Source organism: Nannobrachium achirus (assembly GCF_963921795.1).
Source record: "Nannobrachium achirus genome assembly, chromosome: 23".
NCBI lineage: Eukaryota > Metazoa > Chordata > Actinopteri > Myctophiformes > Myctophidae > Nannobrachium > Nannobrachium achirus.
In genome coordinates, this window is record NC_137830.1 from 10,048,674 (window position 1) to 10,120,762 (window position 72,089).

Sequence of the window (72,089 nt, forward strand, 5' to 3'; positions counted from 1 at the left end):
CTTTTAATCCAAAGCGACTTACAATAAGCAAATAAACATCACAATAATAAACAAGATTAAGTGTCAGTACATCAACAGCAATATAACAAATGTGAATGAATATATATATAGAAAAAAAAAACTATATAATCCGAAAAAAAAGAAAAAAAAAGGTTTCTAAAAACCTAAAAACAAATGCTAACTAGCTTCATGTACGGTCATTGATTTTTCCAGTAGTGCTAAGGGTTTAGGTGGAGTCTGAAAAGGTGAGTCTTCAGTCCTCGGCGAAAGCTAGCGAGTGAGTCCGTTGTTCTAAGTGCGACAGGGAGTTTATTCCACAACTTGGGGGCCAGGAGGGCAAACTGTCTCGTGCTGACTGAGCCATTGTTGGCGCTGGGGTTAAGGTTGGCTGCAATTGAAGTTACTAACTAGTAAAACGAGTTAGTAAAAAAATAATAATAACAAGTTAGTAAAAAATGAGTTAGTAAACACTGACCATCTGGCCAGTGATGTATATTGGACCAGTTGACCATGCATATACGTGTATGGAGACCCCTGGTATGTGGAGATCCACTGTAGATATGTTGTGAGAGCCCAAACATGCTTACTAAGTTATTTGTTATGTTAAAGTCCTATGATGTCTATGACATCTGACATCATACAGTACATACAATCCCTTTTATGCCCATACATGGAGATCCCTGTCTATAGAACCAGCCACACAGATATGGGCTGTCTTGGCCATCTGTCTTGGACATATATGGATTCTGTTAGTGTGGTATGTGGCCTCCATATATGGGCATTCCCATATGAAGTCCTGTTAGATATGGGCTTAATATTGATGAGATCAGGGAACTCCATGTGAGCATTAAAGGGATTCTGTTAGTGTGGTTCCCCTGACATCACAGTGATGGCAGCAAACCCATAGACTGGTGGTGTACACGTCCAGACAGACGGAGACATGAATTGCCGTTTCACATACTAAACTGCGACCTTTCGGTTGCAACTAAGTTACTAACTTTGACAGCACTAACATATTATTTGGCAAAATAAATATTGATGTATAAATTGCAATTGAAAACCATATGGTCTGCCAATATGCCCCTGCGGTTAACACATGTTGTATTGTAAAACAGCTTTGTTCCTCCCCAAACTAGAGCACACCCAGATGTCTAGCAAACGGAGCACACATGCTGCGTCTGCATGCTGCCATCCCGCACGACGCATCTGAAGACGCGTTAGCGGCGAAGCCTTCATCGCCGCGCTAAACAGCCTCCCAGGAGGGAAAAAAAATAGAAAAGGTCTCTGCCTCTTCACTCTAATAGATAGATAGATAGATAGATAGATAGATAGATAGATAGATAGATACCTTTATTATCCCAAGGGGGAAATTCAGTTGTCCAGTTGTAGCATAGCAGTATACAGTTATTTACAGAAGAGGGAAAAAAAGCTGAGAAACCCTTGCTCAGTGTGATTTAGGGTCGACCGTAATGACATCATAGCAGGGGCGTCACAAGGGGGGGAAAGTGGGACTGAGTTACTAGGGCCCAAGGTGGAGGGGGCCTTAATTATCTTATACTTTAACTATTGAAGAATAGCAGATATACAAGTTCACAGCACGGCACTGAGTGCCGCGCTGCAAGCCTGTTAGATCTGCCATTTTTGAAAAGTCGTGAAAATGTCTGCCAAATCCTTGAATACATGTATTTTTAAGCAAACATTTGTAACTCAAATGTTATGGGGTGGTACCTGGAACGAAATATTTTGAGATGGGGTTCCGTGGCCAAATACATATCATTTTGAGGGTCCTTCACATGAAAAACGTTGAGCACCACTGGCATAGAAACATAGGTTTTTCAAAAAACCTTAGAAGGATTTGAAATATTCAAATATTCAGCTTGTATATTATCTGCTATTTTTCAATAGCTAAAGCACAACATAATGTGTAATAATGTATTCCCAGTCTAAATGGGTTAAACCTCCTCCTCCCCCTATGAAGAACATTCATGGGGGGCCCTCAAGTGAATCCTTGTACCCAGGGCCCAGAATTTGGTGCGACACCCCTGCATCATAACCCACCCAGGCAGATCCTTAGCACCCATCTCCCAGACACACACACGCACAAATACACACACACGCATACACAAACACACAAATCCCCATAGAAACGTTGCATTGTCGCCGGCACCACCGCCGCCGCCGCTGCTGCTGCTCCCCAGACGCTACACTGCTCGATGCATCTTAGGGATTCTCGGCGCGTTGCCGGGAGGGCTTGACAAGTCATGCGTAAAGAGTCGATTTAGCTGCGGCAGGCACGAGGGAGGCTGGCGCATTAGCGGCCAGGAAATAGGAGCCAGAAAATACTTAGTGGGTGATTGGCTTCGCAATAACACAACAGCCCCTCCTTCCGAACGCACGCATACGCACGCACGCACACACAAACGCGCGCACACACACACACATGCTCACTTTGGCAGCTCGTCAAGCGCTACTATAACGGATGCCATTACAAACAGGAGGGCCATTAACAGGCAAACCGAGGGGGGTTCTGCGAGGCATGGCTGCATCTCCATGTTTGATTTTAGTGGTGGTTCAAGAGTCCTGTATAATATACACAGACATGGAGGTAATAACCTTTGTGGGCTTTAGCTTCAGGGTGTGTGTTCAGTTTGGATGGATACATGTTGAGAACACAGGGTTGGATCTGCTGGGGGGAAAACGGGGGAACCCTAAGTGTCCACCTGTTTCCGCGAGAGTTTACTGTAGCATTATCTGCGGGACACTTCCGGTTAACAGCAGACATACAAGCTCACGTCCCGTTAAGCTTGTAGATCATTATCGGCTGCGATGCCGGAACCTGCCGAACACCTTCTGCGCAATGCACAACGGGATGTGGGAAAGTTGTGATACCTGGTTGTCATGGTGGGTGGTGACCCAGCTGAAGTTAGCCACACCCACAGAGTTGGGTGAATGATAAAAGGGGAGGGGATGATGTAATTGTATCTGTGTTTTTGGATCTGCACTTTTGACCCACAAGGTGGCAGCCTCGCGGAAGAAACCCAAAATACAAAGGGAATACATAATTGCTCATAACACCAGGGGGTCTAATGAAGTACTTTCAACCTCCTAGACCAGGGGTTTTCAAAGTGGGGGATGGGGCACCCTGGGATGCCGTGACGGCAGTCCAGGGGTGCCACAAGATAATTTGATAATATTTGGAATTTATTGGACACTTGAAAAAATATTTAGTGTCATTTTAAACTTGAAGTACACAGTTATTTTCAGTCAGTTCTAACCAAAATGGCTATTATCTCAACGTTTTCCTCGCAACATAATCACTAAAATATCGTCACTGTCGGGCAGAAACCTTGTATCTCCCAGTTTCAAATGTGTACGTCTTTTGGTAAAGCAAAGCCCTGCTTTATCATACAAGACTGTCGCACAAAACTAGTGAAAACAGCCGATCTATAAGCTCACAACGCGAGTGTGCTCGCCTCTTTAACATTGGCCTGAATGTGGAAGCAGATATGTTTACATCCGCCCAAAGCAGCATGGGAAACTGAACAGACCAGACCAGCACTCGGTGTAGCTCTGTGAGCTTGTAGATCGGCTATTTTTCAATAGTTAAAGCATGAAATAATGCTTAAAGTAATAATGCATTCCAGGTCTTATGGGCTATGTCAGGGGTCTTCAATTTTTTCAGGCAAAGGACCCCTTAGTTGAGAGAGAGATGAAGCAGGGACCCCGACAACCTGTTCAGAGATTCCATAGTTTTATTGTTTGACAGCACAATCATCAGTGTATTTTGGATTCATGTCAATAATTGTTGTTTTCAGATATTTAACCACTTGAACCGTCAATACTTAATTAACTTGACCTTTCACACTGTACTTAGTCTGCTCTTTTTCCCCTCTACACCAAAGCTCTTTGCCGAAAAATAGCCGATCTACAAGCTCACAACGCCTCGCGCCGCGAGGCGTTGTGAGCTTGTAGATCGGCTATTTTTGGGCTCTAGTTCAAACTAAAGCAGAATAAGGGCCCCCTTGATGACATGGCTGAGAGGCAGAGGTCCAACAACTAAATCTCATTAACTCAGAGGATAAATGAGTTACAGTATGAGGAGATGTGTGAGATTAGGTGCTTAATAAATCTGCAGTTCTTTTCCTCTTTGAAGTGAAGTCGTCTACAAAGCAGCATAGGGGTTGTTTTATTAGGGCGATACGTACCGTACATGAATCAATAAATACAGATTCTCTCACATAATTAAGAGATAATGAACCGATAATGACAGATAATTAACGGGCGATAATTGAACTATTAATTATAACAGCTTGGGAGTTTTATGGGCTGTCAAAATGTTCATTCTCGTCCTTGAATCACTGCTACTGTAATACACATATTCAATAAACTATAGCACTGAATGTCAAGCACCGAAGCACACATATAGAAGCTGTAGAAACTACAGTGCAAGCTAGATCAAGGGGTCTTCAACAGGGTGTCGGGGACCCCTAGGGGGTCCTCAGAGTTACTACAGGGGGTCCTCCAAATCGTTGTGTGACTTTTTTCTCCTTTTTTTATATTAACCACTCGAACCTCAATATTCTGAGAACTTAATTTGCTGCGTATGACAAGTTTGACGAGTTATGTAAATGCGTCTGTTCCGCCTATGACGTGTATGACAAGTGGGTCGGGAGTGGCTTATTGTCGGTATCAGCCGGTAACACGCGGGAGTCTGTCCCCGTTACAATGCGCTAGACCCCTGGGAGATGGACTGCTGAGGTGGAGCGCCACACCTACCATCAGCTCCCAGTACTTGCCGCACGACCTGCCAAGCCGTGCTACTCATACGCTGAGTTGGCGGTGCCCGGAATCGAACCCATGACCTTGCGGTACAAAGGCGAGAGCTCTACCGACTGAGCTACCCGGGCACAAAATAAATATGCTGTAATCGCTATGAAAATATTAAAATATGATCGCCGATCCGACATGTTTTGTTTTGCTCTATGCATGGGCAACCCGTATGAACCGGAAGTGAAATTCCCAGACCGGATCAGGGGGCGGGACAACCAACCGCCTGTATCCTATCTCCGAGCGCATTCACTTCCAGGTTACGCAATACTCACGTGGCATGCAAACTGTTTCGCTATGGAAAATGGAGGACTGTTGTTTTTAATTTTTTTGCTTATACCGTGGCTAGATACTAGAGCGAACACGATCGGTGAACCATCGCGCACGAGATGCGTGCACGAGATGCGCGCACGAGATGCGTGCACGCGCCCACGTTAAAGGTAGGCAAAATCCTGGCGGTGTGGAACATTAGAAGGGTTTCAAAATAGCAGTAAATGAGTTTTAAGTATTGATGGTTCAAGTGGTTAAATATCTGCAAACACAAATTGACATGAATCCAAAATACACTGATGATTGTGCTGTCAAACGATGACACTATATGGAATCTATGAAAAAGTTGTGGGGGTCCCTGCTTCGTCTCTCTCTCAACTAAGGGGTCCTTGGCTTGAAAACGCCCTGCGCTAGATCATAAAAAACAATGTTTCAATAACCAAGGGCTCCATTTCATATTCAATTGCAAACACCGTTCCCTCCAAATGAAGTGCTTTGCATGCACACCAAACAAAGTGTTTACTGATCGCTCCCCGTTGCCACTGCACCCCTGATTCCGTGCGACAGAAACGTGCTTCGGAGCAGTCTCGTTATTTGGGAGATGCGGCATGCAAAAATTGTGCCCTCGACCAATTATATCGCCAGATGCTACCATTTTTCCTACAAAGCCTACATGGGGGATATTAGACATGTACAGTATCCTTCAGAGTGGATCCAGACGAGATCCTTTGTCACTAAACCAGGGGTCTTCAACGTTTTCAGGCCAAGGACCCCTTAGTTGAGATATAGATGAAGCAGGGACCCCCCACAACCTGTTCAGAGATTCCATATAGTTTCATTGTTTGACAGCACAACTATCAGTGTATTTAGGATTCATGTCAATTTGTGTGTTCAGATATTTAACCACTTGAACCGTCAATACTTAATAAACTTGACCTTTTACTCTGTACTTAGTCTGCTCTTTTTCCCCTCTACACCAAACCTCTTTGTCAAAAATAGCCGATCTACAAGAGCTTGTAGATCTGCTATTTTTGGCAAAAGTTCCCAGAATATGGACACTAGAGTTCAAGTGTTCTATCACTCAGTTTTTGGAGGACCCCTGTAGTAACTCTGAGGACCCCGTAGGGGTCCCGGACCCCCTGTTGAAGACCCCTAAACCCACCCTGGAACCTGTAGTGATGGTTGTCAATGAGTCCCCTCACTCCCCTGTGCTGAGGGATCTAACATGTGGTCGTGTAGGGGGGAAAAACAGCCACAATGGTAAATGGTGCATTTATATAGCGCAAGACAATTTACAGAGATTGTGCATTACATTCACCCATTCACACACTGATGGCAGAGGAAACCATACAAGGCTCCTCACCGGGAGCAATTAAGGGTTCATGCAGAGTCTTGCTCAAGGACTCTTCCACACTAACTCTGGGGGAGCCCGGGATCGAACAGCATGGGAACCCTTCGGGGAACCACATGTGTTCTAAGACGGCAACTCTACCCCTGAGCCACTGCCGCCCGTGTGTGACATTATACGTACATAACAGATAAACACAAGTACCCCATCACAATGGACATAATATGGCTGTTTATGATGACGAATGCTGGTCCCCAATTGGGCTTCGGGCTTAAACACACACGGCTACGTACATAGCTACCTACAGTATACGCAGCCCAACGCAGTACTTGCGAGCTCTGCTGGCTAAGTAATAAGGCGTGACGACTGCACATGCTTCCATTAAGTGGTTTAAGAAAGTGAGGAGGTCTAGATCATACATGGGCAACTTGTACATGCGGCCCTCACCTTCGCTTAATGCGGCCCGCAGGTTAATATCGGAATACTGATATATTATATTAATTCCAAACATGCAAAACAGGACCTCCTTTAATTACTTCAGTCTATATTAGGAGCTTAATGACAAGTGTAGTAGTAAAAACTGTATTTTTTTTATGTCCAATATACTTGTATTTAAGTTCATAAAGTTAACATGAGTATATAACTACATGCGTTTAAACTTAAATCAAAATGTTACATTTCAGGATTCCAATTAAAAAATAACAAGGTTCCAATTCAAAAGGAGCTAAAATAGCCGATCTACAAGCTCAAAACGCATCGCAGCGCAATGCGTTTTGAGGTTGTAGATCTGCTATTTTTGCTTCTTTTGTATAAGATACTAGAATGACAAAGTAAGATGTAGCAATATGCAATGTGGCCCTCTGGAGTGAAGGTGGAAACATAGTGGCCCTCAACCATCATCAAAGTTGCCCACCCCTGGTCTAGATAGAGGTTGAGTGACGTTGAGTGCTCTAATCAAGTGCTCCTCAACACATATTGCATCGGGTCTAAATGCGTTAAGCAAGGTAATCCATGCAGTTACCCGGCCAAGATTCTTTCCCTTCATCGCATTGATATCATATCTCAAAACGAGTAATATTTCTCTATATTGAATTGCCATCGACGTCTTTTCTCTTTTTAACAGCGATGGAGAAATTGCCTGTTGTCTCCTTGACAGGAGCCGTTCAGGCCTGGTTATAAGCAGACATGAAATTGTCTCCCGGGACTCTGGACTGGAATAAGGGCTTGAACGCCCAGACTCGATTGTAAAATGGTTCTTGTGGCGAGACGGGAGAGGTTGGGAGATCAATAAAAAAACAATGATAGATATGTCTGGCTTGGCGCGAACAGCACAATTACCCACGGTTCGCAGTGCAGGGGGGAGGGTGGGGTGGGGGTGGGGGTTGGGGGGGGGGGGGGTTCTAAGTGAGTGGTGGAAAAAGTACTCAAATGTTTTACTTTAAAAAGTATCAATACTGCAATGTATAAATGCTCTGTTACAGGTAGAAGTCTGGAATTCAAAATTGACTTGGGTAAACTGCAAAGAATGCCCTGATCTAATTAAGAAAAAAATGCTTACCCCATTAGGCAAAAAATAATGAATCTTGCCTAAATTGTCTCATATCAAGCAAAAAATTTTCTTGCTTAGAACTAGCAACAAATTCCTTCAAATAAGAACTGAAAAGACCTAAAATAAAACTAATATGCTACAAACAAGGATTTCTTTACTTTCTTGGAAATCAGTTTTTGCAGTAAAAAGTATTGGCATCAAAATGTATTTAAAAAGTACCAAAAATAAAAAATAAACTAGTACAAGCTCACAATGCGTCGCATCGACGGAACTTTGACATTTCTTGACACCATTCCATGCTCTGCTGTTACGTAGCAGCACACAGCTACTCTTGACCCCAATTTCTAAGACATCGGCACAGGCGAGCGTGCGTGCGTGCGGCGTGCGTGCGTGCGTGCGTGTGTGCGTGTGTGTTGGAAGCATGGGCTAGTGGTATAGGTATAGTGGGTTGTCTGTCTGTGGATGCATTCGCTCACCTTAATCTGGCCCACCGACGCTCCGGTTCCCCCCGCGGTGACTCAACCCCGCGGTCCGTCTAACGATGGTGTGGAGGAGGAGGAGACGTATACTTCAACCTGACCTTGACCACCAGGAGAGAGAAAAAAAGAAAAGAAAAGAAATTGAAGCTAGCAATGGGAGGGAGGGAGGGAGGGCGGGAGAACCTCACCGCCCCTAAAAATAGAAAAGGTGGCAATTAAGAGCAGCGATCTAATCACCTCGCTGTTAAACGAGGCCTGAAGATTCCCACCCTCGTATTATCCACACCCACACCTCCCCCCTCCCTTCACTCTGTTTCCTCATCATCGGTGGCTATCGGTTTAATTACGCCCCCGCCATCCCTTAGATAACTCATTTAGGCGTAGAATTGTCTAATGCTTTGACTGTTGAAAAATAGCAGATCTACAAGCTCGCAGCGCGGCACTTTTCAAAAATTGTGATTTAAGTCTTTGAATATATCTTTTTGAAAGCGAACATTTGTAACTCAAAATATTTGCTTCTGGGTGGTCCCTGGAACAAACATTTCGAGATAGGAGGGGTCCGCGGCCAAATACATGTAATTTTGGGGGTCCTTGACATCACAAAAAGTTTGAGAACCTCTGATTTAGAAGAAGGATTTAGAAGACATTCATAGAATTGGGTAAAACATATTCAAAGACTTGCACTATTATAATGTTCATGAAAAAAAAAAAAAAAAGCAGATCTACAAGCTTGCAGTGCCACGCTGCGGGCTTGTATATCTGAAATTTTTTTTAATAGTTAAAGCAAACGATGATGGTTTAAAGTGCTTAACATCTGATCAGATGTGCCTCCGGGCCTAAATGGCATAAGAGGCCGATAGCCTTATCGCCACGGCTCATTTCCAAAGCCATGAAATGAATAAAGTGTGGCTGCCACCTCCTCCTCGTCGCCATGCAGTCCAGGGGACCCGCCGCCACGCAGCTCATATTAGCTCGTCTGGGAGGATGAGGACCGGGGTTATGCGGTATTACTTTGGCAGGTTTTTAAAGTTCGCGAGCCAAGAGAGCGGCTGGAGGAAGTTATCTCCCATTAGAAGCGAGTGCCGTTGGCCCCGAGGTCTAATTGAAAGGGAACGACATTTTGGAAGAGAGATTTTACACAAGCAAGTGAAGTGTTTTTCTTTTTAAAGTTAAAGGGCCGTGTCTGTTCATAATACAAAGTTCCTGCATTTATTGATGAACTGTGAAGGGTTCTATGAACGGTCGGACGCAGCGAGGTCTGGTTTGCAGCAGAGATAGATAAAGAACATAACATTATGGTCTGTTCATTTGCACATTTTTATGTTTCGAGTGCAGCTGAGCTGATATTTCCTCTTAGTTCAGTTCAACACTTAAAAACCCATTCACTGCCAAAATGTAATTCATTTCATAAGCCTCCACTGCCAGGCTCTTACCGTATATTTCGTTCATCTGCGGGCAAGCGGGCGAGTGGGAGAGCGTGCGGTGCGCGTGTTAAGCGATGTTCAAAAAACAGTGTCGACCGTGTACGGGAGGATCTCTTGTAACGCTGTAAGAAATAAAAAGAAAATGTGACCACGATAATCCATTGAATTGCTAGGCTTGTTTGAATGTGGCTTGCTTACTGCAAAAACTCCGGGGAGTTCATGGGAGATTTGCCCGTCAACAACATTGACCCGGATGTAGATCGAAATCTCTGGATACGGAAATATGCCTAGCAACTGTGCTTGGACCCCTTTTTTCCATCCAAACCAAATCTCTTCGGCAAGATTAGCAGATTTACAAGCTCACAACGCATTGCAAGGCAGGTGCGTTGTGCGCTTGTACATCTGCTATTTTCTGGCGAATGTTTCCCCCAGAATAGGGGCTACTGTTCATGAAGTGTGAATATACACTACTCAACTAGTAGAAATGTACTGTAAAAGACCTTGGTTTACATTCAATATCTAACAACAATCGCTATCTCAGAATAATCGTGTTTGTAAAAGAACATGAACAGTATGACCATGCATACTGTAGAGATCAGGGAGAAGGTTATGTTTTAACACGTCTGATCAGATAACCTTCTTGTGTCAAGATAAGATTGTATTAGGGACTAGCACCTCATGCCATCGGGGCGAAGATACAGAACCCTGAAGTGAACAAAGGTTGGTTTTAGCAGGAGTTGTGTCCCCTCAGCCATCGCTACACTAAACTAACTGATAGGATGGTTCTCTGTGGACTGTGGGGACCTCATGTTCTGTCTTTGTGACATGTTGTTTTGTTGCAACCGTTAGGTTGCAGTTACTATCAAAACCTCCACCGTCAGTCTGTCTGTCTGTCTGTCCGTCCGTCACGTCAAATCACACGTCACACTTTTCCCCTACTCATATCTCTGCCACCGTTGCCCAGATCCATGCCAAACCCACCCCTCATCTCTCACATGGCCCTCCTCTAGCGCCACCATGAGGCCGATTCTTGCTAGACACATTTTTGGACACTGCTCCTACAGATTTTGCCCTAAAATCACACAAAGTGGTACACAGTATCTCTACCGTCATGTCATCAACATGGATCTGTCCCATTTCCCATATACCCTCCTGATTGGCTACCATTGTCTTCCAAAGTTTGTGTATGCGTCCTGACGGTCGCTTATCTCCCAATTTAGGGAGCCTTACTGGTGTTATGTGTTGTTCTTGTTGTTTTCGAACAGACTTGTGCACACAAATATTCCTTCGGGGACAATAAAGAATATTATGATTATGTAAAGAAGGAAGCATTTTCCCGGGTGACTTTGGAAGTGTGGAAAACAAACTCTTGTGGCATGGTTGTAACACCCAGGATATAACTTCCCCGCGTCGATATCACATTTTCACAGGAGCAAAGGAGAAGGAATGCAAATCTGCAAAGCCCTGGCAGAGAATGAGAGAGAGACCCCCGATAATCCTGGATCCATAGACAGAGATGAGGACAGAGAGAGAGAACAGAGTGTAATGGCTCTAGGTGACCAGCTCCCCGTGTTCCCCAACCCCCTCAATACTCAAATTAGACCCTCCAGAAAAACCCGGGCAAATATCCTTGATTATGCGAGCCAAAAACATTGATTATGCAGGCTAAAATCCTTGATTATGCGAGCTAAAATTCTTGATATATGCTGGGTTTTTATGCAGTGAATTCGTGGGAAGTTGTGAAATATGCACAAAGTTGCTAAATGCAAAAAGCTCACAATGTGACGCATTGTGAGCTTGTATATTGACTATTTTCATATAGTTAAAACGCCTGTGGATGTCACAGGCATCCGATGTGTTACAACCGCAGAGGAGAGAGTGATGAAAGCAAGAAATATGAAGGGGGAAACCATGAAAAGGGGAGGCTCGCGGGAGGAAATGACACAGACATGCTTTGAGGAAGACGTATAGAAAGAAGAGGAAGAGGTGGACGGGAGAGTGTTTTCTGCTGGTGTTTCAGTCCGAGTGTATGAAAGGGTGCGTTCGGAAATGTGCGGGTGTGGTTAGGGTTAGGGGTTAGGGTTAGGTTTAGGCATAGTTTTACTGAGGTTAAGGTTAGGGTTAGGGTTGAGTTTAGGCATAGTTTTACTGAAGTTAGAGTTAGGATTAGGGTTGGGTTTAGGCACTCAGCCACTCACTAGTACTACACTGAGCACACACCCGGTGCGCATTTCCGAACGCACCCTTTGATACACTCGGACTGAAACACCAGCAGAAAACACTCTCCCAGAGGTGGACAGAGGTGTGGAGGAGGGAACAAAGGCGCACAGCCTGCCCTGCTGGCGGCACAGAGGATTAGCAATCTCTGCCTGGCTGAGATGAGAACTCTGGAAAGAGCCACGATAAAAAGAAAAAGTTGCCGGAGGTGAGAAGGACACTTCCATTTGTCAGCTAAACAGAATGTATATCTATATATTTATCTCCACCAGGAGAGCAGTAGCGTAACAGAAGGAAGACAAAGCAGAGGATGGACAGGAGGAAAGGAGAATTAAGGAACATTGAGAATGGAGTAAGGAAGAGTGAAACTGCAATAACAAAACATTCCATTCAGGGGGGAAAAGGTACACATTTTGCATCTGTGTCAACTATTGTTCACTGAGTTATTACAAAAAATAAATAAATATATATATATATATATATATATATAGCCTATGTTTTGCATCTGATTTGCATCTGATGCTCTGAACACAATTCAAAACACAACACTAGAACTGCACTCTGTTGAGGTGCCAACTTGCTTCTTGTGCCCGCCTGTAGAAAGTGCCCTCAGTCTCCAGACCTTGAATGCAGTTTTCACTATGGTGAAAGAAACGAAAATGCCCTCTTTCCATGCCATACCTGAAGGCAGCATTCAAGAGAATTGCCTTGTCCAAACTCTCCTGAACTTGAACGCAGCATCTTATGTTGAAAGAATTGCCCTACATCTCCAGTATTCACTTGATTATGCTTAGTTCAGTGTGGTAGCAAGCACGGACAATAGCAGACCTCCAAGCTCACAACGCGTCGCGGCACGACGCGTTGTGAGCTTGGAGGTCTACTATTTTCGATATTTCCACCAAAAGGCCCTTTTAGAAATTTCAGCCCCTGCTTCTCTGACATTCTCTGCAAGTCCCTGCTTACAAGTATAGTAAGTTAGTAGCACATGCACACACACACACACACACACACACACACACACACACACACACACACACGCACACGCACACGCACACGCACACACACACACACACACACACACACACACACACACACACACACACGCACACGCACACAGGCACACAACACGCGACACACACCGATGCACAACGCATCCAGAAAGCTGTAAAGGTGCAGACGAGAGCACACAGCGTCCAACCCCTAGATCCCACACTTCATTAACTGCCCAGTGAACCCTTCCTGGAGCAAATCGATGTGGCATTATCATGGCCGCGCCTCTACCTTTCCCCATCCATCCATCCATCCATCCATCCATCCATCCATCCATCCATCCCCCTTTTCTTTCTATCCCTCTGTCTCTAGGGATGTATCATGTACTGATATGGAAATTATTGGCCGATACCGGTGTTTAAAATAACAATTTAGCCGAGAGCCGATACTTGACAGTGTTATTATTTCCCCCTTTGCCCCTTTGGGGCCAGGGAAATAAATAAATCAACATGATAAGAAATAACTGTTCAGAATCTTGGTAAGCTGCAAATAACCAGCACACCAACATAGCCAGCGCTGTGGTTGACGGAATGACCTCGAGTCGCTCCCATCTCTCCAATCTGGTGATTAATCAATAACCAACAGGATTTAATATTGCCCGTCTTTTGCTGTCTGTTGTATAAATATGATTGACATAAAACCTGAAACGCCATTCTTACCCCGACGATGCCCCGCGATTTAGAGAGAATGAACGTCTTTGAATGAATGTCTTTTTGCTGTCAAATAGGCTAAACCCAGAATTTGAACAACACGTTTGTTTATTTAGCCTATGACAATATTGTGCACCTTTCTGTAAAGTGACTTTGGGTACTTAGAAGAGCCGTATATATAAAGATGAGCTATTGTGGAGATGATATACCATCTTTTTTTTAAATGCGGGTTGCGGGGCGGGCGGCTTTGTTGATTTGTATATTGTTCTGCGGCGCGGGCGGGCGGGTTACGTTCCGTGCGGGCTGTGGGCGCTGCAGGCTATGAAAAAAGCTGACCCGCGCATCACTATAGGCTATGCTTATCAACAACAGATAAATATCGGCTACTGCCATCGATTAATGTCAGCTTCATTTGCAGATACCGATATTGACCGATAGCGGCAAACATCGGCCGATACCCATGTGTGGCCGATATATCGGTGCATCCCTAGTCTCTATACCTTTCCCCTCATCCATCCATCCATCCCCCTTTTCTTTCTGTCCCTCCTTCTACCCTTCCACCGTCCATCCCCCTTTTCTTTCTGTCTCTTAATCCTCCTGTAATCCATCCATTCTCCCATCCCTCTTCCAGCAATCCCACCTCGGTATTCACAACTTCATCCCATTCTTTCCAGCTGCCATGCCTTCTTTATGAATGTAAACGTCCTTATTGAAAAGCCGACTTGACCCATAACATTCAGACATCCAAAACAAATCTGGATTCTCATCCTGCATTTTTAAATTTATTTTTTCTAAATAACGAATGTCTTACTGTACATCATTGTACAGTGGACAGTGAAAAACAGAACGAAACTCATCCTCCACAACTCCCAGGTCACACAGACCAGTGGTTCTCAACCTTTTCAGGCCGCGACCCCCAAAATAATCATACTTTGTCTATTTGTCCATCCTTTCATTCATCCACCATCCCTCTATCACACGCATGACCGATACAGGTCATTTTGACCTTTTTTGAGATTTAAAATGGAATTAGTCCGTTCAGGGAACACCCAAAAAATGCAAGACTTGGCTTGTATGTTAAGGAAAAGTCATGAAAGGGCAAATTTCTGAGTTTCCTGAGCAAACCCATTCCACCACAAAATCAGGCTCAGTCAGGCTCAGAGTGCTATCCATCTTCCATCGCTCTGTCTTATCCCTGCTTCCTCTCACCAGTGGAGTAAAGTAACTAAGTACATTTACTTGAGAACACTTATATTGAGGTATTTTCGTGCACTTCACTTGAGCATTTCCAATTACCAATACTTGTACTTCTAATACTTCTCGAGATCCAAATATTATATTTTTACTCCACCGCGTTTACTTCAACACTTTAGTTTTTACTTTGTAGATTTGGATTATTATTACAAAATAGGCCAACATTAATCCTCTCCTCTCCTCTCCTCTCCTCTCCTCTCCTCTCCTCTCCTCTCCTCTCCTCTCCTCTCCTCTCCCCTCCCCTCCCCTCCCCTCCTCTCCTCTCCTCTCCTCATAGATCAGGTCTTCAGTAACAGCCCATGCTGCATATAACAGCGTTGTGTTGTGACGGCTGACAGCTCGGCCGTGCGTCGGCTGACAGCGGCGAGGATAAGCAGCTCGTTTCTCATCTCCATGTCCGTGCCTCTGCTCCGTCTCGTCCCGCTCGTCTCCTTGTCATTTAGGTCCGCCGCCTCCTCCGTCTCCCCTCCTCCGTTTCTTTTATCGGTCCGCAGAGGAGGAGGAGGAGGAGGACTGGCCAAACGGTATTTAAAAACTCTATTTAGGCCTAGAATTATTGAATGCTTTAACCAATGAAAAATAGCAGATCTACAAGCTCACAGCGCGGCACCGAGTGCCGCGCTGCGAGCTTGTAGATCTGATATTTTTGAAAAATCTCGATATATATATATTTTTTAATATATCTTTTTAAACCGAACATTTGTAAATCAAATATTTGCTTCTGGGTGGTGCCTGGAACAACATATTTTGAAATGGGGGTCCGCGTCGAAATGCATGTAATTTTGGAGGTCCTTGACATGAAAAGGTTTGAGAACCACTAATTTAGGAGGATTTAGAAGACATTTATAGAATCGGGTCAAAGACTTGCACGAATGTTCATACAACGTTTCAAAAATAGCAGATCTACAAGCTCGCAGCGCTGCACTCGGTGCCGCGCTGTGAGCTTGTAAATCTGCAATTTTTTAATAGTTAAAGCATGAAATAATGCTTAAAGTGGTTAAAATCCAAAGTGACACAGATTTGCGTTCAGGTCTAAATGGGTTTAAAACTCCATTTCGTCCATATGCTTTTTTGGGTGTATCCTTTTAGTTGACCTTGTACCTTGGACCTTGTGTCATGAAACTGTACCTTTTCCTATGTGCAAACTAATTAAGTCTTCAATCAATCAAACGACAGAAAATCATCCTGTTTGTAACGCTTTTGTGGCTACAATGCTTTTTTTTTTTGCTGAAACAAATTCATACCGAGTTGTTGGGGACTATATTCTCGTGAAACCTTGATCAAGTTATTGCAACGTTTGGAAATGAGATCTGGAAATAATTTATGGGGCTTAATGGCCTATACTGCGGGGGTTGTTGCGTACAATTAAGGCGGCAATCCATTGTCAAAAAAAAATAAAATAAACTGTAGAACAATAAAAGAATGGTCTGTCACGCTTATTTCATCCACCTTTCTTATGCTTTAGGCTTTACGGTTGAGCAATTATCGAGCGAATAAGAATTTTAAGTGCAGGCAGCAGCAGGCTGTACTAATCAAACACATTTAATTAATTTACGACTGGAATTATTCAACCAAACTACTGCTCAAATACCAGCTATTATCCGGTTTTGGTCACATAATATCATGCACGATCTGCATGTGTAGATCAGTGGTTCTCAACTTTTTCCGGGCCGCAACCCCCAAAATAATCATATTTCATCTGGGGAGCAGATCTACATTTTCACAATTTCTGCCTTTAATATTTGACAATATGGCCAATGTTTTTACTTTTATTTTAGAGGTATTAAAAGGGTCTTAAAAGTCCTTAAATTGTCACTTTAGAAATGTGCAGATACCCTCTATACACTTAAACTGTTTGTTGGTTTGTTTACTGTTGAGCGAGAAAACAATTAATGTTACACATTAAGCTAATCATCTGGGGACCCCCCAAAATAATTTGGGGACCCCCCCCCCCCCAGGGGTGGTGTAGATGACAACACATGCATGCATGTCTTGCATGTCTCCTTTCTCCCTGCCCAAGTCTCCTGTCTCCACCCATTTTATGTTTTATGTCCATTTTTAGAGCAATGCACACCTCAAAGGTTGGCGACTGGGTGCGTAGGACAAAAAATGCATGTATTCAAAAAGATATTCAAATAATAATGAAATCTGATGATGAAGGCCTAACGACCAAACATCAAAATATATTTTTTTTTGCGAGTTCTTCTTTGATTTTATGCTAGATGGCAAAAAGAACTTTCAGTTCCAGTATTAGTAGAGAGGCATCAACACGAGTGTGACACAAAAAGTTTTTTCCCAGTAAAAATTACTTTCCAAAGTACAACTGCATCCTTTCACCAGCTACTACGCAAATAAAAGTCCCATTTCATCCACGTTAATCCATTCAGAGTCAGTAAACTCTCCACATCCATCCAAAAAACCTAGCAGAACTGTTCATCTTTAAGAAAGACCTTCCCCTAAGGCTCTAGATTATGAGCATTCTCTGCACATGAAAACAAAATAAAAGCGTTCTGAAACAAAGGAGGGGAAATAAACGAAAACGTCGAGAGCAATATCAGTAAAGAAGACTCAACAGCAGAGGAGTGAGACAGTTTTGAAGACGGAGAGAACTCTGTGGTGAAGGAATATAACCGCCTGATCAAAGACTGTGGATCTTCTCTGTAATATTTCACTCAGTTTCAGGGGAATGCCCCGGTAGGAATCACACCAGTAAGACTCCCTAATCGGGAGGTAAGCGACCGTCAGGTCACATGTAAAAGAGGGCTGTAAGTGGCATTGGTTCCTGAGTGTAGGGGGATGTGTGTGGCAAATGTATTGCATTGTTTGGGCCAGAGAATGTGTGGTTTAGCAGTGACATGGTTGTGTTTCTGTCGGCAGAGATATGTCATTATGTAGGTGGTGCAAATGTGTAACATAGGTGTTGTGTTGAAATATGACAAGCACAGATTATGTTGTGGGGAGGCGAGCACAGTGGCTGAGTGATGAAAAAGTGAGTCGAGGAATGCTCTCTTCCCTGGTGAGAATTGCCCCTTTATATAGGGCTTGTTTGTGTATTGTATGACATCACGCCACATCATCAGCTGTGGACTATGTGATGTCATCGTATCTCCATATATGGCCATCTCCGTATATGGAGATATAAGTCGTCCATGCCCAAGTATGGGCTGGTGAGGTCAGACTTTGTGTGATGCGTAGGTTATCTCCATATATGGAGATTCAACATTCCAGGTGTAACTATGGCTGCCCGTATGACGTGAGAGGTGGAGGTTGTGGATTGGCAGGCAAGGAGTGTGTGTGCAAAGTTTGGCATGTCTTGGGGCAACGGTGGCGGATATATGAGTTGGGGAAAAGTGTGACATGACGGACAGACTGACTGACAGACAGCCGGTGGAGGTTTTGGTAGTAAATGCGACCTGACGGTCGCAACAATAGCTTTACTCACGCTTACACGCCACTCAAAGTATAATAAAAGTAACAGGGATTTGTGCTGGGGTTTTCTCTTCAGTGAATTAAATAGTCTCTCACAGTTTTGCGACCGTAGGTCACAGTTAACTATGAAAACCGGCACATCTTGTCCGCGTATCTCTGTAGGTCACGCCTGACACTGTGGTGCCCCTGACACATCACTGTGACATCACAGGTCTATGGGTTTCTCGCTCTGACATCACTGTGATGTCAGGAGAACCACTCTTAAAGGACCACTTCACCTCTGGGACAACCAGATCTTATTGTATTGTTGTTTGGGACACTATCAACACAATCCTTGTTCACAATCCACAAAAGTTATTTTTTGTGTTCAATCTGTGTTCAACTGGTCATATGATTTATTTTGCATCATATGACAAGTTGTTGCATGCTGAAATACTAAAATATCTACACAAAAACACAAGAAAAGGATTGTGTTGATCGTGTCCCAAAAAACAAAAAAATTAGATCTGGTTGTCCCAGAGGTGAAGTGGTCCTTTAACACAATGGGTTCTCCATAATGGGTAACTGGTCCGATCACTGGCCAGATAGCAAACTGATGTCTTTCTGTCCGATGTCTGTCTGATATATACAAATGCTGACATCACTGATACTGAAGAGTTCTCAAATTTGGAGATAACAGACATCACTACGGCCTGTACTGCGCATGCGCCCTGCCATGGTAACAGCCACATGCTGAAACAGTACCCAAATTTGGAGATGGCTGACATCACAAGTCAATAAAAATATAACTATTTTTAGAGTCAGTAAATAACTTCAAATAATATGGTTTGTAAAAGTGCATCTTGCTAAACTTAAAGGGGAAATACAGTAAATGATCCCTCAATTCCAGTATCAACAGAACAGATGAGAGACAGAAATAAGAGAACAGAGGATTTTAAATGTCAAGAATAATGAGAATGATAATCTTTGTCCTTCCTCTGAAGTCACTTTATCATCAGAGACCTAGTCATCATCATCATCATCATCATCATCATCATCATAAGCTTTGTACTTTTTTTAGCCAAAAAACGTAATCCTGAATTTGTTTCTTGGTCTGCAAGTTAATAACCTCACGTAGCCAGGCTTACTCATCTGCAAAGAGAAAAGTACAGAGTTCCTGCAAACTATTCCCCGCTGGGAAAAGACCCCTGCTCCGTCGGTTGCACTCGCAATTAACAAAATCCAAATAAAAGCATGGATTCGGACAACATTACACCTATTAAGAGCGAGTTAAGAGCTACAATCTATCTTTGTTTGTTTCGCTCGGGGATGTAAACAGATCCGCACCGCATGATGTAACTTCCCTTAACGCAGCACTTCCGTCGCAACTTCTGAGACAGCGCACAGCGCAGGTCGCGCCCAGGGTGGGTTAGGGATAAGCTCTCCAGTCTAAACTGTGAGAAAGACCATTGTATTGGTAACTACTATCTAAGCTGGCATACAAGCTGCAATACAAGGTTAAATGAGTTCTGTGGTGCTCAAAACTCTTTCACGTCCAGGAAACAACCCCCAAAATGATATGTATTTTGAACCGACAATACTTAAAAAACATGACCTTTCACTCTGTTCTTAGTGTGCTCTTTTTTCCAATCTACACCAAACCTCTTTGCTAAAAATAGCGTATCTACAAGCTCCCAACGGCTCGGGACTTGTAGATCTGCTAATTTTGGCAAAAGTTTTCCAAATATGTGTAACGGAGGTGATCCGAACCTCCCCACCCGGCTTCGAACCCGGGTCTACCGCGTGAAAGTCCAAAATCTTAACCATTACACCAAAGGGTTATCTGTATGGAATTTACTAGACTTTTGAGGCTTCAGGCTGGGGCTGCGACTCTCTCCGCCACACTCACCCCCCTTTGACCTCCTCCTACGGGGAAGCCCGGATCCGGGTCACGGCACCAATGTAACAGAGTGATGCGAACCTCCCCACCCGGCTTTGAACCCGGGCCTCCCGCGTGAAATTCCAACATCTTAACCATTACTCCAAAGAGATATCCCTATGGAACGAGGGTAGATACTAGACTTTTGAGGCTTCAGGCTGGGGCTGGGGCTGTGACTCTCTCCGCCACATATGGACGCTAGGGTTAAAGTGGTTAATATAAAAAGGAGAAAAAAAAGGTTTCTATCACACAACGATTTGGAGGACCCCCTATAGTAACTGTGTCTGTGAGGACCCCCTAGGGGTCCCGGACCCCCTGTTTGAGAGACCCCTGCTATATACTGCTAAAGCAATCTTTCAGCACCGATACTCCAACATGCACCGAGTGTCCAGTTTCACATAATGAGATGCAAACGCAAAAACCCATTTTACATGCATTATGCGTTTCCTCATCTACAAGATTCAATTCAGCGACGTAAATTCCTTTTCAGGGATTTACGGTTCCTCGGCCAGCAAAAAGTAAATTATATACCAACGCATTTGCATGCTCCCCGCAAACAACAAAAACAGTATCATTGGCAGAAGACGTGTGCGTTCTTTCCCCCCGGTCTCGACTCGGAAACAGCGGAGCTGTTCATTACTGTGACAGGCTCTTCTGCGGTGCGAGAGGCGCCTATGGATTAGCGTAGTGGCGAAAACAACGAGGAGGACTTAGTGCAGAATACCAGGGACGAACAGAAACCCTTAAATGCATGACCTGTGTGGCATCAGGGGTGTCACAAGGGGGGACGGGGGGGAGTGGGACTGAGTTACTAGGGCCCAAGGTGGATTTTAGACTTATACTTTAGCTGTTGAAAAATAGCAGATATACAAGCTCACAGCGCGGCACTCGGTGCCTTGTATATCTGCTATTTTTGAAAAGTTGTGAAAATGTGTGCAAATCTTTAAGCGAACATTTGGGGGGTCCCTGGAACTGAATATTTTGAGATGGGGGGTCCGTGGACAAATACATATCATTTTGGGGGTCCTTCACATGAAAATGTTTGAGCCCCACTAACATAGAAACCTAGGTTTTTCAAAAAAAGGATTTGAAATGTTCAGACTCCGCACACATTTTCACAATTTTTCAAAAATAGCAGATCTACAAGCTTGCAGCGCGGCACTCGGTGCCGCGCTGTGAGCTTGTATATCTGCTATTTTTCAATAGTTAAAGCACAAAATGTGAGTGAAACCTTGTACCCAGGGCCCAGAATTTGGTGTGACACCCCTGTGTGGCGTCGTTCCAGATGCAGAATGATGCAAACAACAGACCTGAATGGCTTATTAACCTATACGGTACATTAAAATGTATATCCCTCCATCGCTCCAAGGCAGATTGTGACAGCAGGCATCAAAAATACACTGAAACAAGCAACACGATAGATACTTAACCCATGCAGACCTGGAAAGCAGCTTGATCAGATTTCAACCACTTTAAAAGGACAACTTTGTTTGTTTACAACAAGGGTTCATATTTTAGATAGTCATTAGAGAAAATAAAAGATGAGAGTTAAAGCTATACTGTGTAAGTTGCTCAACTAGTGGTCAGTAGCGTTATAGCAAACCGCAGTCGTGTCTGCTTTTTTCGTCCGTTTTTCGCCACGGACCGGGCCTTCAGACCACCGCGTCCGCCTCGCCGAGACATATCCATAGAGGTCTTTCGTGTCCCTCTACGAGCCTCGGTTGGGGAGCTACATGCTAAACTCCTAGCCCAGTGTAAACACTGCAGTGTACTTCCTGAAGAGCTCGGCAATGTATGATCTGGGCTTTGATTGGCCGGTAGGGAGACACGTGTACAGAATGATGCATATGACATAATTTTGCCGGGAAAAACAGCCCCGGTCACGGCCACCAGGGCTCAGTAGAACACATATAAAGAAAAGGCTTTGGGAGCTGAAATGAACAGAGTGGGTGTTCTAAAACTTTAGCGATTTAATAATTAGGACAATTTTAAGATTTGTTTTATTAAAAAAGTGACATAGTATAGCTTTAAAATGTTTTCATTTACTGCTTTCTATCGTTTTAGTGATTTTAATGAATTTCAGTGGGAGGGGGCATGCGTACAAGTGGCTAAAAAATATGACATTTTAGACACAAAGGCCATTCCCAAGATGCACCTCAATCTTTCAAGTGCAGAAGTGACTTATGGGGGATAGCAGTGTTACTGTAAATAGTAATAAAGAATTTGCCGGCTTATTGTGTCTAAAAAGACATATTTAACCACTGGTACGCATGCCCCCAGCCACAGAAATAACAATGCTAAAACGATAGAAAGCAGTCAATTACATTTTTAACACTCATCTTTTATTTTCTCTAAATACAATCTAAAAGAGCAGATCTACAAGCTCATAGCGCTGCAATTGGTGCCACGCTCATGAAAAGGAGTGCAAATCTTTGAATATACCTATTTTTAAAGCAAACATTTGTAACTCAAATATTTGCTTCTGAGGGACCCTGGAACAAGACAGTCAGGGGGTCCCTGACATGACAAAGTTTGAGCACCACCGATATAGAAACATGTTTTTTTTTTTCAGAAAACTGTTTAAATGTATTTGTAGAATCAGGTCCTCCGGTCTAAATTGGTTAAGCTACTGTATCTATTGTATTATGCATACACATAGCACTTCCCTATACATAAAAGTAGAGTCCTAGACAGAGATCGTATTTGAGTGCCACCCGCGAACCGGTGAACCAATTCATTACTGCGAACAGCTCCTCTTTTGCCGCGGGAGAAAATGACCTATAGATGGTCATGGAGTCGTCGCTAACAAGCCGGTCGACGATGCTAAATGTATCGGCGGTGACAGGCGAGGCAGAGCCAATACTGCGGCACCAGCTGCTCCCTGTGGTCCAGGCCATTAAGACAAAGAGGAGGGGGGAGGGAGGAGAGGGGGGGGGGGCGCCCCTCTGAGGAGGTGCCTATAATTAATGTACCCCACCAGCTGCATCTGCACACCTCTCACACCTGCAACCTCTCCCCCAACCTCAATCCTTTTCGTCCATTCGGTATTCGGTAAACCAAGGGTTTTCTTTTATCAGTAGGTTTTGGAATTTTTTATCCCTACAAATAACGCCACGCATCACCACTGAACACGACCGCAGTAGTCTCGCGTGGCTCGCCGTTGCCTAACGCGATTTGCAAATGTTCCCGGCATACAGTCGGAGACGGAAATGATAACGATGAGTGCGAGACAAAGCGGATGTGACACACTCGCTCCCTTGGTGCAGTAGCGATAACATGTCCTACTGGAAGCGTTATGTCTCCTTTCAATATTCTTGGGGGCGTTATTTCGTCTTTCTCTGGTGTTGTTGGTGTTACTTCCATGATGTTTTCAAATGTTTTCTTAAAACGGTACACGCATAACAAGAATATGCCGCTCGACTGACTCTATCTGTGCTAATGTGCTTCTGTTACAGTATGTTTCCAGTGGGACTACAGTTCCGTGCAGCAGTGACTACTTCCGATACTCGCTGTCGTTCCAGACTCTATGTAGCATTCGGAGATTGTGGAATAGTTGTCTGGCTACGCGAGACTACGACCGCAGCATGCTACACGCAAAGGATCCTCTGTCGACTCCACCTCACAGGAAAGCTGAAAATCTCTCTTCCCCAATTATTATTTCTCCAGAAATGTGTGTGTAAGTAAAACATAAGTGCATTCATAAACACACACACACACAAAAGTAACATTTCTTTTCTTCGACTTCTGCTAATTTGTGAGTTGGCGGTCGGCTATTTTCGGTGCTTGATAAAACAACAAACTAAGCATAATCAAGTGAATACTGCGTTCAAGTTCAGGAGAGTCTGGACAAGGCAATTTCTCTTGAATACTGCCTTCAGGAATGGCATGGAAAGAGGGCATTTGCATTTCTTTCACCATAGTAAAAACTGCATTCATGGTCTGGAGCGGGCACTTTTTTACAGACAGGGACTCAAGCACCTCTTTGATGTCTATGTGTGCACGTGCCTGGGGGGGTGGAGGGGGGGGGGTGCGCAAAGTTAAAAACTGAGACAAGAGGGGAACAACATCGAGACAACTGAATGAGAGAGAATGAGAGAGAGAGAGAGAGAGAGAGAGAGGGGGGTTGTACACCCCCCCTTCCCATCATCCTCCTGTCACTAGACACCCCCCCCCCCCCCCCACCGCGCTCTCCCAACAGCGTCTCTTCGGGGTCCGCTTATAAACCAACCATCTATCTCCATTATGCGGCCCCCCCAACCCCCCCAAAATTGCTATTTGTCGCTTTGCGGGTGAAGAAATAATCAATATGTCTTGCGGGGGCCAGCGGGCGCATTAGAGGAAGCAAATTGATGTCTCTCGCCCCAGCGCTCCTCGCCCAGGCTTCGCTGCACCTCAGCTAATGGGAAGCCTCGCCGTGCATGGCTGCGAGACAGGGGGGACCTGCCAGAATGTGTGTGTGTGTGTGTGTGCGTGCGTGCGCGCGAGCGTGCACATCGTCGCACCTGGCACACACGACTGAGTGAATGCGTAAGTGGACAGGCCGGGATGTTTGTAAATGTAAAGCGAAAGTGAATGGCTGGTGTTTGGTGTTTGGTGTTTGCGGGTAAATTTAAGACCCTCCTATCAACATAACGTCTGTGTGTGTCAGTGTGTGTAACAGGGCAGGAACTTCATGGTTGCCCCTCAGTTTGGCTTTGTGCCCCTCAAACCAATGGCATGACCTGAGGCCACAGTGGCCTTAATGCCCCAGCTGACTGTACCACTTTCTCCTCTCTTTCTGGTCAACATGTAGACACTGTTGTCTCTTTTCTTGTCATGTAGACACCAGTGTCTTTTGTTGAGATTCTGAAATCTTAACTTCCCAGAGTCCCCATTTTTAACCCTGCAAGGCCCAGCGTTGCTTTTTGGCAACGTTTTTTAAATCATTTTTAAAAAAATGTTATAATTAGTTTTCCTGTTATTTTTTCACATTAACATCACCATTAAATCCTATTGTTTAGTATTACAATGCCATTGGCCACGATCTTTGCATATAAATACCTACCACAGAGGCTGACATTCACACCTCCCAGAGAAGTTGAAATTCCAGCGTCTGGACGAACAACATCTCACCTTTTAACTGAATAAGCTATTCCTCACTAAAACATAAGTAAAATGCCTGTAATATTTTTTTTCGTGATCATTAGAATGTCCAGAACACGTGTTAATATTGTGGAAAAATATCCCCAATATGCAAATTAGAGCATGATTTATGATTTATGATTTATGGCTATAAAACCTTACAAAAACATTATTAATTTTTTAACATTACATTTTCCTTTGATTAGGACTCCTACAACACCATCTGATTTTTTTTTTAAATTGGCCAGTAGAAATGAATTCGGGCCTTGCAGGGTTAAACGAATCCAGTGACTTTGATTGGTGTAGGGCTGACCCGGCTGAGCATGGATCAGATTGTAAATACCATCATTTATCTGACTATCTCACTGCAGATTAAGTTATCATCCCCAACCCTTAAATTCAACACATTCTTTCAATGGACTAAAATGGACAACACCAAAGGCCAAGTGGCCTTGCCCCTAAAATGACAAAAATCTAGGCCTGGTGTGTACACAAATGTGTCTGCATCCAGTGGGTCCGTTTGGATTGAGTTTCTGCCTTTGCGTTTGCGTGTGTGTGTGTGTGTGTGTGTGTGTGTGTGTGTGTGTGTGTGTGTGTGTGTGTGTGTGTGTGTGTGTGTGTGTGTGTGTGTGTGTGTGTGTGTGTGTGTGTGTGTGTGTGTGTGTGCGTGCGTGCGTGCGTGCGTGCGTGCGTGCGTGCGTGCGTGCGTGCGCGCGCGCGTGCGTGCGTGCGTGCGCGCGTGCGCGCGCGCACGTTGTGTACAGGTGTCTGAATGAATGCTTTCGAGTCTGCACTCTGTACTCTTACGTATGGATACTAGGGCTGCCACCAACTAGTGAATTTTCGACCAAACTTATACTATACTTCTCCAGTACGACAGTGTGACCAAGAGCTATGTTTGTGACTGGATTAAAATGTATTTCTTTTTTACTTTACTTTTTTTTGTGGGGGGATCGGTTAGTCGATTATTAATCGATTAAGGCTGTAGAATAATCGATTTTGACTTTTATTAGTTTCTGGCATCCATGATAGTTACAGTATGTGTGCCTGTCTTGCGTAGCCAGACAACTATTCCACAATCTCCGAATGCTATATAGAGTCTGGAACTACAATTCCCAAACGGCGAGTATCAGAAGTAGTCACTGCTGCACAGAACTGTAGTCCCATTGGAAACATAACAGAAGCACACTAGCACAGACAGAGTCATTCTAATGAACTGTAGTCGCATTGGAAACATAACAGAAGCACACTAGCACAGACAGAGTCAGTTGAGCGGCATATTATGCGTGTATAGTTTAAGAAAACATTTGAAAACATCATGGACGTAACACCAACAACACCAGAGAAAGACAAAATAACGCTTCCAGTAAGACTTGTTAACAGTTTTACTGCCAGATGTTATTATTTATTTATTGGGTCTGGTGCCAGCAAAAGCAGCTTACCTTTGCGACGTTATAGACAAAGATCTATTCATTTTTTTTATTACCGGTATTATTATTATTTATTTTTTTCTCATTACATAGATGTACTTTGGCTATACTGGCAGTAAGGGCAGCCTCATGCAAGAATTAATGTGAAATGGCCGCGGTCGGCTGCCATCCGTCCAGACCACTGAATCGCTACAGAGCAATAGACCCAGAGAAAATAACAAGGAAGTGCTTTGTTACTCCTTTGATGCTAACGTCCAGTGGATTTTTGAGAGCACTATTACGGGAGATGTTTTAACCCGCGCGACCCCCTCATCAGTTTACAGACATCAAAACAAGGTATAAAAGAACGAGCCAAAGAAGGTACTATTGGTGTCGCGCCGCCGTGAAAAATGGGGCGAACGGGAACGTCCAAAGCGGTAAAAGAGTTAATGGCTTATCGCTACTGCACCAAGGGAGCGGGTGTGTCACATCCGCATGATCTCGCACTCATCCTTAGAACTTCCGTCTCCCAGACTGTATGCCGGGAGCATTTGCAAACCGACGGAACCGTCTGGCCACGCAAGACCACTATATCTGTGTGAATGTGGACGTGTCTTTATCCTTTAACGCCTTGTCTAGTGTGTGTGTGTGTGCGTGCACGCATGCGTGCATGCGTGTAAATGAGTGAGCGCGCATAGGACATGTGCGTTGTGTGTGTGTGTGTGTGTGTGTGTGTGTGTGTGTGTGTGTGTGTGTGTGTGTGTGTGTGTGTGTGTGTGTGTTTGTGTGTGTCCAAGCAAAGCCAGTCTTATCTCTTTCAGCCATCCGGCATTAGGACTCATGGGCTGTCAGTGGCAGATAGCCCTGTCAACCTCCCCCCTCTCCCCCCCTCCCCCCTCTCCCCCCCTCCACCCCCCCCCCCCCCCCCCCATAGAGCCTTCAAGGCTTTCTTCACTGCTGACAGTCAGAGAGAGAGAGAGAGAATCCCCAGGCTGATAAGCTGCGGTTTGCGCGGTGGACGACGTGTGACCTACACCCAGACTCCCACCCACCCGGCCTTCCTGCCTGTCTGGCAGGGACGTGCTGGCCATTGGGAAAAGCGGGACAACTCCTGAAAGGCCGGTTCATTCCCGGTCGGTCCAGGTCGGCCATTAGGAAAAAAAATCAACCTAAAATGTCGGCCTTCGTTACATTTTGGGGGCTGGGCGGCCAACAAAGTAAATCGTCACTGTCGGGCAGAAACCTTGTATCTCCAAGTTTCAAATTTGTAGATTTTTTCGCAAAGCAAAGCCCTGCTTCATCATACAAGGCTGTTGCACAAAAGTAGTGAAAACAGCAGATCTACAAGCACACAACGCCTCGCGGTGCGAGGCGTTGTGTGCTTGTAGATCGGCTGTTTTCACTAGTTTAAATCATTTTTAAAATGATAAATACAAAACAAACGGTTTTGGACATCACAAGGTTTCCACCCGACAACGACGAAATATAACTCATGTAATTGGCCCACTGGCTTGTCACTTGTCATGATCTGAAATGGCTATAGAGAGAGATCTCTCTCTATAGCGCGCAATGAGGGCCTCTCCAACTCTTTTTCCCGGGCTGAATCAGGGGCCCAGCATGTCCCTGCTGTCTGGTGTCTCCGCCAGCGAGAGGCTTCTCCATCTTCTCCTCCTCGACCCAAGTTATTTTGGGGGGTCCACAGGTGACACCTGGTTACCATGGTGACCAGCTAACCCGACCACACTCGGGTTAACTCAGCCGTGGCAGAGCAGCGTTAAGAGAAAACACATCTATAGCCGGGTTAGGCAGAGGATGTGTTAATACTAGGGATGGGTATCGTCTGCGATACTTTTAATGGTATCGATTGCATGACGCCGATACTATCGGGTATCGGTTCACGTAAAAACGAACGATACCTCGTTTCGATACTCTGGAACGCACCCCTGGCCGGTCGCATCTGTAACAGTTGGGCTACTGAGAGTTTAATGGGGAGCGTGTCGCTGTTACTACGTTCATCTTTTCGACACCCGACTCTAACCCTCACCCTAACCTTAACCTCCGTGGAGTGAGTCGCTAACCCTTCGGTCGAAATGATGGGCGTTCGAAAGAGCGAGATTTCCCCGTTTAATGACTGCTTTAGTAGGCTACACTCGTTACTGTGGAAAATAGCCGACAATAGCCTATAATGTTTATTATTATGATGATTATCTAACGTCTATACTCTCCGCTCCGCCACATCATCACCTAACTTAAATAAAAAGTATCGAAAATTGTATCGAAAAGGGTATCATATCGATTCCCAGGTATCGGAAAAGGTATCATATCGATTCAAAGGTGAACGATACCCATCCCTAGTTAACTCATTAAAAGCCAAACGCGCGATGTCGCGCGAAAAGTACTCGAGTACTTATAGTGCCGAATGCGCGATGTCGCGCGAAAAGTAATATATTACTGTAACGGCGAGTATAAATACCGAGTATATGGCGGAAGCTCCGGAGGCGAAAATCGTCGCTGATTTGTCATCATCACGGCTCCACCAGCACAAAATAGTCATCCCATAACATTGAGGTGGACGGGGGATCTCATCTTAAATGTCCATTATCTCAAAACTACACTTTAGAAGCGAAGATGGAGGCAGATGCTCGCTTATATAACACATATATAAACGCTCCAATGCAATCCAGCATGGCACCACGTAAACAACGATCGATTCCGGCGCACGACCCGATGACGTCAGACCGGAAGTGATCACGCTGTGCACTTCTGGCTTTCAAAATAAGAGAGTGCAAGTGGATGGAGCCTGCGTGAGGCACTCTGGACATCATTGCGACCGAAAGTCGCGGGCGCAAAATGAGTTAATACTAAAAGGCTGAATTAAACATTGGCCAAATTGTCAAATATTAGAGGCAGACATTGTGAAAATAGCAGATCTACATGCTCACAACGCCTCGCAACACGAGGCGAGGTTATTTTCACAATCCACCGGACGGAGACACTCTTCATGGTTGAAGACTGTTTTTACGAAACAGCGCTTCCAACGTCACAGAGCGGAATAACACCCAATGCTCTGTTAATGCGGTCCTCTGACCTGCGCGGCACCTTGATGGCGATATGGCAACGACTAAAAAACTAGAAGCCATCCGGTAGATTATTTTTTTATCCCTAGAAATGTATTTTAGGCAGGGTGCGTCCACTAAGTAGAGAAAACTTTCAGCTCGCCACAGCTACCTTTGTTTTGGTGACTAGCGAAACCGGATGGTTATTGACATAGCTAGACATAGCGTTAACCTCTTGAACCCCATTGGCCCTGCCGGCAGGAGCAATAGGTGTTGACCTCTGAACAGCTGTCAATAAATGTCAATAAATCCATAGAGACCAAATCAAACTACAATTGCATTGTTGCTACAGTGGGCCTACAGCATAACCAATGCCATTGTATTTTTCATCCATACATTACTCATATTACATTATTATTACACTTTATTGTTACTCGTTTTTACTCACCCTATACTTTTACATTACTAATATTACAGCACTACTCTCACTAAAACATCTGTAGAGTTTACATAGTTTGGATAACATTTTAGCTATCAATTAATGACACCTTGGTGGACAATTTCTCAATTCACTATATATGTTTTCAATGAGGTCTTGAGGCTCGTTCACTATTCAGAAAGAAGATTTCCCGTAGTCTTTTCCTTGGTAAGTGATCACAGCAGGACAATTTGGTAAGAGAAATGTGATGTTTTACACTGCATTAGTGAATTCTCGGGGGTTAGCTGACATTTGGTGGGTCAAGACTAAGAGTAGCCACAATCACTGTAGTTTCGTGTCCACAACTGTTCCAATTTGGGCATACATTTTAGGTGGATTTCTTCCCCTGGACCCCCCTGGGGTTCCAAGAGGAGAACTCTTTCTAGCACTATGGACCAGAGCTGGGGTTTAAGTAACACCAGGGAACCAGAGACAATGACTAGCACAGTAGCCTATGTCTAAAAAAAACAGAGTAGGCTAACAAGGTTTTTCTTATCCCCGTGACGGAAGTGATTTACGAAATCTGTGTCCTGGCCACTGCCTCTGGCTCTCCCTCACACCCATGGGTGTCACAAGGGGAGGGAAAAGTGGGACTGAGTTACTAGGGCCCAATTAATGTGGAGGGGCCTTCATTGTTTTATACTTTAACTATTGAAAAATAGCAGATATACAAGCTCACAGCGCGGCACCGAGTGCCGCGCTGCGAGCTTGTAGATCTGCTATTTTTGAAAAGTCGTGAAAATGTGTGCAAATCTACTATTTGTATTTTTTTAAGTGAACATTTGTAACTTAAGTTTTGCTTCTGGGGGGTCCCTGGAACTAAATATTTTGAGATGGGGGTCCGTAGCCAAATACATGTCATTTTGGGGGGTCCTTCACATGAAAAAGTTTGAGCGTCACTGACATAGAAACATAGGTTTTTCAGAAAACCTTCAAAGAATTGCACAAATTTTCACGACTTTTCAAAAATAGCAGGTCTACAAGTTCGCTGTGAGCTTGTATATTATCTGCTATTTTTCAATAGTTAACACACAGAATAACGCAGTGTATCCTTGTACCCAGGGCCCTGAATTTGCATGGTGCGACACCCCTGCAGGCCTGCACACACCGCTCAGTATTGGTGGTTTTTAATGTTGGCAGGGGGTTTAAGCTTCTTCTATGGCTGCAGGCCTACAATACTGTATGTTGTTCCACACACACAAGCACGCATGCACGCACGCACGCACACACACACACACACAGTGTCATTTAGGCTGTCCTTGACACAATCAGTGGTGGAAAAAGTACTCCATTTTAAAGAATCAACAATGCGATACAGAAACAACATGCAACAGGTAAAAGTCTGGAATTCAAAATGTACGCGAGTAAAAAGTACAAAAGTATCGGCGTCAAAATGTACTTAAAGTAGAAAGTTCTCATTTTATGCCGAATTTCAAGTTCTCAAATGTATACAAATCTTTTGAAAATAGCAGATCTACAAGCTCACAATGTGTCGCATCGCGATGCATTGTGAGCATTGTATCGTGACGCATCGTGAGCTTGTAGCTTGAGCTTGTAGCTTGAGCATCGCGACGCATTGTGAGCTTGTAGATGGGCTATTATTATGGGCTAAGGCTATTATTATGTATATAGGGCTGATAGGTACAATATTTGGAGTCTGAGTTTCATTGGACTGGAAGTATTGGAAATGGGAAATAAAGTACAAATAGTTCAATATTGTACTCAAGTACAGTACTTGAGTTGATGTACTTAGTTACTTTACTCCACTGGACACAATCATGACTTGTTTGGTTAATTTAACTCTCAAATGTCTACAGATAACCCTAACCCTGACCAAATGGACCCCTCATTTGTATAACTAGAAGCTGGGCCGCCCTTCGGGCGGCCCAGCGTCTAGTCGGCGACCTGGCCAACTCGGGAACGATGTAAATAGGGAATGAATGCCCCGCCCTTTAATGCAAACCCCATTATACCTGTTGTCATAGGACCCGTTTTGACCATCTGTTTGCCTGTGTCCATTTATGCCCATATATGGAGATATCTGTAGCTGTCTGTCTGTTGGCGTCCATTTTATGTCCATATATGGAGATCACTGCAGATATAGTTCTGGGTCCATTTTATGCCCATATGCCCATATATGGAAATATCTGTTTATCTGCGTCCATTTTATGCCCATATATGAGATCTCTGTCGCTTTTTGTTTGTTTCTTCTTTAAGCAGAATACACAGCCTGCTTAAATCTGCATCATTCAAGTCATCCTCCCAGTCCCACGCTTTGTCGCTTGTCTTATGTTTGTCTTTGTCTCTTTTATTTTCTTTTTTGGAGCGGACCCCATGAATGCCCCACCCTTTAATGCAAACCCCAATATACCTGTTGTCATAGGACCCGTTTTGACCATATGTTAGCCTTTGTCCCCACCCTTTAATGCAAACCCCAATATACCTGTTGTCATAGGACCCGTTTTGACCATCTGTTTGCCTTTGTCCCCTTATGCCCATATATGGAGATCTCTGCACACACAGTACCGGTTGCGGAAAACTCTGATGTCAGACATCAGCTCCGCATTCGGGGATTCATTTTATGCCCATATCTGGAGAACGCGCGTGCCGGTGGGAAGAACGGTTCTCGAGGTTCACATACATACATACACATTCACAGAGATTTTTTGTTGACTCATGTGGCGTACGTGATGTCAGAGCCTTTTATGAAGTGATGTCACAATGACTCAGCGCTTGCGCAGATTTCCTCCGGAACAGCCTGATGTCAACAATCAGCTCCGCATAAGGAGATTCCGAACATTTCGCGCCGGTTTCGGAAAACCGCGAGTCGGGTCGGGTCGAGGCCCGGCACTGCACTCCGCGCGGCGGCGGGGAACGCGCGTGCCGAATCTGAAGCCGGTGGGACGAACGGTTCTTGAGATACGCGGATTACAAACAAACAGACAGAGATTTGTCGCATTTATAGATAGATTACAATTCATTATTGTTAATTGTGGCACGTTTACTAACATGCCAAGTTTAGCTGCACTTGAACAACCGTTCCAGGCTGCCATATCCAGCCCAAGAAACCGTAGAAACGGAGGAAAAAATAAAATGTACTTCTTAAAAAAAAAACGACTTGTTGCCATACCTTAGCTTTTTCTGAACTGAGGCCACTGGACAGATATCAGGCAAGCAGATCAGCAGACATACACAGTTTTCAAGGCAGACAGATATGAGGAGGGGGGGGGGGGGGGGGGGGGGGATCATCCAAGAAAAGTTGCAGGACAGATTTAAAACCCCACTGCGTCACGCACACACACACCCTCACACGCGTGTGCGTGCGCTCGCAGGCCACTGATCCTAAGAGACTCTGTCACTTGTGTTGACGCGCAGAATGAATGCACAGCGAAATTGATGCTCGGGCGGCGACGGCAGCCGCGGAATAATATTAGTGTCAGTGCATTATAATTGGACAGCTGAATGGAGGAGCGCCGTGATTGATAATACCAAGGTCAGAGGGTGGATACGTCTATCGTAATCCCGCTGACGCGCGCGCGCACGCACGCACGCACGCACGCACGCACGCACGCACGCACGCACGCACGCACGCACGCACGCACGCACGCACGCACGCACGCACACACACACACACACACACACACACACACACATGCATCACACTCAAGCATGCAAACATGCGCGTCGTAAATAGACATTAGATACTGTACACGTATCGTTGCTGTCGAGAAGAATATCTCTAACCTTTGGATTATTACCAGTGAGACGCCAAAGGGCGAAAAGCGGGCAAGGTCGCGCCATCTGTCTTGGCCATATATGGATTCTGTCTTCTGGCATCATACATACAATCCCTTTTATGCCCATATTTTGAGATCCCTTGTATGCCCATATATGGATTGGAGATCCCTGCTCTGAGTATCTGACATCACTGTGATGTCACAGTGTTGTGTCAGCCTTTTATGCCCATATATGGAGCTCCCTGCTCTGGGCATCTGACATCACTGTGAAGTCACATGTGATGTCACAGTGATGTGTCAGGGGAACCACAGTGTCATCCGTTATAGACAGAGATACGGTCAAGCTGTGACCGTTCACTTACTACACTGCTTATTTTTTAGTAAAGTAAGGCCCTGCTGATCACATACTCGTCATCACACAGACACATCAAAGGTACAGTATAGCGCTATCTGCAAGCTTGTAGATCTGCCATTTTTGAATATTTGAACCCTGAAAAAGTTGCAGTTTTTGGAAATACAAGGTTTCCACCCGACAGAGTCGATAGACGCTGATCAGATCACTTATCTTCACGTTCTCTTACTCATGCACAGCCTGCACACACACGCACACACACACGCACACACACACACACATACACACACACACACACACACACACACACACACACACACACACACACACACACACACACACACAGCTCATGGCTATGTGTCTCATTCCAGGCGGGGGGGGGGGGGGGGGGGGGCAGCACCGCACAGCTCTATTATTCATCTGTTTACTGCACGAGGCCCTCAGGGTCTGTCAATCACAACCTAGCTGTTACTTCTCTGCACTCAGCACCGAATACATTTTCTTTTTATTTCAATTACTCATTAGATTAGACTCTATCGCATTCCTCAAAACGTTTGGCCGAGTCTACATTTTGCTCTAAAGCAGTGGTTCTCAACCTTTTCAGGCTGCCAACGACCCCCAAAATAATTATATTCATGGGGACCCCCCAGCCTGAGGAGCACTAAGAGTTTGAGACATTGCATTTTGTGTAACATAAGGTTCTATTGTGAAAATAGCAGATCTACATGCTCACAACACCTCGCAACGCAGAGGTGAGCATGTAGATCTGCTATTTTCACAGTTCTAATTTGACAATTTGGCTAATGTTTAATTTGTCATTTTAGAGGTATTAAAAAGTAGGCTACTTGAATTGTCACTTTAGAAATGTGTAGATACCCTCTATACAATTACACTTTATGTTGGTTTGTTTACTGTTAAGTGAGAAAACAATGCTGCACATTAAGTTAATCATCTGGGGACCCCCCCCAAAATATGTTGGGGACCGCCCTGAGGGTCCCGACCCACAGGTTGAGAACCACTGCTCTAAAGTATAGGCACCTTTCATGGGACCATGACACGTCGTTTTTAGAAATGCACTCGCACTACACACCACAACGTGTTAATTATGGTTTCACCAGCACCATTAGGCTTTTCTTTTTAATCTGTACTCATGCACAGACTTCCTGACACAACAGAAATTGAGTACAGAAAATCCTTTGCACCATCACGCCCCGATCACCTTGAAGACTACAACTCAGGAACATATTAAAGGAGTAGTTCACCCCCAAAATTACTGTTTTTGATTACTCATGCTATGGAGACTTGAGTTCAATAATATTTTTAGTTTGTAGTATTTGTCACATTCCAAGACAAAACATTGATTGATTAAAGTTACCCCCATTGATTCATCCGGAATCAATGGGGGTACATTTATTGTAATCAAATTGTTGTAAATATGGCATGCATGCGTAATCAATAGGAAAAATAGTCATTTTGGAGGTGAATTACTCCTTTAAAGGGGTACTGTCACCTAAAGGGGCACTGTCACTTTAAAAAGTCATCTTAAAATATGAGTCAATATTTTTATGATGTCATTGTGGGAATGCGCAATTATAAGCCAATCAAATTAATTGACTCTACTTACACTTTACTGTACTGGTCAGCTGTTGTTGGGGGGCGAGGGGCAGATTACACTGTGACATGAGTTTCAGACTGTTTCAGACCGTTTTCAGAGAGACCACGTGACCTACTCTATCATACTATTATAATTTCGGGGGCGTGTCAGTGGGCCTTTAAGACCTGGCGCAAAGGTATGCGCTCAAAGCGCCCTACTCCATTTAATGATGGCAAAGACAGGGCGTTCTACCCTACAGAAGCAGCATCAATCAAGAAGGTCCACAAACGCTTTTCCAATAATTAGTTTTAATTTTGCATTGGACGTTGAAGCAAGATGCCCTTCTTCAACGAGCCAGGAGTGTGGTGGTTTATGCAAAATGTAAACTATATATTATGGTTTGTGCCACTGCTGCCCAGTGAAAGGGTTCTTTCAACCAGGACCCCAGGCCATAGCGTGTTCTGGACATGGAGATGTATTAATTAGTCTCCGCTGCATGTCCTGGGATTGCATCACTCACCCAAAAACAAGTCAGCACACTCCCACTGTATACGCAGAAACTCTCACAACGGCAACATCACAGAAATAATTTGTTGCACGTACGAGGAAATGAAGAATAGTTTACCATATGCTAATTCCTGGCTGCTTTTGTTAAAAGGAATCAACGAAAATGGCTGGCGCACGCAAGCAGAAAAGATGAAGAAACCGTGGCAATTAGAGAAAGTTGCTCTTGTCTGTGTGTGTGTGTGTGTGTGTGTGTGTGTGTGTGTGTGTGTGTGTGTGTGTGTGTGTGTGTGTGTGTGTGTGTGTCTAGTCTTCTACTGTATTATGTGTGTGCGTGTGTACGCAGGGGTGTCACAAGGGGGGGGGGGGGGGAGAGTTGGACTGAGTTACCAGGGCCCATGGTGTAGCCAGGGGCCTTAATTATTTTATACTTTAGCTATTGAAAAATAGCAGATATACAAGCTCACAGCACAGCACCGAGTGCCGCACTGCGAGCTTGTATATCTGCTATCTTTGAAAAGTCGTGAAATGTGTGCAAATCTTTGAATATTATGTACTTTTTAAGCAAACATTTTTAACTCAAATTTTGCTTCTGGGGGGGTTCCTGGAACTAAATATTTTGAGATGGGGGGTTTTGAGATGGGACTTAGCAAAGCAAATGTTCACGTTTTTTTTAAAATAGCAGATCTACGAGCTCGCAACACGGCACTCAGTGCCTGCCGTGCTGTGAGCTTGTATATCTGCTATTTTTCAATAGCTAAAGCACAACATAATTGCATAATAATGCGTTCCCAGTCTAAATGGCCCCCTCCCCCTATGAAGAAAATTCATGGGGGGCCCCGCAGTGAATCCTTTTTGTACCCCGGGCCCCGAATTTGGTGCGACACCCCTGTGTGCGTGTGTGTTGTTTGTTTCTCAGACAGACAGAGTTTGGCTGCTGCATGCACCGCTGGGCACAAATGAGTCTGGCATGGCTGCTGGAGATACAGGCTTTAGCACAACAGCAGCAGCAGACATGCCTAAGACTCCCATTGTGCCTCCGCGCGCTAATCCATTTCCACCCTAACAAGCAAGAGAGTTAGCTAACCCTCCTCTCCACCTCTCAACCCAGCCATCCACATAGTCTCTCTCTCTTTCTCTCTCTCTCTCTCTCTCCCTCTCTCTTCCCTGTCTGGCTTGGTCTGCCTCCAGGATGCAGAGTTACGGCAGCCATTTTAAGCCAACAAGACCCGGAACGCAAAGCAAATCTGTGTCACTTTAGATTTGAACCACTTTAACCCTTTCAGTGCCCAGAATCACCACTAGAGGGCGCCCAATGGCCATAGAATCCACCATAGACATACGCTGTATATGCACAAGCCGTGCGCAGCCATGACGCGCCTGAACACTTTCCTTTGTGCATGAACAGGAACAGGATGAAGTTAGCTTGAAGTTAGCTATTGGTTACCAAGTATTTTAGAAGCCCTATTTTCGGCAATTTAGCCGTGATTAAACCTTGCACACCTCATGGATATGCATGGAACAGAGAAAATGAGCTCTAAAGATCCTGGATTGCATTGGAGTGGATGGCAAATATCGGCGGCGCGACGCTCTCGCGGGCCGTGTAAACAGATGACGGCCGGCAGTCCGGCTCGGCTTTTTTTTTTTATAAAAAAGCCGAACTAGTTCGGGATTGGCACCCCGAACGTTAATAAGGTCCAAACTATCCTGAACTAGTTCGGGATAGGCACAAAACCATTCTTTTACGCTTTAACTATTGAAAAGAAAGCAGATATACAAGCTCGCATGGCGGCACCGAGTGCCGCGCTGTAAGTGTGTAGATCTGCTATTTTTTGAAAAACCGTGACAATGTTGTGCAAGTCTTTGAGTATTTTGACCTGATTCTATAAATGTCTCATGAATCCTTTCTTCTATAAATCAGTGGTTCTCAAACTTTTTCATGTCAAGGGACCCCCAAAATTACATGTATTTGGCCGCGGACCCCCATCTCAAATTATGCTTTTCCAGGGACCCCCCAGAAGCAGAGATGTGTTACAAAAGTCTGCTTTGAAAAAATATACATTCAAAGATTTGCACGCTATTTTTTGAATAGCTAAATTATAAAACAAGTATTAAAGTGGTTTAAATGGGTTAAGCCCCGGGTGCTTGGCGATGCTCAGCCTGTGATGTTGGGGAGTGTTTTACATGTGCTTATCCTCAGAGTCAGACAACCCAGTACACAGAATGAAGCCTCAGCCTCCTCCACATGTGGTGGGATGAGGAGTGGAGTGACGGCATTAGCAGGGATCAGAGTCGAGTCTCACTCCATATGAACACTGCTGTGTATGTTGTTGTTTGGACAGAATCACTAATAATGCTGTTTTGTTCATCTGTGCGTCAATAGTTACTGTCACAAGATGTTACAAATCTAATGGCAGATTGTGAGGATTGAGAGTTGTGTTGTTGCCTCTCACTGCATGCGCTTTTTTACAACGAGGGTTCATATCGTTGCTGTCGGGTGGAAACCTCGTATCTCTGAGTTTCAAATTTGTATGTTCTTTTGCAAAGTAAAGCCCTGCTTCATCGTACAGGGCCGTCGCACAAAAGTAGTGAAAACAGCAGATCTACAATCTTGTAAATTGGCTGTTTTCACTAGTTTAAATCATTTTTTAAATGAAAAATGCAAAACGAACGGTTTTGGACATACAAGGTTTTCACCCGACAGCGACGATATTTTAGATTGTAATTAGAGAAAAGAAAATATGAAATATTCTCCACCAGCCGCCTATGTCATCATCATCATCATCAGAAACAACAGAGCTGACATGGACATGACATGCTATTTGGACTGCATTTACAGTATAAAGCGCTGTAAAATGTATTTCACATTCACCCATTAACACACACACATACATTCACACACCATGCCACCATGCAAGGTGCTCATCGGGAGCAGTTAGGGGTTCAGTGGGGAATTTAAGTTCCCAGTTTCTACTACGGCAACGTGAGGCGGGACTATGGCTGCTATGACGCAATCGCCGTTGCGGTCCAAATTGTTAAGCAAAGAGTCGCCTCTTTCACTGAACGCTTTGGTTCCCATGGTGACGCGTCTATACAGCAGGCGTTGTAGGCGCAAAGTGGAAGGGGACCTTCTGGCGTAGTACAGACGGCTGCTACGGCGGCAGGTTGATCTATCGAGCACTAAACATTTCCGGTTGCCGTTGTCATCTGCCGTCGCCGTACTAAGTGTAAATAGCCTTGTGTCTTGCTCAAGGAAGCTTCCACACATAACCAGGAGGAGCCGGGAATCGAACCTGTGACCTTCAGATTCCAAGGCAGCCGTTCTACTGTACCTACTGAGCCACTGTCGCGCTGACAATGTTGGTAGCATTGCCACAGGTTTGATTGGACTGGAGAGTGTTTTCTGCTGGTGATTCAGTCCGAATGTATCAAAGGGTGCGTTTGGAAATGCGCACCGGGTGTGGTTAGGGTTAGGTTTAGGCATAGTTTTACTGAGGTTAGGGTTAGGATTAGGGTTAGGTTTAGGCACTCACCACTACACTGAGCACACACCCGGTGCGCATTTCCGAACGCACCCTTTGATAAACTCGGACTGAATCACCTGCAGAAAACACTATCCCTTGATTGGACACCGTATTCCGAACACACAGCTGGAGAGCTGGTTGTTCTCCTCAGACACCCAGAATTCGTAAAGTTGCTGAGGGATGGGTGCGTTGGTCAGCTCTGTTATAACTGATGATGATGAGCGGCTCCCCGCAAAATGGGCTGGTGGGGAAGAGATCCCAAAGATTGAACTAGATTGAGGAGCTTGTATATCTGCTATTTGTTATTAGTTAAAGCATAAACGAAAGTTTAAAGTAATAATGTGTTCCCGATCCCGATCTTAATAGGCTAAAGTTACCGCCACAATACCCCTAATTTGTGGCACGCAGTGCGGCTGCGTTATTATTCATAAGCAGAGGAATAAATTACCCTTTAGCGCTATGCTAACACGGTGGCGCCAGAATGTATCTCGGGTAATCAACAGAGCATTTTCTTTATTGAGCTAAAATTACCGGGGCGCTCAAACTCAAACTAAAAACAATTTGCAGTGCTCGCAGCTGCAAACAGCCCCCCCCCCCCCCCCCCCCCCCTCTTCTCCCGTGTGAAAAGAACAAAGAACTGCCACAATTATTTCTCATCCATAAAAAAAAGGCGACTGCAGCAACCAACACAATAATTAGACAAACAAACACAACTGAAGAGAGTTGAGATTAACTCTGGAATGATAAAATAGCAGTAGTCTTTTCACAATTTCAGTTGTGAAAAGACTTTCAATCATGCACCAGTAGCACATATGACCTGCACACCATCTTACACTTAGCCAAAACACTCCTTTTTATTTAATAATAATGCAACGTTTCGGTCAACGACCTTCTTCAGGCATCAGTTGTGAAAAGACAGAATCAATAATGATTGTCTGTCCCTGTAAAGGCATTATCAGAGTCTGAGGTGAAGAGCTATCACCTCAAATTTTGGGTGATAAACTATCACCTAAAATGTGATGGCCATCAACGTCACAGACTCACGGCGAAGTCCTATCACAGCGACTCTGCGCCTCTGAAACCAGGGGGCACACTGATTGGTCAAGATCGACCAATCAGTGAATGGGGTGATGGGGAGATAGGAGAGATGTCTAGGTCCAAGGTGATGGCTCTTCACCGCGGCTAAAGACGTAATGTTGTAGTTTTCTGACTTAAAAAGACTACACCACGGTGCTAAACCATCACCGCGGACTACACATGATAGGGCCATTACAATGCTCTAGACCCCTGGGAGATGGATTGCTGAGGTGGAGCGCCACACCTACCATTCAGCTCCCAGCACTTGCCGCACGACTTGCTGTACCCAAGCCGTGCTACTCATACGCTGTGTTGGCGGTGCCCGGGATCGAACCAATGACCTTATGAGTTAAAGGTGCAGGGACGTGCTGGCCCCCTGATTCAGCCCGGGAAAAAGAGTTGGAGAGGCCCTCATTGCGTGCTATAGAGAGAGATCTCTCGCTATAGCGCTGCTGCTGCTACTCAAAGATTTGTGACAAAGTGACAAGCCAGTGGGCCAATTACATGAGTTATATTTTGTCGTTGTCGGGTGGAAACCTTGTATGTCCAAAACCGTTTGTTTTGTATTTATCATCTAGGGGCTGTTAAGTATGACATCATTTTGTAGGCAGAGGAGAATTTCTGCCCCCAGTTTCCGTGAATCTTTTTACTATTTTTACTATTTACACATTTTTCTTCTCTTTGTTGTTGAAAGGAAAGTGTTAGAATTATACTTTAGTCGTTATTTTTAGCGAGGGACAGAAAATGCTCTGGGGGCAGATTCTCCTCTGCCTACAAAATGATGTCACGGCTTAAAAGCCCTCTCTGTGTGTCTGCGTGTGTGTCTGTCTGTCTGTAATCCACGTATCTCGAGAACCGTTCGTCCCACCGGCTTCAGATTCGACATGCGCGTTCCCCGCCGCGGAGTGCAGTGCCGGGCCTCGACCCGACCCGACGCGCGGTTTTCCCTAACCGGCACGAAACGTTCGGAATCTCCTTATGCTGGGCTGATTGTTGACATCAGGCTGTTCCGGAAGAAATCGGCGCAAGCGCTGACTCATTGTGACATCACATCATAAAAGGCTCTGACATCACGTACGCCACATGAGTCAACAAAAAATCTCTGTGAGTGTGTATGTATGTATGTAATCCGCGTATCTCGCGAACCGTTCGTCCCACCGGCACGCGCGTTCTCCATATATGGGAATAAAATTAATGCCCGTATGCGGAGCTGATGTCTGACATCAGAGTTTTCCGTTACCGGTACTGTGTGTACCGGCCGTTCGGGAGTTGTCCCGCTTTTCCCAATGGCCAGCACGTCCCTGCAAAGGTGAGAGCTCTACCGACTGAGCTACCCGGACACAGTAGATCAGCTTCGCTATTTTTTGGCAAGGATGCTGGGGTTCAAGTTGTTAACCGCTCCACTGAATAAAAGTGCAGAGAGAGACCATTTTGTCCCAAAGCCAGTGACGCTCCTGTCACTCACTTCCAGGACCCTCCCCGTATCCGCCTTCGACTCACCCGATTGAACAGAGGGGGGAAACCAGCATCTACGTAGCCTCGCGTAGCCAGGCTTACTCATCTCCGAAGAGAAAAGCCTGGTGACAATAGAAGGCAGAAAGCGTTCAACTTCCGCCGCAGGAATTTCACCGGAAGCTGTTTTTTTTTCACGGTGCGGTGTTCCTGCAAACGTATTCCCTGCACGAAATTAACTCTGGTCTACGTCTCCTGCTCCGTCGGTTGCGCTCGCAATAAACAATATACAAACAAAAACATTGATTCAAGCAATGTTACACCAATTAAGAGTGAGTTAAGAGCTACAATCTATTTTAGTTTTTTCGCTGGGGAATGTAAACAGACCCGCACCGCATGACGTAACGTCCGTTAAACGCAGACTTCCGCTAGAAATCTTGGAACACACCGGAAGGCATATCGTCTACAGGGTGGCATCTACGTGGAGAATTTACCTGTTCCAGCATAAACGCAAGGTCTGCGCAGGCACGCAGGAAGCTGCGCATGAACCATACAGGAAAGGTGGTTGCACACTGCACTGCATGTTTTCGTTGGGACTCAGTGCGACAGCTGCGAAAAAATCGGGAAAAATCAACACTGGTCCGAAAATAAATACGAAATGGGCGGCAGTGTGCAAACGTGATTGACATAACGTGAGGTTAATTTTTTCATTCACGCACTCCGAAATTCACTCCGATATTCGGCCCGAAAAACGCAGCAGTGTGCAAAGACCTTAAAATCCACTCCATTCCCATTGAAATGCATTGGGGGAATACATTCTCACAGGTAGAATCTTTGGGCAGTGGGACCGACCGTACCCTAAGAGTATGTCTATATTGCAGTATTGTTACTTTTACAAAAAACACAGACTGAGTTGTAACAAAATAATATAATATGGTGACTTTTAGTATTGATTCATTTTTCCCTCCCAGAAATGCCACAGAAGCCACTGTTCTATAGGCTGTTCAGAGCAGCAGGAGGGGTGGCGAGACCCAGTAGAAAGTGTGCGTGTGTGTGCGTGTGTGTGTGTGTGTGTGTGTGTGTGTGTGTGTGTGTGTGTGTGTGTGTGTGTGTGTGTGTGTGTGTGTGTGTGTGTGTGTGTGTGTGTGTATGTGCGGGGTGGTGAGACCCAGTACAGTCCAAACCCTGACAGAGAACCAAACACATCAATAACCGCTGGCTTGGGCTTAACGGAGGGGCGGGGGGGAGGGGGTGAGAGGGGGGCTTATGGGATTGAGTCTCAAAATATATTGAGCTTAGAGACTGTATGAGAACAAACAACCTAAGGGGGGAGAGAGAGGGAGTGTGTGTGTGTGTGTGTGTGTGTGTGTGTGTGTGTGTGTGTGTGTGTGTGTGTGTGTGTGTTCATTTGGAACCCCATTAGTTGGTACCAAGGTGACTGCTATTTTTCCCAGAATGATGCTCGCGCGCGCGCGTGTGTGTGTGTGTGTGTGTGTGTGTGTGTGTGTGAGTGTGTGCGTGCGTGCATTCGGGTGCATTAACGATTTTCGGAGAAAAGAAAAACAATGCAGGTGTGTCTATGTATTCATGCGTGCGTCTGTCTTTGAGCGCATGCGTGTGTGTCTCTGTGTGTGTGTGTGTGTGTGTGTGTGTGTGTGTGTGTGTGTGTGTGTGTGTGTGTGTGTGTGTGTGTGTGTGTGTGTGTGTGTGCAGACGCATATGCGTGTGTGTGTGAGTGTGCAGTGCCCATGCAGGGAGAGCTTAAATCCATTTCCTCATCTTTTTTTTTTAAACACGTACAGCAGTACAAATATTGTCCTTGCGTCTACAGGGAGACAGGCTGGCTGCCTGTCCTCCATGTTGTTTGAGTTTCCTTCGTCAGGTGGGTAAACAGAGCAGCCGGGCAGCGGGCGGAAGGAAGGAAGCACGTCGTCCTGCATGGCTCGTGGCGCTACGCCAGAGGTCCTCAACTTTTTCGTCAGCGTGGGGGGGGGGGTCCCCCACGCTGACGAGCACTAAGAGTTGAGGCAATGCATTTTGTATAACACGGTTCTATTGTGAAAATAGCAGATCTACATGCTCACAACGCCTCGCAAGTAGATCTGCTAGTTTCACAATTTCTGCCTCTAATGTTTGGGCGACCTCGCGCAAATTCTTGGCCATCTGGCCAGTGATGTATATCGGACCAGTTACCCATATATGGAGACCCCTGCATGATAGTCAACAATGTGATGTCAGAACATGCCCATTATATGGGCATTACCAAATATGGGCATTCCCACGTATGCGCTTAATATTGATGACATCGGGAAAGGGATCTCCATATGGGCATAAAACTGACAAGGACGTAATTCATTTGCAAGTGTGACTCGTGATGACATCGGCAATCTCCATATATATGGGCATGAAAGGGACATCAAGCCAGAGCGTGATGTCAGAGTGGCAAACCCACTCTGTTAAGAGTGGTTCCCCTGACGTCACAGTGACATCAGAGCATGATGTCAGGGCGACAAGCCCATAGAACCACAAACAAACCCATAGAACCACAGACAAACCCATAGAACCACAGACAAACCCATAGAACCACAGACAAACCCATAGAACCACAGTGTCAAGCGTGACAGAGACACGTGGACAAGATGTGCCAGTTTTCATAGTATACTTGCGACCTGTGGTCGCAATAAATGACCGAATGTCTGTCTGTGTCAGATATACACACATGCTGACATCACTGATACTAAACAGCGCCCAAATATGCAGGTAATCGATATATCACTGATACCGCCGTCTGTACTGTGCCTGTGTCATTGCCATGGTAACAGCCACATGCTGAAACAGCGCCCACATTTGGAGATGACTGACATCACTGATGCGTCTGCGTTCTCCAACATTACTTCTGAGACTCCTACATTCAATCCCTCATATACTGTGCACCAGGTCTGGTATTTCATCATTTTGGGGGCAAGGCCACTTGGCCTTTGGTGTTGTCCATTTCTTTTTAGGGCACAAAGGCCAAATGCCAGGGCAGGAAGAAGGCCATCAAATAAAACAAAGTTTTAGTCCATTGAAAGAATTAATTGAATTTAAAGGGTTCAAGGCCAAATTGAGGGGCAAACACGGCCATGGCCTTCATGGCCTCCCTGGAATTCCTGCCCTGCTGAGTGTGCACGCCCCACAACCCAAACTGCAGTGTTGTAAAAAGTACTCACATTTTATACTTAAAGGGGGCGTGACACGGCCAAAACAGCTAATTATGGCTATCAAATTAGCCAATTTTTTTAATGATGTCATGTACCCCCATGTTAAATGACCCAATCAAATTAAGTTATTGTAGTTACTGTACTGAAAGTAGTACTTTCTGTACAGTAACCGAAATAAATTAATTTGATTGGGCTAATATGGGGGGAGGGGCGGAGTCGATTATCCATATCATTATCTTTTGAAACTGCCCCAAAAAAAGCTGTCCGAGGTGTCTTTCCGACTTTCTAAACCAACTTTAAAACTATCAGTTCTAGGGGTAAAAATGATATAGCATTCGCTATAAAATCATAAAAAAGTACAGTCTTCTTCAAAAAAGGTGTCAAAAAAGGTGTACGAGGGTCAGTCAACACGCTTCTCCCCGTCTATGCGACGGTTTTGTCGGCCATACCCTGCTGTCTCTTGCCCTAACCTGACTGGAGCACCCGGGACGCGAGTTTCTAAATTCTAGGAGAGCTAAGACAAAACCAACCGTAGAACGAGGGACCAGCGATCTCCTCCTCCTCCTCCGCAGAGGAGGTCCGCGGCTCATACACTCTGTGTGTGTGTAGCCTGTGTGTGTGTGTGTGTGTGTGTGTGTGTGTGTGTGTGTGTGCTTTCGCGCGCGTGTGTGTGTACACACACAATAGCTCTCGCAAATAGCCGTGCGGTGCAGCGCTAGCCACGCTACACGCTAACAACAAGGTTGTGCGCGGCACGCACAACGGACGAAGTATACATTGCGCGGCACCGCACGACGGACGAAGTATACATTCACTACTAACTGATACGGCCCCGCCTCCTTTTCAGACCGTTTGAAGAAACACCACGTGACCTACTGTATCATAATGTTAATTTTCGGCCGGTGTCGCCACTCCTTTAAGTAAAAGTATCAATACAGCAATATAGAAATACTCCATTACAAGTAAAAGTCCTGAATTCAAAATGTACTTGAGTAAAAGTATGAAAGTATTGGCATCAAAATGTACTTAAAGTGCCAAAAGTAAAAGTACAAAATGTTTGAAAATAGCAGATCTACAAGCTCACAACGCGTCGCATCGCGACGCGTTGTGAGCTTGTAGATCGGCTATTTTCAAATAGCCAAGGGATAAAATAAGGCTAAAGTGGTTAATATATGTTTTTTTATATTATAATGTATATCTGCAAAGTAACTAGTAGCTAAGGTTTTGTACAGGTTTTGTAAGGTAAAGTACAGATACCTCAAAATTGTACTTAAGTACAGTGCTTAAGTAAAAGTACTTAGTTACTTTACACCACTTCCAAACTGCACATTACTCGGAGCACATATCTTCGAACGGACTATACCGTTGTTTCCTGTTGAGATTGGCACATTTCACCCAGTTGTTTTCATCTCACATCACTTTGTCTGCTGACCTCACTCAGCAACGAAATAAACAGAAAATAAACAAAAATAAAAACCAGTAAGACTCCCTAATCGGGAGATAAGCGACCATCACGTCGCATACGCAAACTTTAGAAGGCAATCGTAGCCAATCAGGAGGGAATATGATCTGGGACAGATCCATTTTGATGACTTTAGAGATACTCTGCACTGCTTTGCGTGATTTTAGGACAAAATATGTAGGAGCAGTGTCCAAAAATGTGTTTTGCAAAAATCAACCTGACGGTGGCGCTAGAAGAGGGCCATGTGACAAATCAGAGGCGGAGGTTGTGATTTGCCATCCAAGGAGTGTGTGTGCAAAGTTTGGCATGGATAGGGGCAACGGTGGCGGAGATAAGAGTAGGGGCAAAAGTGTGACGTGACGTGACTGACGGACAGCCGGTGGAGCTTTTCATAGTAACTTGCGACCTGACGGTCGCAATAAAACAATTCACAAGCAGTGATCACCCCATGATGTGCACTGCAATGTAGTTTCAAATGCACCACATTGCAGGCGCTTTTTGGCAGTGAAAGTACATTAAAAACGCTGATCAAAATAACAATTCTTCTACATTCTCTTATTTTGTGTAGACAATTTAATGCTCTCAACTCAAGAGTTAAAGATCTATAAGGGTCCATTTGGTTACCAACTCTCCATCATTTAGCTGAGGACCACCTGGCACGCGCGCACGTGCGCGCACACACACACACACACACACACACACACACACTATTCTACCAGCAGCCTGTTGAACGGATAGCTCTCTCTCTCTCTCTCTCTCTCTCTCTCTCTCTCTCTCTCTCTCTCTCTCTCTCTCTCTCTCTCTCTCTCTCTCTCTCCTCTCTCTCTCTCTCTCTCCGTCTGTGATAAGGTGCAGCCATGAAGCCTCTATCTACAGGCAGCTCTGACGTCTATTAGCGCTATAAATCATGTTAGCCGCGAGAGCGGGGGCTATTGTGTGCACGCGCGCGTGTGTGTGTGTGGGGGGTGTGTGTGCAGGCTGCGAGTGCTCAGGGTCGTAAATCTCATTACCTGAGACTGCGGACCCCCCCCTCCCCCCCACCGCGTCCTCAATCTCCCCCCATTATCAGCTGACCTTGACCGGCAAGAGCAGACACTTACACTCAATCAGACGTGCGTGCGTGCGCGTGCGGTGCGAGCACCGACGTCTCCGCGGGCATGCACGTTTGGTGTGTGTGTGTGTGTGTGTGTGTGTGTGTGTGTGTGTGTGTGTGTGTGTGTGTGTGTGTGTGTGTGGAGGAATTTGTCATCCTGAGAATCTGTTTATGTATGGTTGATGGCATCTCATTGTGTGTGTGTGTGTGTGTGTGTGTGTGTGTGTGTGTGCGTGTGTGTGTGTGTGTGTGTGTGTGTGTGTGTGTGTGTGTGTGTGTGTGCGTGCGTGCGCGTGCGCGTGCGCGTGCGCGTGCGCGTGCGCGTGTGCGTGCGTGTGCGCGCGCGTTTACCCGTGACATTTATGGTTGGGATATTGTGCACAAATGAGGCGGGCCTTTTATAAATGAGGCTCTCATATGTCTATTAAAACATAATTTTCCTTCTCAGGCTGGTCATTGGCTGGCTGCTACGGCGCTGCCATTATCTCTGCTCTCCACTCGTACACTGTGGAGGACCGTTCACTTTAACTCTTCCTCTGAGATATATCCATGTGGTCTCCAACCGTCCAATTAATACTTGGAAAGATATCGCCAACGCTGGGAAAATGTGATACCACAAATTCTAATTTATTACCGGATTTTCTTTTTTAATACGCATATATTATAGACAACTTAGGAACTCGGCCGACCAAATGAAGCACAGTATCGAACTGGAACCGTTATATTTAAGCAGCGGTGTAAAAGAAACTAAGTACATTTAATTGTACTGTACTAAAGTACAATTTTGACAACAATTACTTGTACTGTACTAACGTTAGAGCCTGAAAATTAAGGCCCTAACTGGGCCAGCCCAAGGCCCTACCCGGCCCCAAAACGTCGGGTCGGGTATGGTCGGGTTTGGAAAGAATCTGAGAACTCTATCACAGAGTAATAGTAATAAAATAAAATAAATATATATTTTCTTTTTTCATTGCGCCCGAGGCCCTACCCGGCCCGACTAATTACCATACATTTTTTGGCCCTACCCTACCCTCAAAATTCCATACATTTACACAAGTAGCCTACATATTGAATTCTGGACTTTTACTTGTTAGGACACGGTCACACCAAGTATGGTTGCCAGCTGATAAGCGGATTCTGCCAATCCATTTCAATGGGAAAGGAGTGGATTTTTTTTTATCTGCCATTTGTGTTTTTCTCCAAAAATACACTCCATTCCCATTGAAATGCATTGGCATAATGCCTAAATAAGAAGCCTAAGGGGGATTCCAGTTGCATTTGGTTGTTTAAATATTTTCCCAAATATGGATAAGACTGACATCGTAGAACAAGGACGGAATGTGATGTCACAATGTGATGTCACAACAGGTCAGCAGCTATAGACATTGAGGCGTTACTCACGGAGAAGATATGGACAAGATACGGAACAAGATGTGACGGTTTTCATAGTTAACTGTGACCTATGGCCGCAATAAATAAACAGAGCATGGGGCCATAAAAGGCAAAAAATTTGATGTTTTGTTCCCATCAACATCAAGTGATAAAATAGACATTTTGCTTCAGGCAGTCATACATTAACTTGGCAAAACAAATTACATTTTCATGGCCTCGGGGGTTAAAAATGGGATGTTTTGTTCCTGTGTAAATCAAATGGCAACACACTGGCACGCCCTTATATGGTCATCCATATACTTGCCAAAACTAGGAAAGGAAAACTTGTGGGTTGCCTCGGGGTAAAAACTGATGTTTTTGTTCCAGCATAAATCAAATGAGAACAAACTATTTCACTATTTTTTTTTAGGTATGCGTACGACATTATGAAGGAAAAAAAGTCATTTTGCTTGTCACCATGCTGTCACAAACGGGATGTTGTGTTTGTGTGTGAATACTTTGTGTTTTTAAGACTAGATTAAAAACGTTTCTCTATGATAAAGCCTATAATTAGGTTCGTTCGTTCGTTCGTTCATTCGTTCGTGTGTTCGTTCGTCGCTTGTTCGTTCGCTGCTTCGTTCGTTCGTTCGTTGCTTTGTGTCGATCAATTCGGAGGACTCGCTCCTCCGCGGCTGGGGCGTCGCAGGCTCTCCGGAGCCTTCGTCCCCTTAAGTACAGACCGTTGCTTCGTTCGTTCGTTCGTTGCTTCGTTCGTTCGCTCGTTCGTTCGTTGCTTCGCTTGTTCGTTGCTTCGTTCGTTCGCTGCTTCGTTCGTTCGTTCGTTCGTTGCTTCGTTCGTTCGTTCGTTGCTTCGTTCGTTCGTTCATTCGTTGCTTCGCTCGTTGCTTCGTTCGCTTGTTCGTTCGTTGCTTCGCTCGTTGCTTCGTTTGTTCGTTCGTTCGTTGCTGACTAAATTACCTCCCTCAGGCTGTCCGGGTGCATGTTGGGACCAGTGGCCGGGCTGACAAAAGGCCGTGGCTCTGTGAGACAGCGTACAGTCACTCCTAATCCCAACCTACAAAGTCACTGGGTTGGGCTGAATAATGGGTCAGAGGGGAGGGGGAACCCTCCTCCCTCTCTTCCCCCTTTTGGTTGTGTGGGTTTGTGTCACATCATTGCAATTGTAACTAGCACTGTGCCTGCCATTATAAGGCCTGCCACTAATTCGAACTCCGGGGATCATCCCCGGAGTTTCTTTTCTGTCTCCCACTCCACAGTTCCAGTTCCAGTTCCTGGAAACTCGACAACCTAAATACCTAAAACTCGACAACTCAGCTGCTGGGATTGCTACTAAAACCCGACTACTCAGCTGCAGACCAAGAGTGTGACCCCGGACCAGGCCTCCATGAAGCACACCTGTGGACCTGCCTGGATCTCTCTGTGTCTATCTCTTGTTCTCTCTTTGTTCCTTACTGTCCCCCCGACTCGGTCGAGGCAGCACGGCTGTTCACCCCAGAGTCAGGATCTGCCTGACGTTTCCTCCTCCTTAAGAGGGGGTTTTTCGTTACCATTGTAGCAAATTGCTTGCTCAGGGTGGGGGCCCCGGGCCTGTGAGGTATCCACTCGAGTTCTCTCGGGGGGGTACCTCACAGGTACAGGTTCTGCTCGGGTTCTCTCTCTCCTCCCCCCACCCCCCCTACCCTTACCTCCCCCTCCCCTCCCCTTCCCCTACCCCTACACACGCGTGCGCATGCAGCGCCTGTGTGCGTGTGTGTGCGTTCGTTCGTTCGTTCTTGTACATACGCATGCGGGACCTGTGTATATGTGTGCGTGTGCCCCTTGTTGTCTTTCCCTTGTCTCTCCCTTGTTTCTCCCTCTCTCCTCTCTCTCTCTCATGGCTCTTTAGCCTTTGTAAAGTGTCTTGAGATAATGTAGTCTCAGCAGTTAATGCCTTAATCCATGGACCCGCTACCTCTCGCAGTAAACCGATCAGGCCTGGGCCTGGGGCATAGTTCTCTACGGGAAACAGCTGTATGTTCTCTAACACACCCAAGAACCAGAACGCACATCCCAGTTTTGACTCGTGCACTCCATAGAAACACGTTAGTGCATGCACGCACATGCAACCTCACGCACTATAGGGGCACATAGGTCAGGCAGTGACTGACAACTTGGGGGCTCTTAATTGACCCTCACACACAAAAGCTACTTGAGCGCACATACCAGATCCTTGTGCATAACATATTATTGCACGTACCAGATCCTTGTGCAAAACATGTTATTGAGTTTTAGGTGGGTCCCTACACATGGTTCGAATCTCGACACATGTGGAGCGGGGCTCCCCTGTTCAACGTAAACAACTTACCTATGGACTAAGGCTAGACTGGTTGAGACCGGTTACGCATGCACGACATGTACGCGTATTAGCTTCGAGAAATCGATGACCTCACGGGTGCACTGATCTTTCACTCCCTACACATAAATAGGACACATGGGATACATGTACGCGCACGGCTTGGCGTGCGCCCGAAGTGCCCAGGCGTAGACATAAGTTACAGAGAAAAATATAAAAGGGCCATTGCATGAAGGGGTCTGGGCCTTTTCCTGGACCAACCTCTCGCCACTAAGGAGCTTGGAGGATCTGTGCCCGTTGACTGACTGTAACTGCTTGATTTTTGAATAAACCAGACTTTGTCTTTTGGCAAAGGAAACTGGACCACCCTGTGTCTCTCATCTGTCTCAGCCGCCGGGGAAAACAAGACTTCTACCACTCATAATATACTACAGAAACTGACGCCCAACGTGGATTCTGTTTAGAGCCTTCTTTTAAGCAGCTTGTTTTTTTCATCTTTTTTGCTTTTTCCCCACCTGGGTCCCTTCTGTGAGCAGGGTGAGTTGGTTTTGTATTGATTCAAACTCGTTTGCTTGTGGAGAGGACTCCTTGTGGAGGCTGCTTGATGAGCTGCAGGTAGGACCCAGTGGTATTGGTCTTGGTTTTTCTTTTTTTGGTAATGCACTTTTCCCTGCAAAGGGGACGGATGAGTGTTATGGGCCGGTATAGTGTTTGGTTACTTTCAGTCGACGTTTTTTTTAGTAAACTTTAGAGGGTTTACGTGCCGTTCCTGCATTTTGGAAGCAAAGAGTTAGGTTTAGCTTAAGAAGGGTTAATTGCTTAATGCTCTACCGGTCCAGAGTATACGTCAATTGCTCTGGCCACCCCTAAAAGCAATACGATGTTTATTGCATGTGGATCTCGCATTATGAGATGCAAAGAGTATGGTTATAGTCTTTTTTGTTTAGTGTTTGACTATTACTTGGCCGGGAGAACGTCATTGCTCGTGCCACCCTAATTTAGTTTTTGAGTAGTTATGATGGTGGTCCCATCTTAGGCGTAGGATTGATCACCCTCACGTGCAGGTGGCGGTGCCTCAGTTTCTTGGATTGCTGATTTTTGTGGGAATTGGTGGTCTGTGGGTGCTGTTGGCATTGATAAAATACCCTGAGTACTGAGATGTACTTGAAATGTGCTGAGATGCATTGTTGGGGGCGCTTAATTGTATTGGGTTTGTTATTGTCATGACTAATGTTTGGATACATGTACATGTGGAACGACTTTTGTTGTACCGCGGGGTGTAAGATCAGTGAGCTCTGTATAGGTTTAGTGTCTGTGTGTTTGACTGACAGCTGGCTGTCGGTGTATTGTGGGTGTTTTCGTGTTGTGTGTTTGTCTTTGTCTGTCCTTGTTTGTGTGACTCGTGGTTGATGACTGGCCAGGGGGTGTCTACGTCTGTGTGCTTATGTATGGTGATGTGTTGAATGGTGACTGTCTAGAGTGACGACAGTGGTGTGGTTAAGTGGATCTAGTTGGTGATATTGATGGGAATTGGGGTGATGTGGGGATGATGATGTTAATGGGTGAGGCATTGCATAGTTGTGTGAATTCTGTCTCCTCTGCTCTCTCACTCTCTCCCCTGTGTGTGTGTATCTGGGGGGAGCCCTTTTTGTTTTTGGAGCAGCCACGGGTAGGAAGTACTTTTACTTGAGTGGTTGCAGGTGCCGGCTCCTGCTGTCTGACGCCGTTCCATACCGGTCGCAGCGGTGTGGTCCCTCCGTGCGGTGAATCGGCGGTGTCAACTTACATCTGCCCCAATAGGGCCCATGGTGCGGCTTGTGGCCCCCTCCCTTCGTATGTCTGGCTCTCTCTCATTATCTCTTCTTCCTGTGCCGGTGTGGACGGTATGTCTACTTGAGTAGTTTCTGTCGGCCGGGCGCTCTGTTGTGTGTGTGTGAGTGCATGTGATGGGGGTGAGTGTTGTCGGTGGTTTACTTGTCTCTCTGTCTCTCTTCCACTGTGGGGTGCGGTAGGCGGTATTTTTACTTGGGGTGTTGTTATTTGTTGTGTACTATTTGGGGGTGCTAATGTTTTTATTGAGTGCTGGATTGGAGGTTGGGAATTTGTGTCTGTTTCTAAAACATGTTGCTCTGGCATGTTTTAGGGGGGGGGGGGGTGACGTAAGGATCTCAAAAGAATATTGATTGTGGGAATGGAGATGCAGGAGGAGTATTTTTACTCGTGTAGCTCAGAGACCAGGGCAAATTTTGAGGAAACCAATCACAGGGTCCCCTTCCCTCTGAGGATGGGAACACAAAACTAGTTTGGCCAAGGCGCATGCAGGCCAGGCCTCTCCCATAAGCCGACACTGGCCCCCACTTTTCTGCACCATATGCATAGGTCGGTGTCTCTCGCTCTCCTCTCTGTGGGTGTCGTGTTTGGATGTGTCTGGTTGCTTTTCTTCATGGTTTGAGTGAATGAGTGGGAGCTATGTGTTATATGTGGGTTCATTATTTGTGAACCTTCCCTGTAGGGGGGCCAAACTCAGTCCGGACAGGGACTGTAATTGTCAGCTTTTTGCGAGTGATTACAAATATACAGTGTTGATAAAACTCATGTTTCATCGGTATAGAATGTGGCTCTGCACAGCCAGTCAGCCACGGCCAAGCAGTCTACTGGCATATTTATCACATATGACATATCATTGATAGAATAACAGTTGGCAGCCAGCCATTGGTTCTGTGTGGCTGCATAAAAGTCTTTCTTAAGCAAGGGTTATGGGTTTTGTCATTGTCGTTTCATTTATCATCATTAATTTAACCTATAATTGTCATTTAGAAGAGTAGAACATTTAACTGATTGTCAATGCCAGCACGAGTGTGCAAATCAAAGTAGGCCTACCGTATGTCAGATTGAAAGTAGAACATGGATTGGTAAATGTAACAAAATACAGTAAAGTCCCCAAATTAATAGTCTTGGTATCCAGCAAGCAATAGAGATTAATTGCAGGAAACACATCATTTAAATAAGAGAGAAGCTGTAACTTTACTGTTTTATGGACTATTATGTTATAATCCTTTTGAAAAGCATTCCCTTTTGGTTACTGTTTAACAAGATCCAAATAGGTCATTTTCAGCTGCTAGATTTATGACAGTTTGACATTGTTTAAGCAGGTTTGGGTGCGGAACAAGGCATTTAGACCTTCCGTTAAGTTACCGTAATTGTTTTCACCGACTGTGCTGCTGTGCGTTAGCCTGGTGAGCTGTGCAGGGGAATATCCCCGCCAGGGCTGGTTGTCTACCCAGACCTGAGAGATAAATAGGCAGTCGTGGAGGCCAATTGTAATGTAGACCGCTCACATTGACTCATATAATATATATATTCTTTCTCTTTTCTGCTTTTGTAATTGAGGTTATCCTACTGCATGTAAAGCACTATGTTCTATCCAGTGCTGTAATAGTGATTCAAGGTTTGGGGGGGTCGCTTATCTATAGTTGATAATTACACTATGATGTTGTTATTTGGCACCCCCGAGTGCGGCATAAAATTATACATGAGTTGCCTTAACAGTGCCTCACAAGTGGGCACACCAACAGAAGTAAACAACTAACTGGCACTATGCCACCTAGGAACCCGGAGAAGTAACCTCATGGCATCGTCGTATGCCACTCTAAGCCTTTGCATGCTCTTCACTCTGTAGTAGGACCATAGTTGAGCTATAGCCAGGGGGGTGAAATGTGATGAACAGTGCACATTTACAGAACAAACTTCCTTTAAGACATAGTAGTTTGAGCATATATTTTGTGACACTGTTGTTGGATGTACTTGCCATCCCTGAGATTCTCTGATATGATAGGTCCAAGATGTTTTAGTTCTTTAGACACACCCAGAGCAGCATCAGTGAGATAGAACGCTGGAAAAGTGGATTTCCTATCCTCTCTACATCTGACAACCATGATGCCACTTTTTTTTAGGTTGTGATGTGTAGCCTACATATAAACTGCATGTCTCACGCTGGCGTTTGTTTTTGTTTAACCCTTAAGTTCTGTTCAGATTCACTACACCTTCGTTCTGTTCGGGTCATTTTGACCCGGTGGATATTTGGTTTAAAAAAAACAACACTAATATACATTTTAACTTAACAAATCATCATGATACATTGACTTTGACTCAATACCAAACAATTCATATGATATATTTGGTAAATGTTTGCATTTCTGCTTTGCTATATCACATTAAACACTGAAAGAGCTAGGCGTTTTTACTGATTTAGCTGAAATCCATGTAAAAAAAACTACTTCATTTAATACTGGGCAATATTGCTCATGCTTATAGGAAGGGGGGGAGGGTTCGGAATGGGGCTTCGGAAGGGGGGTGTTAGAAGTGGGGGTGACTGTGTGTCTGTGTTTTGGCATAATACTGTGTATTTCTGTGCTTCCGGGTCAAAATGACCCGAACAGCACTTAAGGTTCAAAAAATATGAGGGGGGTGTAGCATGGGTGTAGTGCAAAAATATTTTTTTTTACATGTTCATCTCAGAAGAATCTTTAAGGCCAGTGAGTTTCAGGTGGAAACATTTTCAACTTCTACCTTTTTTTTTCAAATGAAAATGTAAAACGGGTCAAAATGACCCGAACAGCACTTAAGGGTTAAATATCATATACTCTGTGTTGTGGGTCCCTCTCTTCTCTTGCTGCCTGACTGCCTGTATGCGTTTTAGGTCAGTATTTGAGTATTATTACTCGGATACATCTCCTGTTCTGCTATAACTTTTCTGTCACTGTCTCCTTTTCTTCTCTGTGTTTTTGTGTCTGTGCGTGTGTATGTGTGAGGCATCTCTGGTCATGAGTTCCTTTCCTGTGGACTTTTTCACTAGCACTGACTCTTATTTCCTGTCGGGGTTTTGCCCCCTCCTGAGTCCTGACCCCGCCTCTGCTTTTCATTGGCTGCCTGTGGTATTTGAAGGGCCTGCTTGCCGGCCTTCTCCCCCTGCAAGGGCGCAGGGGAGGGGAGTGTGAGAGGGGTTTTTTCTCTCCACTTCGTCTCTCTCTTTATTTCTCTCTTCTCTTCTCTAGCCGTGCATATTTATGTATACTAATGGTTAATGGTTTAATTAGAACACATTTTCAATAATTGCTGTGAATTCCTAAAATTCCACAGTGATGCAGAGGTCCATTCTATTAAGACCTTCTCCCCCGTCAAGTAAATCGCTTGGCCTAAACCAAAAGGTTTCTAATAAAGTCTATCAAAACTGTAGCGCTGATTTCTGTGTAGGTTGAATGCAGGACAAATATTATCAACAACGTTCACATTACTTTCAACACAGCTGAATCATTTGGTGTAGTGTTCACACCACATTTGGGCAATGTTGCCTGGGCCGGGGACACCTTAAATTTCAGGTAGCAATGCTGTTTTGTTACTGTTCATGACTCGGGACGGCTTTCCGGGAAGTCAACATGGTTGTTAGCTTGAATCTTACTGGCTAGCGCCTCAGCTCTAAAGGTGTTCTCGTTGTTCTTAATATGTAGAACACCATATTTGAAACGATTATTAGTTTGTTTCTTATGCTCAGACATATTCCCATGTCTTGGCCTACCTGCATCCGACCAGCATTTAACTGCTTCTCTAGCTGCAGCATGATGTTCAACCACACACTTGTGTGTGTAGGGCTGATATGATGTTATCATGCAGGTTACATATATCAGGAGCATGCTGTGGGTCTGTACGATTTATATTTTTGGCAATTCAATATTACTTAATACGCTGTCAGTTTGGCGATATCCTCCTTAAGTAGCTTACCCCAATATAGTTTCCCTGAGTTAACAACAGTGTTACTAGGGGCAGCCAGGAGGGGTACATTCTCGACGTTTAGCATCATGGTTATAGGTATATGGTCTGAGGTACCTAGTCCATAGCGAATCTCCATATTTTACAAGGAGGCCTGAGCGTCTGCTGTGCACACACAGTGGTCGAGCCTCGCTCACATAATACAAATATTTTGTTTTCATCACAGACATGAACCAGGTGTGTAGTAAATGGGAAATATCTACCTGGGGTGGCAGAATTAGGTTTCCCAGTAACATAAAACCCAGGTACCTTCATTGTCCCCAATAAAAGACTGAATGAAGGCTAATCTGTTTAGGAATTCATCCTCAAACTGATAAGATTCATAAGGTTTTTATATATTCAAAGTAGTAATCTTCTGGCCATTAATATTGATAGACAATCCAATGGCCCGATCAATATGCAGTCTTATCACCTTCACCATTGGGCCTATTTGTGGCCCCTGCTTGGAAAAGATATGGAGTGGCGGGGGCATGCAACCCAAGACTATTACAACACTGGTTCTATCTGTCTGTCTTTCAATGTTATATGAGATGCATAGGGTGGTCCCTGTGCGAATGATCTGTGGGGCTTGCAGGAGTCTCCTTTTGGTTGACCGTGTGCCGTAATTTGTGCTGTGGGGAGACTTGACTTTTTCCTACTACCAACTGCTAATACACTCTTCAATGATACAAAAACAGGACCATAGTCAGAGCGCCACTGTCGTGGTGGAAACCTTGTCTACTTTCCTGACACTTTATTTCTTTCAGTTATACATTCATTGTATTGTGGAGTTATGGTTTGAAGAAGTGAAGAATTAATGCTAATGAAACCATTTTCTGTTTTCTTCTGTTTGGGCGCACGTGGGCCATGGGGAGCTTCCAGTGAGGATGTCACCTCCCTGGAGATCGGAGCCAATACCCGTGTCCGAGGTCATCCCCAGATGTACAGACCAATGCTCAAAGACACGGACCCAGAGGCCTTCATCTGGGTGGACAGAGAACAGACCTGAACCTGTGGAAACTACATAACATGGACTGCGGCTCCGCATACCACACAAGAATAGTCTGGCCCAAAACCATTTGAAGCTTAATAGACATACAGTAGTATGTTGCAATCTATTTGGTGTGTGCTTGTGTGGCATGGAAATCAACTCATTGAAGTAGGCAAAGCGGCTGGACGTATGTCTACCGACACTTTTTTATTTTCGTGGTGACAATGGGTAGGTGCACCCAGCATTCTGGGTGCCAGGAGGAACAACTAGTTTGTTCGCCTAACCGTCGAAGCCTGAAGACTAGGGGGGAGTTTAGTGATAGCAAGTTTTCGGGTAGGCAGAGGAGCCATGGGGTTCGATGGGAAGGTTTACATGCCATGAGTGAAAGAATTGTTTGAGTGTGATGCCTGTATAACTGTAGGGGATGGCTGAATGCATATGTGAATGATAGTGAATGGTGGATGAATGAAGGTGTATGGCCCATGAGTGAATGTGGGTATTGAATATAGACAATCCTACCCTTGCACCTATCTATACAGTGGTGAATATAAAGACAATTGTGGGAGATGTTTTTACGTCTCCCACAAGGGGGGGGGGGACGCATGATAGAGGATGAGTGACAGGTCCGTTAACATATGGCTAGATCACATCATTAAATTATACTAATAATAGGGGTGTAACGAAATTATTGCTAAATGCAAGGCAAATACTTTTTATACAATCAATTATTTGCATTACAAAACAATCTGCTACCAATTATCTGCATTGTAAAACGATATGAGATGATACAATGCTGTACGGTATGGTATGTTGCATTGGCGGGTGCATGGATACGGTCAATCATGGTAAATTGAATCGTTCGGTCCAGTTACTATTTTGTTACACCCTTTCTAAATAATGGATAAAAGGACATGTAGAGACAAATGTGACACTATAAATAATATTTTTAGAATAAATAAAATACAAATATTTGAAGTCAATGAGGAAAATATATATATATGTATTACTGATACCTCTTGACATCTCATACACCAGTATAGAGATGATATGTGCTTATTTATTTTTTTAGATTTAGAATGAGATCGATAATTTGATTATACAGACAGCATATCATTTTGTAAGATAATCGATCAACTAACAGGGCGGGCGCAACTATGTTAGAACTTTCTAGGCGCATGAATGGCATTAACACATAGGGAATTGAACATCGTAGTTGCATTTTGAGTCTGATGTCTTAAGTTGGCATAGGAAGCAGCTTGTTGGAAAGTACTGGTGAGGACTGAAATCAATCTCCTGCTGCCTCAGTAAGTGAGACCGTGGGGAGGAAGGGGACGCCCTTGCTCTCTCATGTTCTAGTCACGGACCTGATGGTAGCTAATTCATGCTGAGGGGGACTCGCCGAGTCTGGGCTGGCCACCACCTCCAGAGGTGGAACTTCAACCAAGGAATCTGGAACCAGGGTTGAACAGGTTTGAACTCATAGATCTGCGCTGCAGGTCTGCCCCTCAGCCTAAAACCACCACACTGGCCCTTATTATCAATGGGGTCATTGATGTTGACATCAGTGAGTTTGTAGTTCTAGTGCCAACTTTTAACCTACTGGTAGTTTGTAATCGAGCATTTCATGAGTGAGTTACAAAGGCAGTGTAGTTTGTCAACCAAGGCTACACATCCGGCTCACCTTCAGAATCGTTCCACTCTGTCAAGTGGAGAACACTACAAAGGACCGAAGAACAATACACCGAGGTGATGGAGCCAAGAGAGCACCCAAAGGACACTGTGGACAATCACCTTCTGGTAGACATGGGCAGTTGCGATGAGGTCTTCTGCGAGAAAATGTTGTTTCCTCTAGCCAAGAGGATGCAGACTGTCAACCTGTTCAGTTTCGGCTAGGAAGAAGGTCGGCTCTTGACATGTTGAAACAAACCGCCTAGGGGGGTGGGGCTCATACTCTGCCCGACTATGGGTCGCCATATTAGTGTCTGTGTGTACATTGTCTCTCATTCGATGCTGCTGCATCGCCTCGATCCTTGTGGCAAAGGGCATCGTCAGCGCCATTGACATTCATGCTATCCAGATGAGGGCGGTGGAGGAACTTTCTGATTCTTTCCTTCCTAAGGAGTATCCCAGGGTAAAGGGCGAGGTGCTGATCGATAGCGACTACTTGGATGTCCACCCTCACAAGCGTGGTGACATATGAGACGAGGAGAGTGAGACGAGGAGAAGTGTCGTCTCCTGCTGGGCGGACTGAAAGTATTTCCAGGGCCTAACCGCGCTGCTGGTTCGGCCTGGTTCCTCTAGCCCCATACACACATGTCACGGCTTTGCCCAGAGTCAACAATCTGATTTCTCTGTCTCTTACATCCTACCTCTAAATCACAAAGCTCTCTACCTCTCTTATGCATCCAGCATTCATTGCACCACATGGTACGGTATGCCACGATGTTTGGCGAAGATTTTCTGCGCGCTTTTGATTGAACAGTTTAGATGTTTTTTAGGACGTAATCACGGATCAGTGTTGTTGCGGTTAAGCGTCGCCGATGTGCATGCCTTATATTATTCAATGTGTTATGGTTTATTATTTTATTTTATTTTGGCTAGTACATTCAATATGTTTCTTCAGTTATCTTGCACTTATATCTCTATTTTGTGTTGTTTTATTTGTGATCTAAACCGCATGGCTTGAACGTAGTGTAGGCATAAGCTCAAAGATCGCTATATTCGTTGTTTGTGTAACGTGTTTAATCGTTTCTAAGTGTAGATAGGTGTTTGTTTTGTGGTCTGGTTCATTTCGGGTCGTATGTGTTTTATGATTCATGTATTGTTTTGTTTTTGCAGTACAGTATAGCCTTTTTATTGCATTTATGGGATCCTTCTGCTCGGCTACTGTGTGATGGGTTAGTGTACCGGTCCATGGTTAGCTGTCGTTCCATTTTGTGGCGGTAAACCGCCAAGGGGGGAATTTGTAGTCTCAGCAGTTAATGCCTTAATCCATGGACCCGCTACCTCTCGCAGTAAACCGATCAGGCCTGGGCCTGGGGCATAGTTCTCTACGGGAAACAGCTGTATGTTCTCTAACACACCCAAGAACCAGAACGCACATCCCAGTTTTGACTCGTGCACTCCATAGAAACACGTTAGTGCATGCACGCACATGCAACCTCACGCACTATAGGGGCACATAGGTCAGGCAGTGACTGACAACTTGGGGGCTCTTAATTGACCCTCACACACAAAAGCTACTTGAGCGCACATACCAGATCCTTGTGCATAACATATTATTGCACGTACCAGATCCTTGTGCAAAACATGTTATTGAGTTTTAGGTGGGTCCCTACACATGGTTCGAATCTCGACACATGTGGAGCGGGGCTCCCCTGTTCAACGTAAACAACTTACCTATGGACTAAGGCTAGACTGGTTGAGACCGGTTACGCATGCACGACATGTACGCGTATTAGCTTCGAGAAATCGATGACCTCACGGGTGCACTGATCTTTCACTCCCTACACATAAATAGGACACATGGGATACATGTACGCGCACGGCTTGGCGTGCGCCCGAAGTGCCCAGGCGTAGACATAAGTTACAGAGAAAAATATAAAAGGGCCATTGCATGAAGGGGTCTGGGCCTTTTCCTGGACCAACCTCTCGCCACTAAGGAGCTTGGAGGATCTGTGCCCGTTGACTGACTGTAACTGCTTGATTTTTGAATAAACCAGACTTTGTCTTTTGGCAAAGGAAACTGGACCACCCTGTGTCTCTCATCTGTCTCAGCCGCCGGGGAAAACAAGACTTCTACCACTCATAATATACTACAATAACTTGTTATGATTTGACACTTTAATAAAATTGAATTGAATTGAATTGAATAGGACGTTTTCAATGTGTGTTTCAGTTCGGTTGATAATGAATTTGAGCATTTACAACAAAACAAAACAAAACAAAGTCAACATAAGGGGGCAGAACAATCTGGGAAGCAATTGCAAATCGTCCCTGTCGGGCAGAAACCTTGTATCTCCAAGTTTCCAATGTGTAAGTTTTTTATGTAGATTAAAGCCCTGCTTCATCATAAAACACTGTTGCACAAAACGAGTGAAAACAGCAGATCTACATGCACACAACGCCTCGCACCGCGAGGCGTTGTGTGCTTGTAGATCTGCTATTTTCACTTTAAATCATTTTCAAAAATGATAAATGCGAAACGAACGGTTTTGGACATCCAAGGATTCGACCCGACAACAACGAAATGTAACTTGAGAGGTTAGGTAGAATGGCAGTTTCACAGTTTTAACGTGTCGACCTCAAAGGAGCAACGTCCCTCGTTCGATTACAGCTCTAAAACGTATATAGGTTGGAAAACCCGCTCCCCTCTCCGCCCTTTACCTTTCTGTTTAAATACAGCAAAGGAAAGTCACACAGTCAGAGACAGACATTTTGGCTATTACGAATAGCCAAACACGTTAACGCAGAGCCAAATGTTGCAAAGCATTCTTACACAATTGTACGATTAAGGCTGGCATAGTTGTGTGTGTGTGTGCGTGCGTGCGTGCGTGCGTGCGTGCGTGCGTGCGTGCGTGCGTGCGTGCGTGCGTGCGTGCGTGCCTGCATGCGTGCGTGTGCTTGCACTGGGGGTGTGTAGTGTGGGCGTTTGGGGTGTTGTAGAGGGTCATAAATGATGTATTTTAATTATGCAAATGAGAGAGAATGGATGTATAAATGTGTTGTGTAACCCACCGAGTTTACTCTTGTGTGAAATTCATAATTCAAGGCCAGATAAACAAATGACTTGATTTGAATTTCCCCATTCGGCTCCAAGGACATAATTCATCAGTCAAATAGAAAAGTATTTTTTTCTTTCAGACTAATGTGAAACAACAGTGTATACAAAATGCGTAACACAGGTAAGTCCTATCTATCGGTAGTTTGAAAGTGGAGAAATATCACATTATTTTACAGACATTCTCTGTGCAAATTCCACAGATTTTCTTTTTTACCCCCCGCTACCTGAATATGGGATCAAGTGTGACTTTATTCTCATTTTAAGAATTCCGCCGTGCAATTCCCCAGGACTTCTGAAGAGCTGAGAAACGATCAAATTTCATCTCCATATCTCCACCAGACCGTGTGTAGCAAAAACTCCTCTCACCGTCTCGCCTTTTTACTTTCATGCCAGCTTCACTGCTTCGGAGCATCTTAATGGGTTTTCATGCCTTGAGCACATTCTGGGCAAAAAGTACTCTGGTGTATTGCAGCATATCTGTCTGGTTTTCATGGGAAGAAGAAACGCACATGTGCGCACGCGCGCACACGCACACACACACACACACACACGCGCGCGCGCGCACGGCACGCGCAGCTATCAGACACTTGTCACCAGGGACGTGCTGGCCATTGGGAAAAGCGGGACAACTCCCGAACGTCCGGTTCATTCTCGGCCTGTCCAGGCTGGGCCATTAGGAAAAAATTAAACTGTTTGCACAAAAGTAAAAATGTAACTGTTTGCACAAAAGTAGTGAAAACAGCAGATCTACAAGCAGTAGATCTGCTTGTAGAAGTTTCACCCCAAATGATTCCAGCCATCTTGCTCAGTGAGCGAACGTGCATACTGTACGTGCATACAGCATACACGCCCACATGAAATGTGAGGGAAAGTAAACCGCGTCTGTCTGCCGCGCAGGAGCAGTCGTTGAAGTGTGACAATAGTCCCTTTTCCACTAGCCTGGCCAGCCAGCCTCATACTGTGCATTCACTCACTCGTTCCTTCCCAAAATAGTATGGACTTTGGGCTATATTATATAGGCAGCTTGAACAGTGTGCGGGAGTACTTGCCTTGACAGACAGACTCCTCTAAACAAACAGCGTAGCAAAACATCTCTCAGCCAGTCGGAAGAATGGCAAACAAACGCGTCTTTTCAGCCGATGAACTCTGCTAGCGCATACTCCAGTTCCTTTTTAATTGTTGTAATTGATTCCAACTCTGAAATAACTGCATTTGCTTGTTTTATTGTTTCAGAGATAACTGTCTACGTCACCATCTACACATGGACCAATCAGGGGAAGCTTTTCACTTGTTGTGTGGACAGCAGTTGAAACGCAGTCACTGATTCTCATACTCGGTGCCTATCTGCTGAAGTCCAGACCTCATACTGTGGGAAGGAGGAATGCAGTGAGGGATGGCCTGCCAGGCTACTTTTCCACTACGAGGTGGAACCAGAACTTTCCAGAACCTGAGCCAATTTTTTGGTTCTGGTTTTGTTTCCATAGTGTCGGTTTCAGACGAGGTTCAGGAAAGTTCTGGTTCTAGTTCTGGTTCGGCCTGTAGTGGAAAGAGGGCTAAAAATGTTCTACAGTGAAGTATAAGTGAAGTATAAGCAAAGTGCTACGGATAGGGGTTGGAGGGATGTGGCCAAAATCGAAGATCACAATATTTCTTACCAGACACCTCGGAATTGATTGTGATGTACATTTTCTTTCAAAGATTCTATTTTAATCTTCCAAAATGGCGAACATAGCAGATCTACATATACAAGCTCACAATGTGGCACAATGCAACACGTTGTGAGCTTGTATGGAATTGTGCTTAAATGATTCAAACCAGGCAAAGAATACACTTATGCCACATGCCAGTTTCATATGTCATATCACGTATCAATATTGTATTGATATACTGTACGTGTATGGGGGGATCATGCTGATACATGGTGTGATAGCCCACATATAACCATTAACTCATATGCTGCCATTTAACAATACCTTCGTACTCTTTAACTGCCATTCGTCTCCATAGACTTCCATGTAATTCATAGTGCACGGATCATGCACACCCATGCCTAGATAATGCACCACGTGTGTCCACATTGCTCACAGCTTTCAAACAAAAAAATCCGAATGGAAATCCGTTCAGGCATTCATGAGATAGCAGCCATTATGTTTTACACTGTTGTGAGCTTGGAGGTCTGCTACCTGAGTTGTATGGGGGTTGTATGGGGGTTAAACAAGCAATTTCGCGATCGCTATCATGCCTACTAACGTTTTTGGGGTCCAAAAAAAATAATAAAAAAAAAAAAACAAAAAAAAAAAAACTTTTTTTTTTTTTTTTTTTTTTATTCACGGGATTCACGGGCGTGGCAGGGTGGGACAACGGGATTTTTAAGGGATTCACGTTTTTGGCAGTTAATGAGTTAACCTTTAAATGTACAATATTGATAATTGTGACATTTCCATGCTGTCTGGTTCCCTGGTATACTGTGAAGGAATGGGACACACTTCATTGGGAGAGTGTTTTCTGCTGGTGTTTCAGTCCGAGTGTATCAAAGTGTGCGTTTGGAAATGCGCACCGGTTCTGGTTAGGGTTAGGGTTAGGGTTAGTTTTAGGCATAGTTTTACTGAGGTTAGGGCAGGGCCGGTTCCTGGCATAAGCAACATAAGCGGCCGCTTAGGGCCACAACCAATAAGGGGGCCACATCACAGGAAGAAGATATTTTTTAAACATAGTGTTACATTATGTCATGTATCCCCTATCCAAAAACTAGCGTTATTATTTTAATATGCGCTCACCTTCCTCCTTCCTCATAATCCCAAACTTCACTCTAGGTCTGGCTGCCTGTACTTGATTCATGAGCAAGTCAATATGCCTCCAAAAAGAACATTTCGATCTGGTGCGACAGATTATTTTAGGTGGCCCCTCACTAACGGATGCGCATCCGTTAGTGAGGGGCCACCTAAAATAATCTTGCATAGGGCCACTTGAGTCCTAGAACCGGCACTGGGTTAGGGTTAGGGTTAGGGTTAGGGTTGGGTTTAGGCATAGTTTTACTGAGGTTAGGGTTAGGATTAGGGTTAGGTTTAGGTTTAGGTAGGTGACTGTTCTGCCCAACGGGCACCGGTCTGGGTTCTCCAACATTACTTCTAAAGCCTCGAACAGAGTCGGGTCCGCGGTGGAGTGCGGTGTAGTCTTTTTGAGCGTTAAAGTTGTAGTTTTATGACTCAAAAAGACTACACCTGACCGCACTACACCGCGGTGGATAGCCTTCCACCGTGGACCCGACTCTGTTCGAGGCTTTAGACTCCTACATTCAATCCCTCATATACTGTGCATACCCCCCGGGCACAGGACTATAGTGATATAAATACATATTTATAACTATCACTCATTCTCTCTATCTCTCTCAGTACTCTCTCACATACTGTACAGCAGGGGTCTTCAACGTTTTCAGGCCAAGGACCCCTTAGTTGAGAGAGAGAGATGAAGCAGGGACCCCCACAATATTTTCTTAGATTCCATATAGTTTCATTGTTTGACAGCACGATCGTCGGCGTAATTTGGATTCATGTCAATTTGTGTTTTCAGATATTTAACCACTTGAACCGTCAATACTTCTCTCCTCTACACCAAACCTCTATGCCGAAAATAGCTGATCTACAAGCTCACAACGCCTCGCAGCGCGAGGCGTTGTGAGCTTCTACTGTAGATCTGCTATTTTTGGCTAAAGTTCTCAGAATCTGGTTAAGAATCTGGCTAAAAAGGAGATTTTCTTTTTTTCTTTCTATCACACAAAGATTTGGAGGACCCCCTGTAGTAACTCTGAGGACCCCCTAGGGGTCCCAGACCCCCTGTTTAAGACCCCTGCTGTATCAGACCTCTATATCACGATAGAGTCAGGCCCCTATAGAGACCATTCCAAAACACAGCAAAACGCTGAAACAAAATACAACAACCAAAAAAACACATCTATGTGCAAGCGTTCCCTAATGGCCTCCATCTTTACACATCAAAAACACTATTATGCTAATGTGCGAGAATCATTTTCCATTCCAAGTCTGTCTTTAACTTAACGCCCTTTTAGCAGAGAGAGAGGCTAATTAAAGACTTTAATTAACATGTGAGACACCAAACTGGAGGGCAGAGACAGAGAGACGACGGGAGAGAGAGCGAGAGAGAGAGAGCTCACAGCGTGGCACCGAATGCCGCGCTGTGAGCTTGGAGATGTGCTATTTTAGTAGTAAGTTCTTTTTGGCAAATCTTTGAATATATCTTTTTAAAAGTGAACATTTGTAAATCAAATATTTGCTTAAGTTCTGGGGGGGTCCCTGGAAAAACATATTTTGAGATGGGGGTCCGTGGTCAAATACATATCATTCTAGGGGTCCTTGGCATGAAAACGTTTGAGAAACACTGACGTGGAAAACAAACGTTTTTCAAAAACCTTTGATGGATTTCGAAGTCATTTATATAATCGGGTCGAAAATATTCAGACTTGCGCAAATGTTCACGATTTGTCAAAAATGGCAGATGTAGAGTTGACCTTTATAGAGCATTGCAGCGGAAGTGGTTTACTGGGGTCAATTAAAAAATCTTTCCATTTTCCCCATAGACTTTTACAAAAATCTTTATAACAATTATGTTAAGCCTCGAATCAAGCCATCCAGGATTGCAGTGAATCATGACCATACAACCTTTGATCCTATGTGAAAATATACATTATTTGATATAAAGTATATATAATATAAAGTATTTTTGTAAAAGTCTATGGGGAAAATGAATGGGCGATTTTTAAGTGCCCCCAGTAAACCACTTCCGCTGCGATGCTCTATAGCATTTAGTTTTTGTTTTGCATTTGTTGCATTCCTAAGACAAATTCGATTATAGTAAATTTACCCCCAATGATTCCGGAATCAATGGGGGTAAATAACATTTTTTTTTAAGTATTTTAGGGGGTGAACTACTCCTTTCATTCCCTCTATTGTAGAGCACCAGCTAAATACCTACTGTCATTCATTCTTACGTGGTTTGTAAGGTCGCTGAACGACGGAGCTTTATTCTATTGTTGTGTGTGTGTGTGTGTGTGTGTGGATAACAGCATTAGCAGGTATTAGCCATCGCTGCATAATGCTCTTTACTTTACAACAGATTATCCACTCTACCGTGTTTGGAAGGGCTTTATTTCTGAGGGATTTCTCTCTGCTGGGATTATAGCTGTTGTTACCCAACATAAATACAGTACAAGGTCTAAAATGCCTCATTAATAATAATTAGTGCATTAATAATGATTAACTCTTTTACCGCTACGTGCGTTAACGCTCGCCCCATTCAGGAAAATACCCCATTCAGAAAAAATAGCCGATCTACAAGCTCACAATGAGTCGCAAACGCGACGCATTGTGAGCTTGTAGATCAGCTATTTTCAAATGATCGAAAAGTATATGGGGTTGATTTGAAGTGATTTGTAATTATAATCAAAATCTACAAAGTGACAAGTAACTAAAATTAGTCTTTTGAACGGCTCTTTGACAGGAACGGATCCCAGAGATCCCAGAGACATCGGGAATAACTCGGGAAACTCTTTGGCTTGCCTTCCAAAGAGTTACAGTAAGTTATATATATATATATGTCACAGTTAGATAGAGAAACAGTCAGATCGAGAAACGGAGCACTCGTCGTGCGGCGCGGGGCGGAACAAGCGGTCGCTTTGAGCCACAACAACGTAGCGTCGGCAGGAATGATAGCGCCTCACCCCACGGAGGTTAGGGTTAGGGTTAGGGTTAGGGTTAGGCATAGTTTTACTGAGGTTAAGGTTAGGGTTAGGGTTAGAGTAAGGCATAGTAAGCTAATGGCTAAACACTGCCGAGCTAGGCTAGTAAATAAAGAAAGAGAGTCGCAAACGAGTGACGTCAGCGCCTACACTAGTGAATGGCTGTTGTCGCCATCTGGTGGTGATTGGTGTGTGGTGAACGACAAAACAAGCGCTCTTACCACGATCTGACTGAGTTACCCAAACTGACTGTAACATATATATATATATATATATATATATATATACACAGTATATAAATAGAGATATTCAGTTGCTTTTTTGGGGGACACTACTTCAATGGGAACTTTAGTTATTTTCACAACATTTCAAGGCAGTGCCAGAAAGGAAGCATTAAAGGAGAAAGCAAGAGAGAGAGAGAGAGAGAGAGATATGCAGGCGAGAAATGTCAGACTCGAACCAGTGACTTTGTGCTTCTTTGGCCCGCTGAGCCATAAGGGCCTTCAACTCCAGTCACTTTCTTTTCCAAGACATATGAGTCATGAGTGCAGGGGTTTCACACCAAATTCTGGGCCCTGGGTACAAGGATTCACCGCGGGCCCCCCATGAATGTTCTTCATAGGGGGAGGAGGGGGTTTAACCCATTTAGACTGTGAACGCATTAATATCATTTTGTGCTTTACCAATTGAAAAATAGCAGATCTACAAGCTCGCAGCTGCGAGCTTGTAGATCTGCTATTTTTTTGAAAAATCGTGAAAAATGTTTCTATGTCAGTGGTGTGAAGGGCCCCCAAAATTATATGTATTTGGCCACAGACCCCGATCTCAAAATATTTAGTTCCAGGGACCCCCCCCCCCCCCCCCCCCAGAAGCAAAATTTGAGTTACAAATTAAAAATACATATATTCAAAGAGTTGCACACATTTTAACGGCTTTTAAAAAATAGCAGATCTACAAGCTCAGTGCCGCGCCGTGAGCTTGTAGATCTGCTATTTTTCAATAGTATAAAATAACTAAGGCCCCTCCACCCTAGTAACTCTGTCCCACTTTTCCCCCCCTTGTGACGCCCCTGCATGAGAGTCCATGCAGGGCTCTGACAGACGTGAACAGCTCACCTCTCGTCGCTCAGCAGGGGTTTCGTCTCTCTTCTCCGGGGCGGGTAGGGCGTTTCGGACCGCTGGCGGACGCCGCGTTTCATGTGGAGAACAGCAACGGTCTTCACACACACCCTGGAAAACAGAGACAGAGTGCCGCGAGGTTATACTTTGGGAATACAACAGCTGTGGTGGACAAAGAACTCGACTCCAGGACTTGATACTCTTTGTCAGATATTACTACCACTACCAGGGATGGTCAGACAATGTTAGAGAGGCAGGGTCTGACATTTCTAAAAGGGCCTTTTGGTGGAAATATCGAAAATAGCAGACCTAGTAGATAGTAGATGTAGCGTACGGCATGGATTTCTACACAGAGAGGGCAATTCTTTCAAAATAAGACGCTGCATTCAAGTTCAGGAGAGTTTGGACGAGGCAATTCTCTTGAATGCTGCCTTCAGGTATGGCGTGGAAAGAGGGCATTTGCATTTCTTTCACCACAGTAAAAACTGCATTCATGGTCTGGAGAGGGCACTTTTTACAGACGGATAAAAGGGCAGGGGCTCAAGTCCCCTTTGATGTCTATGCCTGTGCCTGACCACTACAACTGAACGTGGCTGTGTCAAAAATATGCATTCGAGTTAAAGTACTAGGACTAGCTTGCTTCTAAAAATACGCTCAAGTGTTCAAAAGGAACATTTTGTTTTTGATATCAATGCAAAATGCAATGATTTTACAACGATTGTAAATAGTGAAAAAAGCAGGTCTACAATTCGTTGTGAGCTCGTAGATCTGCCATTTTCACTATATTTGAAATAGTGCTCACGTGGCTAATTCATTCCGTTGTCAGAAAATGTAGTCAAAAGTACACTATTTGACTTTGAAATGTGGTGGAGTCATAAGTAATGGGAAAATGCGAATACCCAAGATACTCAGAAGATGTACTTCGGTGCAGTACTAATTACTCAAGTAAATGTACTTTTGTCGCTGTCCTGGGCACTTCGCTTGTACTTCCGCGTAATGAAAGTGGTGCTGCAAAACCTAACGGGAGCAAGGTTACTTCACTTTTAATTATATTGATTAATAACCTCATCTTTCTAATTTGACCAAGTATTTTTGCTTATTTGAAAGGTTTAATAGTCTTGTACGGTAGCCAATGTCCTTGTAACACGGAACGCTACAAACATAAATTATCATGAATAAATGTATTAGCCTATATTTTCACTCTTTTACATATATCTACTAATTGAGAATAAATGCTTCACACTGTTAATCAAGGGAATTGCACATTCATTTTCTATTTGGACTAATTTGATTTTAAATGAAACCGGCTCCAATCATGATGCTAATTGGAATGTAGATAGAGAATTGTATTTTAATTATTATTTCTAGATTTATTCGATTTCAGAAGGACTTGGTCTTAACCCATAATCCTTAAGAAAGTAGAATGTTATTTTTGTGTTAAT